General features: G+C 36.8%; 1 protein-coding gene and 1 long non-coding RNA gene across 2 annotated transcripts; one reads left to right on the top strand and one right to left on the bottom strand.

Moving 5' to 3' along the window:
* The first annotated feature begins 35266 nt into the window (after positions 1–35266).
* On the top strand, positions 35267–68429 carry LOC121420039 (neural cell adhesion molecule 1-like). The gene is made up of 18 exons (XM_041614565.1): positions 35267–35445; positions 38312–38473; positions 40035–40181; positions 41497–41685; positions 42024–42306; positions 44066–44234; positions 44697–44853; positions 46000–46205; positions 47188–47281; positions 47915–48082; positions 49115–49237; positions 51582–51626; positions 54180–54310; positions 56118–56328; positions 56737–56944; positions 58123–58224; positions 60298–60438; positions 68091–68429. The coding sequence occupies exons 3-18, from the start codon at positions 40055–40057 to the stop codon at positions 68158–68160; spliced, it is 2424 nt and encodes an 807-aa protein (XP_041470499.1). The 5' UTR covers positions 35267–35445; positions 38312–38473; positions 40035–40054; the 3' UTR covers positions 68161–68429.
* LOC121420040 lies at positions 67181–68084 on the bottom strand. The gene is made up of 2 exons (XR_005970685.1): positions 67986–68084; positions 67181–67922 (listed from the first exon to the last, which is right to left on the bottom strand). It is a non-coding gene; the product is annotated as an uncharacterized LOC121420040 (long non-coding RNA).
* Positions 68430–72089: the final 3660 nt, after the last annotated feature.

The following is a 72089-nucleotide window of genomic DNA, read 5'->3' as shown; positions in this document are numbered from 1 at the left end:
GTTACTAAAGGTCCACACCCTCCGGTGTTAACACTGCACTCTGGTGTTTAAAAGTAACACCAAAGCCATTTAACAAATAAATGTATAGAATGATAACACAATTTGGTGTTGAATTAACGCTTAAGAATGAACACTAATACCATGGTCACATTTGTTCTACGGCGAGTCAAAAACAGCCGTTTTAACATTTTTTGTACCAGCTAAATATAGGTGGTTTGAATAAAACGGCTGTTTTCGACTCACCGTACAGCCGCCGTAGAGCGAATGTGACCATGGTATTAAGATCCTGGATGTCCATGGACATGCAGTCCTCTGTTAGTGTTGGTGTCGTTCGCACGCTCGGTGTCTGTATGGTTTCACAGTGTGGTAGATATAGGAAGACATGTCAACCCAAGGTATCATCGTGCAGATAATTAGATGATAACAAATGGACTCATTAGTGTGACAGCTCCAAGATAAAGCCTTGCACTTCAACTTGCATTCCATACATAAGTCCTGCCCGTCTCTCTTACTGGTATTGCATACTCCTCCATTCACACTGCCTGAATTCATTGTATTGCTCATTCACACGACTGAAATTCATTGCATTGCAGTGCAAGAGTAATTGTACATGTATTGTGTTATAACTCAATATTTTTACTGAAGAATGTTAGTTTTGCACCAAAGGCTATCTCTTATCTGATACTGTCAATTAATTCATAAATTATTTGTTCAAATAGTTCCATGACATTTGATCTGGTGACGATTGCTTCGCTCGAAATTCCACACACTAATGGAATGGCCAACTTCAACCCTGTGTTATATCCTATCCTAAAACTTACATAAAACACTATTACAACCCTAATGCTACATCTTGAACAAAATTAAACCTAGAGCATTTGTTGCAGGAGCAAATGTTGTGTCACCGATCAAATATGTACATACATGTATTTTTTATCTTCATAGCCAGGCTCCTGTATCACAAAGCTTAACAATCGTTTTTAGGATTGATTTAACGATTGAATATACACCGTGGTCAATGCAGTCATCGTGGAAAAAATATGTTCTACGATTGACTTGTAGCTGTTGTGTAATGTGCCCAAGATGAATTTGTGTTTATTTTTCCTTTCTGTCTTGTCTAGAAGAAATACCAAAGTATACATGTCTGTTACTGTTCATGCCATTATAAATCTTTTGAGGTATTGATATGAAACAGTGAGTGTCATAAAATCTATCTTACAGGTTTTAATGCACGCGAACGTTGATTGATTTATTAACATTATGATTGAACTTTTAATAGTGAAACATCATAACAGCTATTTTAAACAAATCCGTTATGAGAGAGAAAGACACAGCAGTCTTTGACGTCATGGAGAGTGGAGACACAATACCCTGATTGCTACTGCTGAAACCTTTTTAAATAGAGTATCGTGATTCAGACTTGCTCTTTTCAATTTGATTTTTAGTGCAGCTCAATTTGAATCTGAATAGAAATTCACATGTGGTGCTAAAAAGTTAGTGAACCCCACACTGTAAAAACTGTGGTGTTAAAACTGACACCAGTTGGTGTTAATAGAGGACCACACCCTGAGGAGTTAAAACAACCAACACCCTAGAGATTGAACATAACACCAAAGGGTGTAAATATAACAACCAAAGGTGTTGTAATAACACCTATGGGTGTAAAACTAATACCACCAATTAAACCCGGTGTAAAACAACTGGTGTGATCCTCTTTGTACACCGGTTAACACCACATTTTTTGCTGCACCAAAAAATGAACATGTTTCAGGTTTTCAAGTTATGCCATCTTTTAGAAAAGTAAGGTGATAAAATATTACATTCAATAAAATTTGTTTCTCTGGGTTCGCTGAACATTGAACAGTAGTACTCCATTCAACACTCGGCATGAAGGAGTGGATTTTGTAGTGGGTTCACTAATGTTTTAGCACCACTGTACATACACTAAGGCCCGTATCCTGAAGTCAGGTTTAAAGTTGTGGTTTTAAGTATGGAAAGCCAAAAGTATCAAAATTTTTATTAAGTTGTGTGTTTCATATGTTTACTGTGCTCTTTCCTGATTCATCAATGGTGAAGACAATCATCCATTTATACTTTCTACACAATTATGACTGATTTGAGAGCCGAATGAGCTGAAGTATAATATCTCTTCTGTTAGTGATTATGTAACCATTGGCTGTCCATACTTAAGCCACACCTTTAAACCAGAGTTTAAGTTTAAACTGACTTCAGAATTCGGGCCTATATTCAGGGAAACTGGAAAGTCTCTTGTGTGGAACCAATTTGATGTTACATCCTACATGTAGGTACAAAATTCAGATGAGAAGAAATTCCTCAGTAACAAATGTACTGAAATAACATTGAATTAATGATGCATTAAGTACTTTTTGTAACAGATGTAGAGTAGGCTATATTGATCAGGACTGTGAATAGTTAAATAGCATACTCAACAGTAGTATCGCATACAAATACTTTGTGGTATTGCGCTCCCTGTCATGGCTGAAAAATGGTGCAATTATTCACAACAAAGGAGAGTGTTCCTTTCAAGTGATTAATTTTCTCAGTCTATGTGGGGGTCTTTATTTCTGGGGAACCTATATTAACATATTTGTTTTTGTTTTGTTTTTCTTTCCTCCCTATGGTTGCTGTCTGGGCATTCATCTCATCCACTCTCACATATTTGCTGATTTTGGTTCATTGTAAATTACAGGTATGTATTTTACAGGAGTTCTTATAGTAGTTATTCCAATTTGTTGATTATTTTGGTCCAAATTAAAAAAGAAAAATTTTGGTCAAAACAACTTCATGTCTGGATGGGAACATGTAAAATTTCTTTGATAAATAGAAACTGAAAGTAAACTGATCATAAGGTTTTGGGGAAAATGGTAGGTCTACTTGCCAGTTGCCAGCTAGGGGATTGTTATACAGAATGACTTCTTCTGAAATTGCAAGTTACTATTTGTTTTAAATCTAAATAATGGGAGGCACACCAGGACTAGGCATAGGACCTTATGCATTATAACATGTAAGGGAGCTTAGAAAGATGAGGAAAAGCTGGAAAGCAAACTATTTATGAGATCTTGTACAGAGATGATGGTGACAGAAACTTAAAGAAATTTTTGAATGAGTGAGAAAGAAGGTCCAAAATTTTATAAAAAGGAATGAGGTATAAATAATAGTGAAGTTGGTGGATATCCTAAAAGTGGATATCAAATTACAAAGTCACCAACAATTGTCGTGAAAATTATACCTGCTAATTAGAAGTCCCTAGGCACTATAGGAACTCTACAATACTCCTGCCTAATTAATTACTGTGTCTCTAGTAAAGCATCCGTTAGTCGCCCTGTGTATCAAGGAAACTTCAAGTTCTGCCAGGGAATAAGGAGATGGGGTTGAAATGATAAAAGAAAACAAAAATCACAAGGAGGGGGGGGGGGGGGAGTGGGTGGGTGGTTAGAGGTTGGTAGATATCCAGTATTTATTATAGTAACTTCCATGGTAATGGTGCTCAGCAGCCAATCAAAATCAAGGTACATGTATCAGTGGTAATAGTGACCTTCATGGCAAATAATTGTTTTGTGAAACAGGGCCTTGAACAACGTCACAGGGCTACAAATCTGACCAAGAAACGGCTACATGTATAGCGAAACAGAACATTGGAGGATGGAGGGGGGGTGGGGAGGGGAAAGAGACGAAGCGAGCTGCACAGATGGAGATGACACCAGTCGTTAAATGGTATAATAGGCCCCCTGTCTTGCAGGAAATGATAGCCCGCTGTTCTATACATTATTTACTGTGATAGATGGGATGAGTCAATCCCAATGAAGATGTTTTATGTCTATAGTCTTTGATCTGGGGAACCAGACTTCTTACAACAACAGCTGGTCTTGTTGTAGATCTAGTGGGAATGTTTCACAAATGCATGTTATTGATTTCCATTTGCAATAATTGTTCTTGGCCAGTAAGGTGAAAGGATTTTAGTAGCTTATGACAGTCACCGATACTGCAAATGAGCTTCCTGGAGATTGAATTTGCCGTAGAGTTCTAATCAAAATTACAATATGGAACGAGCGTTAAAATCTCAACAGATTGCCAATGAAGCAATGTATACCTTTTTACCATAAATTGATTTATACAAATTAGGGCTGGCTTTGAGCTTGATTTTCAAATGGAGCAAGGGCAGTGGAATTATTTTTGAAAATGGGGGGGGGGGGGAGCTGACCATGAAAGAATCATATTGTCATTATTACGTTTTTGTAAACATAAAAAAACAAAGCGGGGGGGGGGGGGGGGGGGGTTTGGGGGGAGGGGACTACCCCCCTTCAGTTCTGTAGCCCATGAAGAGATGGGACATTTGGTTTGCCTAATCTAGCAACAGGCCATGTCCCTGTGAAGTCTGGATACAAAGTAGGGCCTATTCACAAATCATGTTTTTTTTTTCAAGCTTTCCTATTTCAGCCCCAAACCAGGTTTATGATACACATTAAATATTTTATACACGGCTCCTTTCTCATTTACATTTTGTGGTCTACCCAACAATTGTAAAGGCAAAAATAATAATGAGTGTTTAAGATGGGCGTCTCTGCCTTTCCTAAAGAAAGCATAGAACCACCTTTACTCAGAATGGTATGGTAATGATGAATTCTTGAAAATGTCCCAGGCATCGAAAGAATGCTCTATCAGGATGAATAGCAGACTAATAAAACTCTTTTGTGTAAAATTGTAACAATCTCCTATTAGTAATACAAATGACAAAAAGAAGCTCATATTTTGAAATGATGTACATGTAGTAGTTCATTTGTAACAAACAGATCTATTTTGTGATAAGATATCTATCAATCAGGTAGCTTGAGTATTTCATCTTTTGTGTAAAATTGCAAGAAATCTCCTCTTACAAATGACCAAAGGAGCTCATATTTTGAAATAGTGTGTAGTAAACTTTAACAATCAGATCTATTTCCTGATAAAAGTACTGGTATTATAGTCCTACAATTCAAAAGAGATGACTTTTCTCTATTTTCTCTTTTTGAAATCCCTGGACACTCGTAAATCATCCCACATTTTATCCTCTATTGGAGCCCATAATTTGTACAAATGGGGATCGTGACCCGGCAGAAAAGCATGAATGGGTTTTATGATAATATTTAGGGGGGTTCTTCTTCACCTATGACCTCAGTCTTTGATCAAAGTCCTATCTTTCATTTCGATTTTCCCCTGTTCAATAGCTTTATTCAGAGGTTGTTCCGAGGGTATTGAAATTTTTCTGACGGTATTAAAATTTTGCTTGCAGCAGATGTTTGGTCTATAAACTGGACAGTCACCCTTTAAATGGATGTATTGTACTTTATATATATCCAGTATTATATGGATGAAGAATTAAGAAGTTGAACAAAAAAATCATTATACTTGTAGGCCTACCCCTTGTGTGAGATTTTAAAATCATTTATCACAATTATTTTGGAAGTGCGGTTCCAAGGGGGGGGGGGAGCACACCCAGTAAAAACCCCAAATGTCTTCATTTTTTCTGATATCTCTTTTTTTTTTGGGGGGGGAGTCTATAATGTGCCCCCTGCAGAAAAAAGCATGGATTTGCACCTATCTTGGGATAACTTTCATATCATTGTGAACATTTACCCGAGTAGGTCAGCAGCATACCGCTGATTTTATTTTTGTTCTGATTGAGCTGATCCTGTTGCACTTGTACCCTCTTACCAATCATTTTGTACGCTGATGAATGTACATGTACACCTCTGCAGTCATCGTGACTCTGATCATCTGATGAACCCCTTTAAACTTGGATACCAATGCAGATCTCCTGTGGTATTCAAAACAATTTCTCTTCTGCATTAGTTTCGTATCAATATAGGCCTACTTATAGCGGGCTTGTATGCCATTGACAGGTTAATTTAAAGGTGTCTATCGATTTACTTTCAAATTGGATTGCTCCCCCTTTTTTTGTTTGGGGGTATTAAAGCCTTCAATGGTTTTTTTTGAAATATACTTACTTACAAAATGATATTTTGTCTACTGGGAAAATAAAGGAATCGCAACAATAAATATAATTCGGGAATCATGCAGACTTTTTTATTTTGCAATCGTGCTTCAAGATATCATCCCGACAAGTTTCTGATTATTATTCATGTTGGCCTCCATGCAGGCCAAATTGAAAATCCCCACAAATTTGCGTGAAGCCCTCCCTCCACCTCTCCCAACATGAACATCAAATTTTTCCTTGCTTTAAAAATCACCAAGCCTCAAAAAAAGGCCCAGAAAACCAGGAGCAGATACAATTACTACGAAGTAAATTTGTGTACCCCCAAAAAAAAAATAAAAATAAAAATAACGAAATTCTCCACACAAGTACCTGGTCACCATTTTACACCCCCCCCCCCCCCCTACATCTGACATGCAAAATGAGAAAAAAATGTTTTCTACCAAAAAGATGCAATCATATATGCACCCCCATATATCCTCCTACCTATCTAATCTTTAAAATCAGTAGGCCCCTATATTTTTTATAAGGGGGGATTGGGGGACTTACAACCTTTTTGTATGCCCATTCTACACCTGGGGTCCATTTCATAAAGCCTTGCAACTGTTGTAACTTTGTCATTATGGCAACTACCATGGAAACCTTGATTTTGATTGGCTGCTGAGGCCTGTTGCCATGGTAGTTGCCATTATGGCAAAGTTACAACGGTTACAAGTCCTGTATGAAACGGGGGGGGGGGGGGGGGCCCTGAAGTACCCCTTGGTACAGCAATATCGCCGTTAATGTGACTTTATTACTTCTTGCATGCTTTCGAATCAAAGTTACTTCACACCGAACTTTGTTTCAACCTCAAGTATGACTCAATACCGCATTCCACCTCTAATGGTGGATGTTAGGGTGTCCAGCTGGGAAAAGCATGAAATTTAGAAAATGACATCTGTCAACGAACTTACCCACATGCCTTCAGGAGAGCAAGTAGGTTTTTTGAGTTCTGGACGGGCGACGGAACACAACTGCGTGGCACGTGTGGGGAAAACTTCATACTCCCTGTGAGAATATATCCTTTCAAGCTTCTTTTTGCAACTTATCCAATGTGTTTCATTCATGGAGGCCCCATTTGAATGCACGAAGTGGTGCCGAAAAAGTAGTAGCTCGATCGATCAAAAGCCAGGGTAATGGTAATTGTGCTTTGAATCCTCAAGCAAAAAGTTCCATAAATCCAGCTATCGTTGTTATCGTCATTATTTGGGGGTTTTATTCAGGATAATTAAATATCACTCTGATATTAAAGTGCATGCCAGAAGTCTTAATGCCCATGTCCATGTTCAATGTTTTTTTTTCCAAATGAATTTTCATGTGTTTCCATTCATTTTTCTTGAACTTTGAAAAAAAATTCTCATACACATAGGCCTACATGTTATCAATACAAAATATATGATACTTAAAAGAGAATGATCTTTATGTGTACTATGAAAGTAGTAAGGCCTATTTAATGCCATAAAAGCCAGAGAAAGAGTGCTTTAAATAGTTTAGTCAAATATCATGGCATTGATATCATACATTGAATCCCCTTGATAGACATACAGATACAGTCCGGACAAACTCACAAAGGATAAAGGGTCAGAATAGTTTGCTTTTGATGATAACTGAAATTGTGATTTTAAACCAGAGGTGGGTTTAACCTTAGACCTTGCTGACCCTGACCCATTGCTGGTTGGTCTGCACATAATATCATCCTCAAGCCATTAAGAGATATGAAATGATTATGATATTCCCACATCTGTCATGATCAAGACAGTGATTGATATGTTTATTCACACTGGCAAAATTTGCTTGACCCTTTTACATGTGAATGATGTAATTTTGCTCATTTGTCCAGCTAGTCCAACCGCCTATTAAGTAACTGGTGTCCTCCATTACTTTTGTAATTGAGAAGCTTATTAATGTGATTCTTGATTAATGTCTATGCTTTAATCCCCAATACACATCAGGCAATATTTTTGTTTCATTTTCAGAGGCTACTTGTCATAACCTGCTGTCTAAGAGCCTTTTCACACGTGGATCTTGAATCATCATTGTGATGATGATTGCTATCGTAATCATGTCTGTGATTAGCAATGGTGATTATAATCATGTTCTAGTTTGGTTTCACACATGCTAAATATTCAAAATTAGCCTTTTTTTTCACTGGAATCATCATTTAAATTACGATTTTTTTTACCGTGTGAAGGGGCGGTATATCTGCAACATGGGATAAGCTTTAACAGTCCAATGAATGGGGATCTACAGGGACTCTTTTTTTTTTATATTGCGGGGCTCTGTTTTAGTTTTCAGGGCACTTTTTAGCATTTCGGGGGTCGAATCGCTCCGAGACCCCTGTATCATTTTTTCCTTTGGTGTACATGTACATGGTGGGATAATGAAATGAAGATTCAGAGTAAACATTAAAACGCCATTGTCATGATTATCCATTTATAATCTCGAGCATGCGAAGAGTTAAAGGAAGGCACTTGGCCGATCAATATCCCAAGGGTTACTGTACAGCCCACCGCCTCTTCACAATCACACCCACTTGATTCTAATACCCCTTTCATAAACCCAATTAAAATGAATTAGGCGGCTAATAGCAGCATAATTTGGTCGTAAAATTGGAGGACAAGAGTTATCCGCATTACTCTGATGCTGCTATTATCCGCATAATAGCGGCATCGGGATAAGATTTTGAGTTTATGAACGCATTTCCAAATAATGCGGATAATTGCCATGGTGCGGTCACAAGGTCACCCTTTTCCAACACAACCGCATCGGAGGGGGCGTGTCCAGTTGTCATGGCGATTATCCGCCTTTTTCAGGACGGGCGCTCGTAAAAATAATGCGGCTTATTTTCGGAGTTTATGAACGCAATTTTTATTGAATTATCCGCATTACTCTTAGGCGGCTAATTGGAGGATAGGTTTATGAAAAGGGTATAATAAGGGCTATGACTAGTATGAGCCAGAAAATTAGTGCAGAGAGCTTGACACAGGGTTAGCAAAGCAAGATAGTGCTGGAACCTTTTTTTTTCATGGCTCAGCTTGTCAGTGAGAAAAAAAAGATGATTACAGAACTTGTTCTCCATTTCCGCAAGCAAAAAGCAGGAAGCCGAATTACAGGCTTGAGAAAAGCAGGAATAAAAAGCATGACGTATCTATATCCAAGTAAAACTGAAAGCACTTAGTACTGGACAGTCTGGACTAGAACAAAGAATATGAAATAAATATGAGATAGTACAGGGACTATGGGCAGTATGGCATTAGGAAAACAAAGCATACATGTAGATGTCCAGGGAGTGGTCATTCAGGTCTGGCTTTGTGCGTCCAGGGACCTTATCAACCAGGCACTAAGGTCAAGTGAATTTTGCTTTATCTCAGGTCAGTTTTCATGGTTATTTGGTTATTTCCCTGTTATATCTATAGATGACCCTATTGCAGGTGTAGATCCAAGGGCAGAAGAGGGGGTGGGGGTGGACAGGGGGCATGTGCCCCCCCTATAATACGCCCAAATCTCCATTTTTTTAGGATGAAAATTGGCTCCTCTTTCGAAGTGATAGGCTTTCTGTTTTTGAGAGAGAAATGCTGACTTATTTGGGATTGATGATAATCTTTTTTCTGCTGTTCCCCCCCCCCCCCCCCCCCCGATTTAGAAATCCTAGTTCCGCCATATTTGGTCGGTTAATTCAATTAAAATCATTTTTCACTGGTAGTGTAGGGAAATAATTCACGCAGTGTAGACGAACAACTAGAACATGGACTCAGGAGCAATTTTTCTTGTTTGATAATTCTATTAGATAGTCACAAAGTGCTTCGTGAACCCCCCTGAAGCTCACTGCTCAGTGACTAGAACCGGTCCACAAGTAATAAAAACACGATCACACCATTGGTGACGATAACGTCTCCCTCTGGGTGACCCATCCTTGAAATCTAAAGGGGACTGCATGCTCAGACTACCAGCATACTTGTAGGAAATATGAACCTCTGCTACTGGTTTAGAAACAGAACAGAGAGGATTGATCCTACTTGATCCTCCAGACTGGATTTCCAATTTAGGATTGAATGTGATCAAATCCCCCTAGATAATGACGTTCTGGGTGAAATTCAAGTTGACAAGTCTTTTGACTAGCCAGACTACAGTTGCTAACTTGGAACCAGGAACAATCCTGAAGCATGATGCCTTTAGAAAGTTGAACTTAACTCACAATGCTGATGTCCCATTTATTAATATCATATGAAAATCAAACAAATTCTCATGCTAGCATTCGCAGAATTCTGTTTTATTTTTATCATGTAGGCGGCAAGGCCCTGTCATTTTCTTTCAACAATTGTGATCACTTAAGTTCATTTATATGTTGTTGATTAAAGAAAGCTTAATGTAATCATGGGCCTATAAATCCAAGATGTAATGCTGTCCTCTCTCTGAAAAATAGGCTCAGAATTGCTAGCTGGAGGGCCAGCATAAAATCACCAACACACTAGCATGTTGCTATTAAAGTTTGAAGTTTGATTGCCCCTTTTGGCCTTCCTATTGGTCTAGGTACCTGAAATGACTCTCAAGAGAGGAAAAGGAATTGTCCCATCTCCCTATCTTTCGTCAAATGTCACTCTCTAATCAATTGTGCAGATTAAAGCGGCTACTAATGCAATAAGCATCAAAAGGGTTCATTTACACTGTTATAAACAGTCCAAGAAAAACCACTGTCCATTAAGTTTTCAGTATAAAAGAAGGTCGAACAAACCTGTTAATATTGTTCTTGTTATAACTAAAAGTTTGCTGCCTGAATTTAGCAACTTTTTGAGAGGTTAGGAGTGCTGGGAGTCGTCAAAGAAATCAAACTGGAAGAAATTGAATCCAAGCTGTTCTGGAATTTCGAGAACATGAATTTGGATAGTGCACAATGGCAGAGATCTAAATATGCCATAATGGAGTTGCTTTTTGGGAGGCAAATTTTGTTTTTCTTCTGTCAGAAAATGTGAGTGGTTTGTGTCCAAAGTCCAGAATATGATTGAGACCACGTTCACAGTCTTGTTTCTGAACCTGTTCTCTCTGAATCGATTTGTTGAACTAGTTAAACTTGGTTTGTTCATAGCCTGTCTTCAAGCTGTACATACTAGACTGTTCTTGCTGAGCTCCAGGACATGAATCTTGCCACTGGGGAGTGGGGTCAAGATTTAGTGAATCAGTCCTAAACAGGTTCCGGGGGGGGGGCACTTCTGTTGACGAGTGGATACCAGGCACGACCAAAGAAACATGTAAAAAGGATTTCTTTTTCAAGATTGGGCATGTTACATAAATGGTGTCAAAAACACTAAAATAATCATAAAAGGGTATGTATTTCGCGAGGAAAGCTATGTGTTTACGGTCAAATGCGAGGGTATAAAAAAAGACTATCTTTAGAAAGGATGTTCTTTTTGCCCCGACACTACCCTACCGTGTTCAGAGTCCGTTTTGAGTAGGGATTTGGGGATTGCTGAGATTCTCTAACATTCATGCTGGATTCATTCCAAAATGCCAGGTTGCGTACGGTATAAAGGCATGACTGCATCGGTCAGATCGTGCCAAGAGGGCGCGCACTACTACATTCTGCGTTACATATCAATTATGTATGGCACGCATCTGCAATAAGTGCGACTCTAAGTCTTTCTTAAATCTTTGTGAAACACCCCCCTGGTTTAGGTTTGTGATTGAGAACGGGTTTGAAGTGCAGTTTCTTGCCATGTGAAAGTAGACCGAAGTGTTGATTGCATGAGGAACGAGATAGCTATGTATGTGTGGAAATGTAATCAGTGTTAGGGGTATGTAATTGAAATGTCTTTCTTAATGTGCATCATGACATTCGTAAGGCTGCTATAGGACATGTTCACACGTGACATATGTAATTTCAATGAATAGGAAGTATTCTATGAATTCGGAAGGAGAATGGAGGAAATTCTTTTTTGCTATTTAGAGAGGGGTGTTAAATTTCTGTCTTTATGAAGGTATTTTTTGCATTTGTAAATATTTATATCCCGACACCTACCCTGTGAAATGTAATAAGCTTTTTTTTAATTTACAAGAGCTATTTTTTTTGTTTTTAATTAGAATACATTAACTTGCACTAGAATATGAAGGTAATCATGGATTGATTGCAATAAGGCATGTACAGTTTCAATTGGTCATTATAATGCACTGGACGTTGAATCACATTGTTAAATGTGAACATGCTAATTTCTATACTGTGGGTTTGTTCACTCATTCCTAATGCACAACGAAAGCAGGTCCATGGTAGAAGGGGGATCAATGTGTAACTTGACGTCTAACTTGACATTTTCAGAGGTGCGAGGGAAGAAGTTTACTCCTGACAAATTTCATGATTTAATGATCAGATAACGTGATGGAGTTTGGAGTATGCGACATAGGTGAACCAAAAAGAATCATCTTGTTACGGGAGCCAAAATGTTTTTATCAACTCTGCTATACACTGAGCAAGTTGATCATTCCTGTGTAGTTGCCATGCATAAGAAGTGTTGTTGCTCAATGGTTAGATCATCAGACTTTGAGTTTGAGCCACAAGGTCCTAGGTTCAATTCCCAATGTCGTACTCTAATCCTATTCCAAGGCATTCTTTGCTTCATTCCACTCTCCACCCGGGTGTTGTAAACGGCTACTCACACTAGGCCTACCTGGTAGAAAGAAATTCCTTTGATGCTCGAGCACCTAATCAGGGTAGACATGCTAAAGCTGGGGGTGATAATAATAATATAGAGCATTTAGAAACACTGTTAGCGCTATTTGTAAATGTTGCTTTATAATTATTTCAAGGAGCATGTAAATCAAATTTCTTAGGCTAGAAACATGATTCATATCAGGCCTTTTAGTGGATTTAGTGTGTATTTCATATGCTCAAGACAAGTTAACCTTCACTTCTATGGTCAAGTGGGTGGGCTTGAAATGAGGTAGAATCAGTGTTGATGAAACAGCACTTGAATGCTATCTTGCTGTAAATGTATTTTCTGTTTGTGTTTTGGTTTGTGATACATTCATGTTATTCTGGGGCAAGGAAGTTGATTTGAAAAGACCCCTTGCTCCAAGTGTTTGGGCTTGAAATTAGGGAGAATGCGTGTTGATGCAAAATTATTTGAATGCCAACTGGCAGCACCTGGGTTTTCTTTTTGTGTTTTGATTTATGATTTATTCATTTTTGTGATGCTAGGACAAGAAAGTTGATTGGAAACACCCTTTATTCTACTAACATGTGAACCTAACGACAAGCAGGGAATTCCCTGATACGTGTTCCCAAAACTGACTCCAGAGTCCAGACCAACCATTGCACTATCGGTCCGGAGTCAGTTTTGTTGTGTGACTGGAGCATAACCGTTGTTAAATTTATCGTGGTAGGGACTTTTCGCACTTACTAGGCAGACGCTTTTTGGAACATAGAGAATCTATCGTCAAAAGCCTTTCCATGACAAAGCAGGCTCTGTCGAAAATCTGTGAATCTAAACAGCTGTGTTGTCTGTGACTCCGGACAAACCACAAATTTGCAATTTTTCATCAGTTCTGAACTGATACCCCTTTCATAAACCCCATTAAAATGAATTAGGCGGCTAATAGCAGCATAATTTGGTCGTAAAATTGGAGGAGGACAAGAGTTATCCGAAATACTCTGATGCTGCTATTATCCGCATAATAGCAGCATCGGGACAAGATTTTGAGTTTATGAACGCATTTCCAAATTATGCGGATAATTGCCATGGTGCGGTCACAAGGTCACCCTTTTCCAACACAACCGCATCGGAGGGGGCGTGTCCAGTTGTCATGGCGATTATCCCCCTTTTTCAGGACGGGAGCTCGTAAAAATAATGCGGCTTATTTTCGGAGTTTATGAACGCAATTTTTATTGAATTATCCGCATTACTCTTAGGCGGCTAATTGGAGGATAGGTTTATGAAAAGGGTATGAGATGATCTGCTTCTCCGGTTTACCAATTTTCGACAAAGACCTGTCAGCTGTCATCATTTTACGGCCATTTTCAATGCATTTACTATGTTCTAGAATCTGTCCTTGTTGCAGTTGTGAAAACTCGCTCATGTTACATGAAGGAAGCCTGTGACCTTTTAGCTAAGGTTGTTTGTAATCTCAACAAAAGTCCTTTGAGATACAGAGAAATGTCAGAGGAAACCAACACTTTAGATTTACATTCTTAACTAAAGTATGGGGAGTGTTTTGTTATTTTGCAGACTGTGAAAGTGTTGCAATGATTTAGGAGTTTTCTACTTTTGGTTTCATTTGGTGTTTTTGTGGATTCTTGAAGCCAAAATTTGGCAGAATGTTTGTGAAGCAGTAAAATGAAATGTATCGATTGCTTTCATTTTGACAATGTTTTTCATAAATGATACCAAAATATTTTGTATCTTCAATCCTTTCTTTTATTTCCTTTGTGCTTTCATTTCATAACAAAGTCAGTGTTGTCAGAAACTAAATTGGCATGCTCTTCGGATATAGGCCAAGTTCTTTTGAAAACATCTTCAGGTAAAAGTATGGATCCATGATTTCAATAAGAAAATCTTGTCATATAGTTCCTTGTTTGTGGAATCAAAACTTAGATCTGTATGTCAAGAAAAATCTACTTTACTTCTTATCCTTTTTTTTCATGCTGACTCATAATGAGTAACTTGGGGGGGGGGGCAGGATCACCAGAAAGCCGGCACAATGCAACTTTCTCACTTAAAGGTGGGAGGGGAAGGACTAGAAGCCCCCCCTCTAAGTCTGGGGGTGGGATACAATTTATTTTACTGCTTCATTCATACACAGCTTCTAAATAAAACTCCGCAACATTCCACAAATTGTTGGATTCAGGAAACCTAAAATACACCAAATGAAACTAAAAGCACTGCTCAGATCTGAAAAAAATATTCCATAGAGTTCATGATTTCCATTGCCTGCTTTTTTCTGATCTTGTAGGTATGAAAGCTAATTTTTCAAACCCTGCAAGCCGTGTGTTCCTTTATTTAAAAGGATAGGGTAGGCCTAAATGTTGGGCCTACAGATTTTTTTTTTATGGAAAGCTGAATGCCTACATAATGCGCTATAAAGCCTGTTTTTTTTTTACAAATCAATATGAATTACAAAGCATGAATAATGCAGAGATGGATAATTGATTATTGAGGCAAAGCAAATTATTTGCTGTCTCTATCTCAGTGAGATAAAATATGTATTTATCGCTGATCTTTCTCCAAGCTTTCCTCTGAGGCCATTCTCATTACGCTTTCTAAAACTAGTTTACTGCAAGCCGATACAGGAAACCAGTTTGGAAGATCACTTTGCTAGCGTTCCCACTTGATCACATGAAAGTAGTTTTCTAAATCACTTTACTTAAGGCGCTCTTGTTGCTATGGAAACACTCTCAGTGGGGTAACACGTTTCGCGCGAAATCCGAAATCGCAGCATCGGCATTCTACACCTGTCGTGTGGAGTAGTGCGCTCAAAATGTGGGAAGATCACTTCCCGAAGAACGGTTGTGTCCTCTCTTACGTTTAAACCAGTTTAACGAGGCAAAGCGATCTTGAAAACTACATCGCGAGGTGGTTTTCCAAACTGATTTGGAGATCGCTTCCAAGACCGCTTCCTCGGTTCTCACTACCTGTTAAACTAGTTTCCACTAAACTAGTTTTAGGAATGTAGTGAGAACAGCCTCTCTGAATGCTACATTTACCTCCACAATGAGTCCAAAGGAAATGAATCCAAATAATGGACGCAGATTATTAAGCCAGTTTTATCATATCAATGGATGTTTAGATGTTTATGAATTTGACAAAAGAAAACCCTCGCAACACAAAGCGTTCAGGACACCATGGAATGGAATCAAATCTTTTTCCTGGTACTAATCAGGGTTGAATGAATAAGAATAGATAATGGATCCTGGTGGGGAAAAGTAGACATCATAAGGAATTCATACGATTTGAATCAACATTTAATGGGTGGGGGGGGCTCACAAATTTCTGAAAGAATTAGTGGAGAGATCTGTTCACTTGCAATTTCTATGAAGATGAGACCTTCCTATCTGAGAAAATCAGGCAAGAATTGCACAGAAGATTAGATCAAATCAGAGTATAGGCCCACATGTTACACTTTAAAAACTGTGGTGTTAAAACTGACACCAATTGGTGTTAAGACTGACACCAATTGATGTTAATAGAGGACCACACCCTGAGGTGTTAAAAATTACAACCTAGAGATTAAACACAACACCAAAGAGTGTAAATGTAACAACAAAATAACACCTATAATAATAACACCCATAGGTGTAAAACCAACACTACCAATTTAACACCGGTGTAAAATAACTGGTGTGGTCCTCTATGTACACCGGTTAACACCACAGTTTTTGCTGTGTAGCCTACTTGTCAAATAAGAAAGTTAATTCATTTTGAAGTGACACTTCTCCCCCTTAAAAAAAACGCAGTGAAGCTTATAATTGTAACGAAAGAGCTGATGTGATCATGAGATCATTATTTCAAGTTATTTTATTACCTGAAATATTGAAGAATTCACAGTCATTGATTTATGATAAGCGGGATTTCTCTTGTATCGTAGGCAATTCTGATAATGATTTATATGTTACAATGTTCCATGTAGAATAAATCAAGTTATATATAATTTGAGGAAAATCAAAATATATGTGATATTTCATATAGCATTATAAAGCGTTTGACACAGGCTGGTTTGACATAATCAACCCTGCTCGCATAGGTCTACCACCTGAGATATCACTGATTTGAAATGATTTGAAATTTATATGAAATAAATGCAAATTGAATTGAATTGAATTTGGCTAGTACTACATTATTTGTTCTTGGATTTTTTTAAAGGGGTTTGGCTAGCCTACATTATAACCTAGGCGGAGATAGCCTATTATCTAGGCTGAGGCTCTAGCTTTTTTCTTTGCCTTAACGAGTCTCGAGCTGTTACGCCAAATGTCAGCAGTATGTCTGATGTGGAAGATTAGAAACCATGAAGCAGTGACTGCCTAGATTGTACACTCAGAAGTTGCCTTGCTTGTTTTTCCTGAAGAAAAGCCTGCACTGAATCCTAGTCGATGACAAGAAAACAAATCAGGTGCGTGTAGTCACTCCTTATCAGATTTTTCGCTTACGATTAATGTTACTGCAAAGATGTAGGCTAAGTGCACTGTCTAACTACAGATTATAGGCTCGGGTTCTGAGGGCATTGCAGCATCAAGAGAATATGTGTATGTGTCGTCCAGTGCAATGAAAATTGGTTCTGAATCTCAAAAAGGGAGTCCTCATTAAGCAAGAATGAGGGCTACATGAAGGAATTTGTAAATGGCACTGGATTTTTCCTCACTAGAGTAAGAAGGAACTTTGAAATGTAGTATTGGTGTGAGCTTGTTACACTTACAGAACATCCTTTGAGCAGTGTTGCACATGAATTGATGTGGACTTTAGCTTAACATTCCCAGACAATGACATGGGCCATGTATTTAATGAGGCTGGCGAGCTTTTCATCCTTCTCCCTTGGCGAAACAGAAGGATACATTCAATCAATGTGACATTCAATCATAATGTAATTTCAAGGACTCGAGGAATAGTATGGACCATTGTTCTGTTAATCATTGTAAACCACACTGACTTTCTTGTTAACTCCAAGCAAACATCTTCTTTGACTTTAGGATTGATAAATTTCTCTCCTATTATAGTATTGGCTTTGTAAATTTATTTACCTTCTTGCAGTACTACATACCATGGGTAAATTGCCAATTAATCAACTGTCAGCCCTCCCATTCACCGATTGGTCTGCTTTCATTTAGTCTAATGACATTTCGTCCAAACATTTCATTTAACATCCATTTGGTCCAATCATCACTTTGTCTAATCACCATTTCATCTCACAACCAGTTGGTCTTTTATCAATTCATTTTTGTCTCACCTGCGAAGCAAAGTGAGACTATAGGCGCCGCTTTTCCGACGGCGGCGGCGGTGGCGGCGTCAACATCAAATCTTAACCTGAGGTTAAGTTTTTGAAATGACATCATAACTTAGAAAGTATATGGACCTAGTTAATAAAACTTGGCCATAAGGTTAATCAAGTATTACTGAACATCCTATTAGAGTTTCATGTCACATGACCAAGGTCAAAGGTCATTTAGGGTCAATGAACTTAGACCATGTTGGAGGAATCAACATCGAAATCTTAACCTGAGGTTAAGTTTTTGAAATGTCATCATAACTTAGAAAATATATGGACCTAGTTCATGAAACTTGGACATAAGGTTAATCAAGTATCACTGAACATCCTGCATGAGTTTCACGTCACATGACCAAGGTCAAAGGTCATTTAGGGTCAATGAACTTTGGACGAATTGGGGATATCTGTTGAATTCCCATCATAACTTTGAAAGTTTATGGATCTGATTCATGAAACTTGGACATAATAGTAATCAATTATCACTGAACATTTTGTGCAAGTTTCAGGTCACATGATCAAGGTCAAAGGTCATTTAGGGTCAATGAACTTTGGCCGAATTGGGGATATCTGTTGAATTCCCATCATAACTTTGAAAGTTTATGGATCTGATTCATGAAACTTGGACATAATAGTAATCAAGCATCACTGAACATTTTGTGCAAGTTTCAGGTCTCATGATTAAGGTCAAAGGTCATTTAGGGTCAATGAACTTTGGCCGAATCGGGGGGTATCTGTTGAATTACCATCATAACTTTGAAAGTTTATTGGTCTAGTTCGTTAAACTTGGACATTAGAGTAACCAAGTATCACTGAACATCCTGTTCCAGTTTCAGGTCACATGTCCAAGGTCAAAGGTCAATGAACTTTAGCCGAATTGGGTGTATCTGTTGAATTACCATCATAACTTTGAAAGTTTATGGATCTGATTCATGAAACTGTACATAAGAGTAATCAAGTATCACTGAACATCCTGTTCCAGTTTCAGGTCACATGATCAAGGTCAAAGGTCATGTAAGGTCAATGAACTTTGGCCATGTTGGGGTTTTTTGTTGAATAACCATCATATCTCTGTAAGTTTATTGGTCTAGTTCATAAAAAGAGGACATAAGAGTAACCATGTATCACTGAACATCTTGTGCGAGTTAGAGTAGTATGCAAAGTCAGCACTGCTGCTATATTGAACCGCGTGATGCAGGTGAGACGGCCAGAGGCATTCCACTTGTCATTCATTTGGCACAATTATGAATTAACACTTAGTCCAATTAGACCAAATGGTATATGGGCTAAATGGTTATATGACCAACTGGTTATCAGACGAAATGGTGAGTGGGAAATGGCAGTAGGTGGTTTCAGACCGCCTCGAAGTTCGCCAGTTCCAGGTATTCTCTGATCGGGAAATTTACCCCGATCAGAAAATACCAGGTATTTTGGTAATGTAAAAGCAAACTACGCGTAATTTCCCCGAAAGAAAATACCCGCTAAATAGTAGGTACTTGGCGAAATTACGAGAAGTTTCGCGGGGATTTTTCCAAGGTCGCAGGTATTTTGGCGATGTGAAAGCAAATTACGGGAACTTTAAGCCCAGCGTGGGTGCGGCGGCGTGGGTGGCTGCTGGGCTAGTGAATTTGAATTTCATGCCTTGCCTGCTTATCAGACCATACAGCGCATGCTCGTAACTTCGGGAACTTATCCCGAAAGGGTATGTTTCGGGGCGGTGTGAATGCAGGAATATTTAATGGGTATTTTTAGCCAAAAAAAGTTCTCGTAATTTAACAGGGATTCTTGTGATCGAGGCGGTTTGAAACCACCTAATTAGACCTAGGGGGTGTTTCACAAAGATTTAAGTATGACTTAGAGTCGCACTTAAATACCGAGTTGCGTACGGTATGAAAGGCTTGACCGCATTGGTCAGATCGTGTCATGAGGACGCGCACTATTGCGTATCTATCAATAAGATTGCGCGTTGCATATCATGTACGCGTCGGCATTTAAGTGCGACTTAAGTCATACTTAAATCTTTGTGAAACACCCCCCATGTGTATAGTAGACAAACTGATGGTAGACCAAATGGTAATAGATGAGATGGCAGTTGGATGAATTGGCAGTAGACCAATTGAAAATTAACCTTGAGGCCTACATATACCAAGGAGGTATTGATAAAGTGAAAACTCCTTGCATATACTCCTCATAATGCTATTCCTTTTCCTTCCCACTGCTCTTACGGCTGCTACTACTGCTCTTTACGTACGAAAGATGAAAGAACAAATGGGCTATTCTTGCACACGTGTAACAAAAATTATGAAAATCTTGACTTTGATTCATTTTTTCTTTAAAAAATCTAAAAATTTATAACTAATCATGATGATTTTGAAAGTTTAATTTCATTTTGAAATTCACAAGAATTTCAATATGAAATCTATGAAAATCATGCTTCTGTGTGAAGTCACACACATGACCTACTTCTGTTGACCACTGACCTTGAATCTGCATATTGGAGACTGGCAAAAAGTATTTTTCAAATGATAGCCGACATGTTAATAACCTTTGTATTTATCTGTATAAGTTTCATAGATTTATAACTAATTGAAGTAGAGACAGTGGTTTTCGGTTTCAAAATTGGTCTTTCTCGTTTCTGAAAATTTGTAATTCCGTTTCAACTTGATCTAAATATGGAAGTTCTGTTTTGTCACTAAATGTACACAGCAAAAACCTGAATTCCTTTTGGCAAGGGGATTTCCATGAATTTTTACACGAAAAGTATAAGAGCCAAACAAAATTTCTGTTTTATGTAAAACGGAAAATTACTGTCCCTAATGAAGTCAAGATTTGTCATAATCGTCATGCATGCATGTGACCAAGAATGGCCCAAATTTGAATTGTAAATTCCACATAGAAAAGTTGATCTTATTGCTTTTTCTACTCCAGATTTGAATGATAAATTAACCTTTCATTCTGAGATGTTGATGGATGCAGAAATACTGTAGACATCGGTTTTTAATCAGCAAGTCTGCCTAAATTTAACTCGCTGATATTTCCTGTATATTGACCTCGGTTTCAATACACAAAAGACTGCTGTTCATTAGCCCAAGTTTGCCTCATCTCAACATTCTAGCCTGAATATTAATTCACTGACTACCATTTGAAGTTAATCATTCCCATAGGCTTTGTACAGTGATCTTCTGGCTCCAGTTTGCAATGGGTTTAATCTTGAGATTTAAGAAATGCTGCAGCTTGAGCATGCAATGTGACCCTGTAAAATAGGACGAGGGGGGGGGTGTTTCACAAAGATCTAATTATGACATAGAGTCGCACTTAAATGCCATGTTGCGTGCTGTATAATAAGCATGACCGTATTGGTCAGATCGTGCGGAGAGGACATGCACTAGTGTGTATAGATAAATAAGATTGCACGTCGCGTTCCTTGTACGCGTCAGCATTAAATGCGACTTCAGTCATACTTAAATCTGTGTGAAACACCCCCCTGATTTCATCCTGCATGTTGCGCTCCAATCCTTAACTTGGTCCTTTTTTATGCTTTTCACACTGCACATATTTTCTCTGGGAAATTGGGGCAAGGGGGGGGGGGGTTGAGGGGTCTTAGTCCCGCCGATTTCCTGAGGTTACAGAGCTACCAAGTAGGCCCGGTTTGAAAGTCCATTTTTGATGCACGTGTACACGGCGTGTTTTTCGGTCGTGTACACGTTGTAAACACTGAGTGAGAGTGAGTTACAGTATATGTTTTCAGTGTTTCCCAGATGTAGCCTAAGTCACGGTTTTAAAACTTACCTGAGAAGTTAGAAGTATCAATCCACAAAAATTGGTGCAATTAAAAAGTTTACTCAGCTTAGCAGCGCATTAAATTAATAAAGAATGCAAAAGTAAATCAGTGCAGGGCCCTAGTTAGCGCCGACGTTCGTTGGATGCGCATCTTGCATACTGTACCGTACATGCATGCACAGATCGCTGCAGGTTTCACAGGCCTAATTCATTCCCCATAGACTCATGTGTTAAATTGGCACTTTAAGAAATTCATAAAAAATAAGGATGAAATTCGGGGGTCGAATGTTTACTACCAGTGGATAGGATATATATCCGGCAATCCATATCTGACCAGAAAAGGGTCCCTCGACCGGCTCATTTTAAAAATAAATTGGCGTGTTTGAAGACACCTTCGGGGGGAGCAGATTCATCAACTCAAATAGCAAAATAGCCCTAATCCTTCCGCCAGTCATAATATAGTCCAAAATTGGTGATATTTCTTCCCAATTTGGGAAAAGGAAGTTCAGTAATTACCAAAAATAGAATCAGTGCTAGATGGACAATCATATGCATACACTTTGTCAATCAGCCATATCAAAATAAAAAAAATAGCAATGGGTTGGCTCGAATGAATATTTATGGCCTGCCACTAGTGATTAGGCCCGTGAAACCTGTATTGTATGGCACATGAAGGTTTCGTTTTAATTTACCTTCCTGGCTTTTCTTTAACATCTCTACACTCACTTTATCACAAAAAAATGCATGAAATATACAGAGGTGTTATGTAATGACCAATTTTGATGTTACTCCTAATGTCTAGTGCCCTATGGATTTACACACATCCTACATGCCTATATGTAGCTCAACAAGGGATGCAATGTAGGGCCCAAATCCTATAATGCAAATTGTAGATATGAATAGTGTGCATATCTGGATTCAAGATCTGCCCATAATATAAATACCAGATTCACATGAGTTAAATTAGATAAAAAAAAAGAAATGAGAATCAACATACAAGCTTACTATACATTCACATCTTCCTATGACAAGGGCCCAAGCCAGGTTGTAAGAGAGAGAGGCAGGGAGAGAGGGGGTTAGATGGCTTGTATTCCATGGGGGGCTAGTCTGGCTAGAAGTCAGTAAAAGTTGAACAAGTTAGCAGTAGCACTCATTCTCAGCCCCCCCCCCCCCCCCACATACTAACTATGCTTTTCTCAACCCCCCCCCCCCCTCCCTCTTGAATCCAATACTCTTCAGCCAAATTCTAAAGTTTTCTCTTCTCATTTCCTTCCCCATGAACCAATTTCACAAGTGCAATTGATGCAAGGCCTATCTAAATGTGTACTATATCTTGTGATGGGTGCTATACACGATTTACAGCAGCGCTCGTCGGTATACGAAAACACACGACAACATGCATCCCAGAGACAAACACACGCACAGCCTACACAGCCTAGCCTAGGTACACAAACACAGACAGAGTTACTAATCACAATTTGTTACCTGTTATACCCACTATGTAGCCTTGTATATAGCCATGAAGTTCAGTTTTTGGACCTCTTGATGATTGAAACATGTATACTAGTGACAGCAATCTGCTACTGAAGAGTTAGGGGGCAGGTATTTCATCCACTAGGGAATTCCCCATGTAATAGGCTATGGTCAAGGTACAGGTTTCACAGGCCTAATTCATTCCCCATAGACTCATGTGTTAAATTGGCACTTTAAAAAATTCATAAAAAATAAGGATGAAATTCGGGGGTCGAATGTTTACTACCAGTGGATAGGATATATATCCGGCAATCCATATCTGACCAGAAAAGGGTCCCTCGACCGGCTCATTTTAAAAATAAATTGGCGTGTTTGAAGACACCTTCGGGGGGAGCAGATTCATCACCTCAAATAGCAAAATAGCCCTAATCCTTCCGCCAGTCATAATATAGTCCAAAATTGGTGATATTTCTTCCCAATTTGGGAAAAGGAAGTTCAGTAATTACCAAAAATAGAATCAGTGCTAGATGGACAATCATATGCATACACTTTGTCAATCAGCCATATCAAAATAAAAAAAATAGCAATGGGTTGGCTCGAATGAATATTTATGGCCTGCCACTAGTGATTAGGCCCGTGAAACCTGCAGAATTAAGTGTAACTGAAGTTATCGATTGATTTTCATTATTTTATTGCCAATTTGAGGAGCGTGTGTTTGTAGGCTTGTAGGATATGTTTATGAGCGTATACAACTGTAACACGTAACTGGAGCCATGATCGCTGTCGCAATTGGTGATTCTCAAATTGGCTCAAAAAGTGATTGAAGAACGCTTTCGAGAGTCTCGTTACGTGTTATACGCTCATACACATGTGCTACAAGCCTACAAACACACGCTCCTCAAATTGGCAATAAAATAATGAAAATCAATCGATACTTCAGTTACACTCAATTCTGCAGTGATCTGTGCATGTATATACGGTACAGCATGCAAAATGCGCATCCAACGAACGTCGGCGCTAACTAGGGCCCTGCACTGACCGGAGCATACCCATTTCGTGTGGTACAAAAACTTGAGTCTCCAGAATAAATGTGGATTAAATCGGCGATTTTGGTAGTAAACTCACTCTAGGTTAATTGAAATATATTGACATATTAGTGATTAAAACATGTGCAGTGTCTTAGAACTAAGAATTAATGTGAGGCTGTGTTGCACCCACAAATGTAATAACGCCCACAAATGTAATAACACTTTACCCACAAATGTAATAACGCCCACAAATGTAATAACACTTTACCCACAAATGTAATAATTTTTGATCGCCCACAAATGTAATAATGACTTTACCCACAAATGTAATAAATTTGAAGGGATTTTTGGCGAATCCGTTCTAAACTAAAATCCTATAGTAATGCGTTCATATAGCACAAAAGTGTAAAGTCTTTTTTTCAGACCGGGTTAATACAACATCAAAGTACAAGTCCAAAGTCTTTTTTCCAGACCCGGTTGTTTCAAAAATTATAATATAAATCCAAAGTCTTTTTTCCAGACCCGGTTGTTTAAAAAATTATAATATAAATCCAAAGTCTTTTTTCCAGACCCGGTTGTTTCAAGAATTTTAATAAGTCCAAAGTCTTTTTCCAGACCCAGTTATTTCAAAATTTATAATATAAGTCTAAACTAAGATACGATATTATGATATTCCTGTGGAAAAAATGGGAATCGAGCTTAGTCTTTTCTCCAGACCCAGTTAATTAAAACTGGGGGAATTAATGTCTTTGTTGTTGTTTCAACTTATACGGTGTATATGTGAATATATGCACTAAGAGTAAATTGAGAATCAAGCGTAGTCTTTTCTCCAGACCCGGTTACCTGTTATTCAAACATTATGAATAACAGTTTAAAAACAGTATAAAGACCCCATAATAATAACCGGTGTGTTGGGGTTCAAACCCCGGCCGCGTCAGACCAAAAGACGTTAAAAGATGGGAGTTGCTGCTACCCTGTTTGGCGTTCAACCATTAAAGGGATAGAGCCTCGTCGATCTGGCGCTGCACAGTGGCTGCCGGGCCCACGATCAACTGGGCAAAGCAAATTTTCGGAGTATTTCATGTCTATTTCGAACAATAAATTATGGATTTTCATTTTCATCTTATTAATGCTGGATTTAGCGTAGTCTTTCAGCCCGACCATTTTTTTCTTCAAAAAAAAAAAACGCTAATAGTAAGAATTAAAAAAATCAAAGTCTAAGACCAAACAAACCTTCAACCTAAGAACCTGTTTTAAAAGAGGTTTAGAGTGTTGTCTTTATTCCAGACCTAAAACAGTTACGAAAAAAAATCTTCTGACATAAGACCTTATATTATATTCTCGTGGAATAACACGAGTTTTAAACCGTACTCTTTCCTCCAGATACGGCTATTAAAAAAAGTAACTGAAAAACTTAAATCTAAGACCAAATTTCTAAAGTTTCACCCAGTAAAAATATGTCTTTTTTAAAATAATACTACTACCCCTACAAAACATTGTAATAACGCGTGGGTAAGGCAGACATCCTTTCACCAGACTTGGTTACTATTTGAAAAATAAAATAGTTTTTACAAATATTATAAAACGAATACCCAATAATCTAATTACTGTGGAACAACATGAAGACCGATTGTCGAAGGTCGACTTTCCTCCAGACACAATTATTTCAGGAATAAAAAATCAATAAAACTCAACCCCCATCAACGAATCTAAGAACCAACAATCCTCCAAATTAAGACCATGCATGTAGAAAAGCTCATGTTTAGAGCGTTGTCTTTATTCCAGACCCGGTGATTTAAAAATGATTTAAACAATCCTAAAAACAAAGGTCTCATATTCTTATTCTTGTGGAATAACACGAGAATTATGCTTTGTCTTTCGTCTGGACCCGGTTATTTAAAAGATAAAGAAATATTGAAAAAATGACAGCTGAGACCAATCTTCAAAATTAAACCCACTTAAAATGCTTGGGCTAAGAGTGTTGTCTTTACCCCTCACCGACGTATATTATAAATTTTGAAACGACCGGGTCTGAAAAAAGACTTTGGACGTATATTATAATTTTGAATTAACCGGGTCTGGAAAAAAAACTTTGGACGTATATTATAATTTTGAAACAACCGGGTCTGGTAAAAAGACTTTGGACGTATATTATAATTTTGAAAAACCGGGTCTGGAAAAAGACTTGGACTTGTACTGTAATATTTCATTAACCGGGTCTGGAAAAAAGACTTTGAACTTTTGTGCTATATGAACGCATTACTATAGGATATTAGTTTAGAACGAATTCGCCAAAAATCACTTCAAATTCATTACATTTGTGGGTAAAGTCATTATTTCATTTGTGGGTAAAGTGCATTATTACATTTGTGGGTAAAGTGTTATTACATTTGTGGGCGTTATTACATTTGTGGGTAAAGTGTTATTACATTTGTGGGCGATCAAAAATTATTACATTTGTGGGTAAAGTGTTATTACATTTGTGGGCGTTATTACATTTGTGGGTAAAGTGTTATTACATTTGTGGGCGTTATTACATTTGTGGGCGATTATTACATTTGTGGGTGTAACAGGCTGTGAGCTTGTTCACTGAGTTAACAGTCCCACGCAAGCTTTATGCAGATGCTACCGTGTACACGGTGATGGAATTTAGTACACGTGCACTGACTTGACCGTGCGTGTATACGTGTACCCGAAACGGGCCTACTACCAAGTCCAAGTGAGACTCGAGCATTTTGGACTCTTGTTCATCCCCTCAAATATCTGTCTCACGCAACTATCACAGCCTATCTCCATATACACAATGTCTGTGATCTCACTCAGATTCACAGGAAATCTCACGCATAGCTGGTCTTTGAACTTGGCATCTCTGAGGTTAAGCTTAGCCCAATTCGTTTTCACACTATGTTCTTGCAAAGTGGGCTACATGTAGCACGGTAAACAGTACGGTGCTATCTGGCCCTGCAAAAAAGTAGGGTTAGCCGACTAATTGCGGTGCTAAGAGATGCAGTGTGAAACAAAACCAGGCTAAGGAAAGGTGTGGATAAGTGAAATTGCCTGTTAACCACGCTGTGTGTGGTAAAATCATCAATAGGCCTATTCATGAGCTGTACGATAATTTGAGGTTAAGGTGTTAACCTGGCTAAGCAAAGAGTATGCGGTAAAAGGAAATGAAGTGTGAAAAGCATATTTATAACAAATGCACAATTTCCACCAGCCAATTCATTTTTTTTCAAACCAAACATCTCTCAGTGGTAGAGCATCTGCCTCATGAATGGGAGGTCATGGGTTCGATTTCTGGGCCAAGTCATACCAAAGACTTTCAAAATGGGATCTTCTACTGCCTTGCTAGGTGCTTGGCATTTACATGTAGATTAAGGGTATCCTCTCACTTTCCCTTTAATAATATTCTTTTTATATCCTGTCTCAAGCACATACATGTAGGGTCTAGGTCTATGTTATCAGGGTGGAACGTCCTAGTTGATAGCCTAAAAACCCATTAATGATAATTCAATTCCTGTTTCCTTGTAAATTTTGATTATTGACCAGTCCTTCTTCACACCCTTTCTGTGTCCTGCATTAAGTGGAGCGCTCTGGCCCAGTGCATTAGTCTTCAGACTTTGAAACAGAGGGTCATGGGTTCGAATCCCAGCCATGGCGTAATTTCCTTCAGCAAGAAACTGATCCACAATGTGCAGTGCTGCACTCAACCCAGGTGAGGTAAATGAGTACCGGTAGAAAGTAATTCCTTAAAAAGCTGTGTGCGCTGTATACGCCTAGCTTAGCTGGGTAATATAGGAGCGCCTTGAGCACCTAACAAGGTGGATATGTGCGCAATATAAATACCCTATATTATTGTTATTATCATTAATAATAACATAAAATTAGTCTTTATTAGTAAGATGATGGCATCACTATGCTCTACCAACCATGCAAGATGCTGTCTGATTAAAGTAGATGGGTAACAAAACAGAGTGCATCGCATTAAAAGAAATTGTGATTCTTATTTTTTCCAGAAGAGGCAAATGATTTAATAGCCTATAGGCCAGGTCTACATAAATTACACATTTTATACATTTATATGTACCTGATGCCTGTTGTTTAAAATCAGATAAATGGAAGATTATTGACAGACAAGATTTTAGAGGTTTACTTGCATGTTAATCATTAGACATAAATTGTTGATAATAGCATTAACAAGTCCAGTTTGTCATGCATTTGTCATAGTTGTTCTGACTCATGAAGTAGGCCAATAAGAAATCGGCCTACTCTAGCTCTAATGGATAGCTTGGTAGAATTTGTATTCAGACCGACTCGATCCCCCGTTCAATTGCGAGAATATTTTTGGGCTAAAAAATACCTGATAATTATTTTCCACTTTTATACCGACCCAAAACAGACCCTTTCAGAGCTAGTTCTTGAAGTTACAAGCATGCGCAATATGGTCTGACTAGCAAGGGAGGCGAACTGCTCCAAGTCACGAACTCAATCAGCAGCCCGCGTCGCTCATGCCCAACTACTTGCTAGGTTGAAGAAGTTCTCGGAATTTGCTCTCCTGCTAAAAGAATCTCTGTGAAAGTTCTTGTAATTTTTGTAATATTCCTAATATCTATCAGCCATTTTCTTTTAGGAATATTACGGGTAATTTGCTTTCACACTGCCAGAAATACCAGTAGATCAGGTTAAATCTAAATTTCCTAAGTGGAGAATACATGGTGTTCCCAAACTTCAAGGTGATCTGAATATATAGACTTACTGTCTGTAGACTTTCTACATGAGTGATTACATGTAGAAAGTTAAAAAAGCAGGTGTTGGTGTTGTTGAAGCACCAGCATTAGCAAAAAAGAAAGAAAGATATGAAGAAAGACTAGATTATGGTAGAAAGAAAATTCAAAAAGAAGAAAGAAGGAAAGAAATGAAATATATGGTACATTTTACACTAGTTAGCAAAAAACCCTCGTATTATCGGTGGGTTAAATATAGTACAGCATTAATACATGTAATAGTATGGAGTTGGCGAGTAAGGGGTTAGTGATAGAACATGGTTAAGAAAACAGAATTAAAAAATCCTGAAAGAGTAGGGCCTAACAGATAACAAAGGAAGACAAAGGCAAGCTCACTTCACATCAATGGCTAACTCAAAATTGATTTCTTCATGACTCAAAAATGTAAACTGCCCAACTTTGTTGATTGTCCTCATGAATCATTGTTCGAGTGTTTATGTGTATCTATTGATTTTCCTCTGGGCACCTCCTGCTGTAAACTGAATAACCCGCAAAAGACCATTGGCTTGACAAGAGATGGGCGATGTGTTACATAACGCGCCATCTGTGGGGGCTGTGATGTACTGCGATATCAATGGACAATGATGGAGTGTGAATGTACAAGTATTACGCAACGCTATCTCCTGTGTAGTCTGCATTTACCAGACCCTGATTGGCATGCCTATCGAAGAATGGGTTTAGAATAAGCCAGTTCACTGTTAGCTGATGATCAACTTTTCTCGAAGGACCTTCATAGCGATTTTTCATCAGGATGAGCACTATCATTCTCAAATGAAGATGTTACGTAAGTTCCCCCCCCGCATTCAAATTCCTAGAATGAAAGGCATTGTATAGAGCAGGTGCCTAGAATAGTACATCAGGTAAAGATTTTTTAAATCTGTTTTGTTTGGTCCTGGAACATTTTGCCTATAGTTTGGACTACTGTCAAATACCAGTGATTAAAGGGGAAGTTCACCCTGAAGAAAACTTTGTTGCAAAAATAGCAGAAAAAATAGTAAAGAATATTGGTGAAGGTTTGAGGAAAATCCATTAAAGAGTAAGAAAGTTATTAGAGTTCAAAGTTTTTGATTTGTGACGTCATAAACGAGCAGCTGCCCCATGTGTTATGCAATATAAAATGTATGAATTTCAAATTTTGTATGGTTCCTGATGACTCAATTTTGTTTTTCTTTTCATGATCGGATGTGAAATGATTTGTCTGTTGATATACAAAAGTTACAGTGGAAACCATTTTCATTTTTCTGAGAAAATGACATTTCATTGATTTTTTACCATTCGCTATGTAGGAATGCTGCTCGCATATGACGTCTCAAATCAAATAATTGAAATTCTAATAACTTTTTAATTATTTGAATTTTTCTCAAACCTTCGGCAATATTTTTTATTATTTTTTCTGCTACTTTTACAATAAACTTTCTGTCAGGGTGAACTTCCCCTTTAAGAAGACTTCTGTTTGTTACTCTTCAGCTTGGATGTGATGAAAAGAATATTTTAAAAGGAATACCTGAATAATCATCAAATCACAAATGCCGATGTCAGTGAATTTGAAAATCTCAAATGACCTTTTACTGCTTGTGCGCAGTTTACAACCATGAACAGGCTTATATATTGTAAGTTCAGGACAAATTTTAAAAATCCATGAGTAGGCTCGAGTTTAAACAACTTTATGGGCAAGCTACAAGATATTTTCCATCATCTTTTGGAAGGTGTTTTTTATGGTGTAGTGTAAAGTTTTAGAAGGTATGTGTTGTTTAATGGTGTAGTTCTAATTCCTTTAATGATACACATGTATTTATTATTATTGGCTTCATCAGCAATAGTCATATGACAACTTCTTGAAGGACAAGTCAGCCCCAACAAAAAGTTTGTTTGAATAAAAAGAGAAAAAAATCCAACAAGCCTATAACACTGAACATTTCATCAAAATCAGATGTAGAATAAGAAATCAAGCGAATCAAGTTTCGCTTGATTTCACAACATGCACATCCTGGTCAGTATGCAAATGAGGGGACTGATGATGTCATCCAATCACTATTTCTTTTGTATTATGTGAAATATTCAAATTTTCTCTCCATAATGATTACATGTAATTTGACCTTTAACTGGACTTTTGATTATGACAAACTTGGAAATAGGCCTCACCCATGGAATAAACGTAGTTGGATAAATTTTTATGTATGCTGACCTTTGTTTTGAGCTAGGCAAGTATATTTGATATCATTTGAGAGTTTGGCTTCTCAGGTAATTGCCAGAATTCAGTTGATTTTTTTTCAAGCCAAAAATCAAGATTGAAACTTTGTGAAAGATGCATCAAAATTTGGCCCCCATGACTTATAAGTATGAAACATTTTGTTATAAGATTAGAAAAGTCTTTAAATACCATATCAAATTCAGATATTGTGATTGAAAATCTGCCAGTAACCCTTAAAGGAAACCAAAACCCAAGAAGAGAAGTAATCTTATTGGAAAGAGTAAAATGAGATGAACAGTAAATAAAAAGTTTCATCAAAATCGGTTATGAAATAAGCAAGTTATGGGAGTTTGAAAACTCTTGTACTTTCTATGGGCATCCTCAAATTGGAAAACATGCTTCAAAATGGCTGATTTTATGGACAATTCTCCATTTGTTTTGTACACAAATTTTCAGATTTTCCTCATCTTTCATATCGCATCTTGCCTCCTTCTGAGCACAACATATGTCATTGGAAAATATAATCCACACCATATATGTCAAGGTCAGGAGGAGAAAATGTGAAATATGTAAAATAAAGGGGAAAATCTGAAAATATGTGTACAAAACAAATGGAGTGTTGTCCACAAAATCAGCCATTTTGAAGCATGTTTGCCAATTTGAGGATCCACATACTAAGTACAACAAGACTTTTTAATCAGCCATAACTTGCTTATTTTACAACCGATTTTGATGAAACTTTTCAAATTGTTCCTCTCATTTTACTATTTCCAATAAGATTGCTTCTCTTCTTGGGTTTTGGTTTCCGTTAATACCCTGTATGTGGTATCTGTTCTCTACCCTTGTAAAACAAGCCATATGACCTGTTCGATTGGAAAGTCATCCCATTTTAATGGTGTTATGGTAGCCATGATATCTTATTATTTTCATGCCCCTTCTGCTTAAAACAATCAGAAGGTAATAATCTTTCATTACCCTACCATTGATAGGCTATTTGATGGACACGTAAAATTGATTGATAGAGTGATAATACTGGTAGTTGATGAAATATAATACAGTATATAAATATATAGTTAGATATATACTTAATTATATCTTGAAGACTCTGGTCACTTTGTTGTAGTATCAATTACATTAACATGACATGTATTGACTTATTAAAGGGAATTTCACCCTGACAAAAGGTTCATTGTAAAACTAGCAAAGAAGAAATAATACAAAATATTGCCAAAGGTTCGAGATAAATCCATCAAAGAATTATAAAATTATTAGGATTTTTATTATTTGATTTGTGATGTCATATGCGAGCAGCATTCCTACATAGCGAATGGTAAAAAATCAATGAAATGTCATTTTTCTGAAAATTAAAAATAGTTTTACTGTACCTTTTGTATATCAATAGACAAATCATTTCACACCGGATCAGTAAAAGAAAACAAATATAAATCATCAGGAACCCTAAAATAAAATTAAATCCATGCCTTTTTTATTATGTAACATATGGGACAGCTGCTCGTTTATGACGGCACAAATCGGAAACTGAAAATTCTAACTACTTTCTTAATCTTTAATGGATTTTCCTCAAACCTTCACCAATATTTGTATTATTTCTTCTGATATTTTAAAAAAAAAAAATTCTTCAGGGTGAAAGATGAGTAGAAGATGACAATGCTGATGTATTATATGTCTTTGTTTATGTTTTAGTTATTTGTTGATCAAATTGTGCTGGTAACTAAATTGATTGACGGTGGTGTATAAACTATAATCAAGCGAGGTGGCATGAGCCTTGTGCTCTTGGGAGTGGACTAATTTTACTGAGCACACACACACACAATGGAAAAGGAAGAAGGGGGGGGAAAGGAAAATTGATTTATTTTTAGAACAATGATGGAAGGAGCTCAATGCACTTGGGACTAATTTTACTGAGCACACACAGAGTGCAAAAGGAAGAAGGGGGGGGGGAAGGGAAATCTATTTATTTTTTTTTAGAATAATGATGGAAGGATATTCAGATATTCAAAATTTATTGCCATGCTCAAAATAAAAATTACATTGGCACAAAAATCATATTCCGGCTGTTGGTATACAAAGAACAATATATAACATATGTCTTATCCGTTTGGGATAATTATGGTTCTGCCAGAATCATAATTTTTGAAAGGGTTGCCCATGCACTTTGTAGATACGCCACATTTGATTGACAAAAACCAAGCAATGAGAAAAAGAGGGATTGAGATTGACAGGGATCCCAACTATCTGTATATTTGAAAAAAAAAACTATAGCTAGTAAAGGTGAATTCCAGTTCTGGTAACGTTCTCAAAATTACTTTTTACAGAATCTTATACAGTGCGTCCCAAAATAAACGAAACCGAGATTTAGCGATCATTTATCATTACTTAATCATAAATAAAATAGACAAATGACCTATCAATTTAAAGCTTAGAATCTCCTCTTTCATCTGATATTACTTAGCTTATTTCTTATTCACGCATGAGTGAGCAAAAACAATTTGAAGAAAGGATACCAAAAACTCATTTGGCGAGGGGTATCTGGGTTTCAAAAAGAAAACCACATTTCTGAAAAGTTCAAAATCTGCTCTTTAATTTGGTACCTCAATTACAGAAAATGGTCAAGAAATAAGAAAGTTCTGGTCATTTGAAATAAGGCTTGTATTTCCATAATTTCATGAGATAAACGTGTTTTCACCGGTTTCCCACAGAAGCTTTCGCATAGTGAACAAATGATTTAATGCATGGCTGATCGTCAACAAAACGGAGTGTTGAGTGAGTTTGAAAGCCAGCCTGGAGAACCTCTTCATTTTATGAAATTATTGAAATTCAAACCTCATTTCAAATGACCAGAACTTTGTTATTTCTTGACCATTTTCTGTAATTTAGGTATCAAATTAAAGAGGAGATATTGAACTTTTAAAAAATGTGGTTTTCTTTTTGAAACCCAGATACCCCCGCCAAATGAGTTTTTGATATCCTTTCTTCAAATTATATTTGCTCACTCATGCGTGAATGAGAAATAATGTAAGTAATGTCAGATGAAAGAGGAGATTCTAAGCTTTAAATTGGTAGGTCATTTGTCTATTTTATTTATGATTAAGTAATGATAAATGATCGCTAAATCTCAGTTTCGTTTTTTCTGGGACGCACTGTATAATGACCACCCAAGTGCCTGTTTGTATGAATAAAAAATATGTGCATAAGGATTCTGGAAGAAATTGTGTAATTGCTGAAAAATAAGCAAAATAAGCGTGGATTCGGTCACTTCCGCCAGGACTTATTCCAGCAATAATAATACACTGTCCCACATGTGCCTATCTGTGTTGGTGATCTTCAGTGTGAACATTTTTCAGCGTAGATTTCAAGATTTCACAAAGTTCAGTGTAACTGTACCAGATCTAGATCCTCGATGATATACTGACAATTAAGCCTGGTTTAACCGACTTTCTCATGAAATCAGTGTTTACTGCAACTACTGGCATTTCTCTTTAACCTACTTCTCATATTAAAAATAAATTTGAGTTCTGGAATAAATCAAAGAAGACCTATTTTGAAAGAAAGTGGTTAAAAGAGATGCTGTGGTGTTTATCATAAGACAGAATGCTTATGTAGAACAACTTTGATTAAAATATTTCTTGCTTGCTTGAAATTATATTGTTTTGATTACCACATGCTTTTAGTGGTGTAGCTGACAAAGGCAATTATGTGTGGGATGACCACACAGTAAACAGACGGGCATTTTCATTTATTTTTCTGATCTTCATTTGCTAGTTAATAACTTTCTTATTGGGCGTCACTCTTAATTGTTCTCAAACTTTGATCAATCTTATTCTCCGTCTTTTCTTTTTTCATGTAAGCTAACTTGTTCCAAGCATTTCCTTCATTAAACCATAATCTGCAGAAAGAGGACTCGATAAAGTTCGAAAAAAGTTTGCAATTACATGTAGTCCTCATTGTGCTGCCGTGTAATGTACTAAATTCAGTGTGCAGATATTCTGCAATAACATGACCCTTTTGAAATCTCTGTTTCAGAGGCCCAAGTTACTGTTGAGCCGGGGTACGATACATCCTTAGCTGTAGGGGGATCTGGATCGTTCACCTACAAGTGCGTGAACGGCGATGCTTCGTCTCAGCTTTACCCGACTTGGACGAACGAGGCTGGTCAGGTCATCCAGACATCAGCAGGCGGTAAATATTTGATTGTATTTTCACTTTTCTATATCAATTAAAATTTATGTACACTTGCAATAAAAACATGAAAACATACAGAAGGTACATAAGTGAAACATTGTCACAACAGACAGAACATATAAGTTGAGAATGAGGGGCCAACAAAAAAGAGCAGAAAGCCTTATTGAGCGTTGACCCATCATCTATAAGACAAAATTGATAAATATTACAAAAACAGATCACATAAATAAAAACAGATAGTAACACATACATTCAAAATATATAGCTTATTATACAAGCAAATTAAGAATACAAACTTAAAAGATGTAATTTGTAATAATGTTTGAAAGAATTGAGGGTTTGGCATTTTTTAATAGAATACGGTAAATTATTCCAAACAAAAGCATCAAGAAATATAATAATTTTCAATATTCCATAACAATTTCTAAGCAAACAACATAATGATTAAAATGCACAAGGTTATTCTTATTAACATATTAATCATTCTTAGAAATTTTGAAATGTGTGTATGAACTCAAAAAATATATGTAAACACAAAATCATCAATGGAGCTTGAAATTGATGGAGGCCTCTAAAGGAAAGAAAGAGAAGAATAAAATCAGTGCACGAAAAGAGACTTATCTTGTATTGTACAACATAATCGGAATATAACAAAAAGAAAAGTGGATAGGGATAGAAAAATTCTAATGAGAAATGTACAATTTTAATGTTGAAAAAAAAGAGCATAATTGCAAGTATCAGATTTGTGCTCTCATGGATGTAGACCGAGACACCGTTATCATTTCAAACCTGAAAACTAGTTTACTGTAGCCAGTTTGGAAGATCACTTTGCTATCTTGATTTCATCGTTCAAATTCTCAAGACCTAAAGGCAAAAGCTCAGTCCGTTTCTTTGGTATGGGCTAATGTTAGCGATTCCTTACGGCAAAGGCGAATTAAATGAACGTGTTGCTGCCCTCTACATTTGGTTGACGATATCTAAGATTTGAAGATGGAACCAAAATAGGGCCACTTCTGATGCTCGATTTGGCTGAATTTCAGGATAAGGATTAATCAAGTTATTACCCTTTCATAAACCCAATTAAAATGAATTAGGCGGCTAATAGCAGCATAATTTGGTCGTAAAATTGGAGGAGGACAAGAGTTATCCGCATTACTCTGATGCTGCTATTATCCGCATAATAGCGGCATCGGGATAAGATTTTGAGTTTATGAACGCATTTCCAAATAATGCGGATAATTGCCATGGTGCGGTCACAAGGTCACCCTTTTCCGACACAACCGCATCGGAGGGGGCGTGTCCAGTTGTCGTCATGGCGATTATCCGCCTTTTTCAGGACGGGCGCTCGTAAAAATAATGCGGCTTATTTTCGGAGTTTATGAACGCAATTTTTATTGAATTATCCGCATTACTCTTAGGCGGCTAATTGGAGGATAGGTTTATGAAAAGGATATTAGACATAAGCCCAATGCACTTCAATAATCATGATGTATCCATCTACTTTTGCCAGCTTATGTTTCTTGAACTGCCCTCGAATATAAACACCTCAAAAAAAGTTTTGCAACTCAGTTTTGGGGGATGATATCTTTTGGTTAATGAAGTATAAAAGATGAAACTGGTATCATTTAAAAGCTGAATTATTCCTGTTTACAATGACATGCCATTTGCTGTGATTATGTAATCATGGAATATGCAGTCACCCTGAACATTGAGAAAAGTCAGAAGTGAAATGTTGCAAAATGCATTGATTTCTAACAAGAGTCTCCATTTCTATAGAATTTCCACCATACAGGTGACAGTGAATGCACTGTCCATATGCACCCTCGAAGCAATTGGAAATTCGCTATTGGAAACACGCAATTTGCAACATTTCATTTCTAACATTGCTGTGTATTATCATGTCTGTGTATCTCATGATTACACCAGCATTACAAATGACACATAAGTGTAAAGAAGAATAATCATGCTTTTTAAAGATATAAATTTTACACATGATGATGGCACATTAAGAAATTTATTAGCACTCAAACAAACTTGCAGTTTGAGTTGCAGAACTCAAACATGACATGGCAACAAAATTTACATTGCTGCATATTTATCATGTCTGTGTATTTCATGACAACACTAGCAATACAAATGACACATGATCGTAAAGAGGAATAATCATACTTTTCAATGATACCACTTTTACATATGATGATGGCATCATGGCACACTAAGAAACTTATTAGCACTCAAACTGTGAGTTGCAAATCTCTTTTGAGGGGTTTAGTACACAAATAAAAATACATAACAGCTTCCGATCTTTGGTTTTTTCGCTCTTGACCCAGACCGGCTTGGCATAGGGGAAATCCCCCCAACTCGGGCTCCCCAGCCAGGCTCCCAGCATTGAATAATAAAGATGATAGTAGTAATATTAGTAATGATAATAATGAGTAATAATAGACCTAATAAAATTAAGCAATAGTAATAATAATAATAAGTAATAGTAAACATAATAAGGAATAGTAAACATAATAAGTAATAGTAAACATTAATAACATTAATAATAGTAAACATTATGTCAAAAACTTAATGTTTTTTTGCAGTATTCCTCAATTTCATCCTTTTCTTGATATCTATGTATTACTTTATTTAACATAAGCATGTTCACATGTATATCTTTATAATGTTTTTTTTTGTTTGTTTTACAATCTGTTATGCTTACATGCATTTATCTGTATATATTTTTTATGGGAATTGAAAATAAACGAATTGAATTGAATTAATAATAATAGTAATAATGATGATTATATGCCGATTCCAAAAAAGGTTTTATGCCACAGGCGGCTGAAAATAGACAATTCTCTCTTTTAATTTTCAGGTGGAAATGAACGTGTGTATACTACCGAGTCCATCGAGCCTGTCAGTGGAGAATTCTTGTACATTACTCGGTTGACCTTCTCCAATGTGGAGATTACTGAAGATGGCGTCTATACTTGTTCAGTGAATTCCGATGAGGAAAGTAGACGGATCATCGTATCAAGTAAGACCTCAAGCGATAGTTGGAGCCAAGATTGACCGATCCATGGCCTTTTAACTTCAACATTTTTTTAATGAATTCTTCCCATAAATATAAGATGTTAGAGCATATCCTTCCTTTGATGTTGTTTAATGATGTTATGTTTACTGTTAAATGCTTTTGAAAATTTCAAGCATGTTGTTTGAGACTGTCACCCTAACAACTTCCGTTTTCAGTGTTCAAACCCTGAAACAAGTTCTTTAAAGGTTTGAACAAGTCCTTAAAGGATTTGAACAAGTTAGAACAATTTAAACAACCGGATGTTAGAGTGACGATGTAAACAACATGCTGTTCTCTTTACTGTCTTGTATTATCAATTTGTTGAATTGCCGTTTGATCTACATTACAGTTGGTATGATACAGACTGTGTCTAATTCTTACATTTAGTCTAAAGGCCACCACACTTCTTAAGATGGAACATTCTGATTTTGAAACAAATTGCATTTTGCTGATTTTCTGAAAATATGAATGAAAATTTTCTTTTTATTTGATGTTTGAATTAGAAATTTGGATGATTGAATGCTTTTATTTTGGAGTAAAGGCCAAATTAGGCCACGTAATTTTTATATATCAAATGCAAATTTGATTCTGAAATTTTATAGACTAGGTGGTCCCAAACGAACTTGATATTAGACCAAGTAGGTATATCCTAACTGAAAATTTATACAGTGGTACGTGGGCTTCATGAGAGTTGGATATGAAATGGTAAGGAACTGGAATTAGTACTTTGTGGGATGAGTATTAGAAGGTCTTACATGAAGCTGATGTAGACCAAATGGCAATTTACTTTTACCAGAATTCAGACCGCAGACATTGTATTTTTGTATTTACGCTGTATAATATGTTGTTTTTTGGGGCCAAATGAATTATAATATTTTTAGTTGCACCGGATATGTCAATCACAATGTTGATTATATCAAATTGTTTCAAGTGAATGGAGTAGATTGCAGGCAATGGAAGTTTCCTGTGTATTGTGAGTTGAAAAATATTGACTGGCTTGAATCTTCTGCTAGTGGAGACCGCTAGAGCTTTAACATGACATATTCAAGGGCGTAGGCTGGTTTGAGCGTGGGGAGGTTGCACATCCTGGGGAGGTGGTTCTGAAGTGGTTTGGGGGTGCAAAATCTTGGGGAAGTGGAACCAAAGTTTGGAAAATCAGCCGTTGAAAGCAGAAGGGGTGCAAATTTTGTTTTGCTTGCCAGTGTCGGAACTCCTCTGCCTCAGCGGGAGGTTTTACCTGCACCCCCAGCCTACGCCCTTGATATGTGTGTTAGCATAAAGGAGCAACTCTGCTTCATATTATACATGTATCTGTATAGAATGTCAACCGTAATCAGGGTAGCATTTCATGAAAAGAATAGCAATTGGTTATTGCTGACTACTGTTATAAGCTACCAAAATCCTTGCTTCTGATTGGCTCACAGCAAATTTATTTTAAAAAATCACTGACATGATGCTTCATGAAACACTCCCCTGCACATTATTAAACTTATGCTTTCCTGTTGGTCTTTGTTTTTCCATCCAGTTCCGATAACCTTCCCAGTCATGGAAGCAGAATCCAGTCAGCGTTTACTCATTAATCAAAACGGTCGCGTTGAATGTACAATCAATTCCAATCCTTTTCCCAGTGTGTACTGGAAACTCAATGGCCAGTTCATCGACCAAACAAACAGTAAGTCCAATTTTGTCACCAATTGTTGATTTCATCTTTTGCTGAAGTAGATATGTTGTCCAGGCACTTGAAGTTGTGTTTTATCTTTAAGCATTTAAAGGTCATTAAGAATGTTCTTGATTTAAGGGAATATAAACACCATGTAAGTACTCAATAAAAAAAAAAATGATTTCAAAAGTTTAATCCCCTTATCGATAATTTCTCAGATATGCAGATCCAATTCCCAGTACTGATTTCCCATTGTCCATTCATTACCCAATACCAAGTACTGATTTCCCATTGTCCATTCATTACCCAATACCAAGTACTGATTTCCCATTGTCCATTCATTACCCAATACCAAGTACTGATTTCCCATTGTCCATTACCCAATACCAAGTACTGATTTCCCATTGTCCATTTCCTATTACCAATGTTTACATTGATTTCCCTTCGTCCTTTACCCATTTCCGAATGCCTTTACTGATTTACCAATGTCCAATGCCTATACTGATTTCCCATTGTCCTTTACGAAATACCCAATACTGATTTCCCCTTGTCCATTACTACCCAATGCCCATATTGATTTCCAATTTACCATTACCCAATCCATACCAAATACTAATTTCCCATTTTCCATTACCAAATGCCCATATTGATTTCACATAAGTTCATTTCCCACTACCCAGTGGCCATGCTGATGGATCAGTGTTCAATACCCAGTACCCAATACTGATTTCCCATTGTCCATTACCAAATACCCACTGCCTATACTGATTTCCCACTGTCCTTTTCAAAATACTGAATGCCTACACTGATTCTCATTGTCCTATACCTAATACCCAATACTGATTTCCCATTTTCAATTACTCAATATGCAAAACTGATATCTCATTGTCCACTATGAATTACCCAATGCCTTTCCTGATTTCCCATTGTCCTTTACCCAATACTGAAACCCTGTTTTCCATTACAGAATGCCTGTATTGATTTCACATTGTCCATTACCCAATGTTCTTACTGATTTTCCAATCTTCAATACCCAATATGGTTTTCCCATTTCCCATTACTCAATATCCAACTGCTGATATTCCATTATCCATTGCCAAATACCCAATACCCATCCTGATTTCCCATTGTCCATTTCCCATTACCCACTGCCTATACTGATTTCCCATTGTCTAACACTCATTTCCCATAGTGATTTCCTATTGTCCAATACCAAATACTCCATTCCCATACTGATTTCCCATTGTCCATTTGCATCAATGCCTTTTGCCAAATGCTCATATCTAAGATCCCATTACATGCATACTGTAATAATTTGTCATTTCAGCTGAGGACAGGTACACATTTAGTACTCAGATGATCGTAGAACCAGAGAAACCAGGTTTTGAGCATGCTGAGATTGCTATTCTAGAAGTACGGGATGTCATTGCCGAAGATGCCGGTTCCTACGAGTGTTTCGCAACGGTTGATTCAATAGGATCCACTGATACCTTGACTATTGCAGTCCTCGTACAAGGTTAGTACCGTATACTATAATCACAAAGTAAATCAATATGTGATAATTTTGATGATTATTCTGGTGGTGGTGGTGGTCGAGAATGATGATGATGGTGAAGAGGAGGAGGAGTATTGCCATTACGATGTTAGTGATACTGATAATGATGATGAGATGATGATGATAATGACTGATGATTGTGATTATAATCGTGATAATGATGCTATTGAATTTTGTAATGATTATGATGAAAATAATGATCTTAACAGAGACTGGAACATATTCAGGTTATCATGAAAGCCTAAATATCATGCTTCTATTGATCCCTTTCTTACCACTTCTTATCTTCTCTGTTGCAGTTCCGCCTGAATGGACCGTCCAACCCGAGGACGTCCAGGGTGTAGAGGGTTCCTCCGTGACCATCCAATGTGCAGCTTCCGGAAACCCCGACCCCACGTACACCTGGACGGACCAGTCGGGACAGGCCATCACTCCTGTCGAGGGGAAGTATGAGCTTGTTGATGATGGCGAGTTCTTTACCATTCACAACCTGGAGTCAGCAGATGATCAGACCTATGTGTGTACTGCCTCAAATGATGCCATCAATTCCACAACTACCACAGAAATAACTGATCCTGTGAGGTAAGCATACATTGCATATTGTCCCTGGCCTGTGGGATTCTGTTTCTCAAAGATCTAATGATATTGAGGATAGCAGAGTGACACTTCTTTAATACAGGAATAACAAAACCACTTTCAAACAATATGTGGTTGCCACTTTTGCAATAATTCTGTAACACAGCTTTTTCGCAGCTGTCCTTTAAATCAAATTTTGAGATAAAGGTTTAATTTCCGACTGACAATATGACACTGATATCAATTTCCGGATGGAGGAAGACTTGATTACGTTAATTTTGTCCATGTGTAAAATAAAAAAAATTGTTTTTTTACCAAATGCTCAAATTGCAATCAGATGAGGAAGCAAGTTTGATCATGAAACTATTCAGTTACAAAGTATGTGAATGTCAACTGAAGGTCAAAGATTATTTGAGATCAGGATTAAAAAACAAAAAAAAGCACATTTTTTCAGTATTTTATTCTAGACCGTAATCTTGGAACCCCCCCCCCCATTTACCCAATATTTACTATGTTTGGACTGAACATTGGAACATATGTAGATGGCTTAAGTGGAGCTGAAGGTCACAGAGATGCCAACCCTCCCAATTTCATCGGGAGGCTCCCGAAAATTCATCCCAACTCCCGCCCTTACGATTACCATCCTTATCCTCCCGAAATTACGATTTTTTTGCATTGATCAAATTGGATTGGAAGGACATGTATCGTCTGCTAACTTTAGCATGTAGTAACTCCATTACGTTCGCTGCTACTTAATTCTGTGTGAAAGGTAGACAAATAAGGAGCAGCGAAAAGCTGGTGCATGTGATATGACCAACAGGAATCCACTGTGCACCAGGCCGGTAGGCCCAGCTAGCTTCGTGAGCCTTATGCGCTCGTGGCTGCTAGATTTGTTGAGTTGTGCGGTGGAATATCGGTGTGTGATTTCGGCGTGTTGATGGGTTGATATTGACACGAAATGGCGGAAAATCAACAAAAGAAGACCAAGAAATGGTCTCAGAAGTATAAGACTGAATACAGTCTCTAGCACCCGTGTATTTGGAAGTCGGAAAGAGGAATGTACCATGCATTTTGCACAATTTGCAGCGTGGACATTTCAGTTGAGCACGGAGGTCGTGATGATATTCGAAAGCACTTTTTTGGGGAGCAAACGGCATACGGACATTGCGAAGACAAGATCTTTACAGGTAGACGTAATTACCGCGCTGAGCTTTTCTTTACTGGATTTATCCTCAATTATAGTGGAACATAACCTGCCTTTAGCTGATAATTCCTCCTATTGTCCCCTCATTTCTTTTTACATGTAAAAAATGCATATTTGATATTTTTATGTTAAAAAAGTGGGAACAATGTTTTTTCAAAACATGTGAAATGCTCCAAAATAAGGGTCAGATTGCACCAGAGAGCATCTAGAAACCCAGAGCTTCCAGGGCCCTAAGGTGGGCCCTGGACCCCGGCCGCAAGTGTCTAGCGCTCCGCGCTCGAGATGTGCGCTAGGCGCACATAATTTGGTGTCAGTTGCAAATCCTCCCTAATTCTGATTTCCAAAAGTTGGCATCTCTGAGGTCATAAAAACATCAAAGGTCTTGTGCAGGGAACATGGTGCATAAGACTTTTATTTGACTCTTTGATTTCTCATGCTCTTTTTCCCCCCTTTCATTTGTTTCCCTCTGTCTCCCTGACTGTGTGTCTGCCTCTCTTTCTATGCCTGTATCTTTCTGTTTGTCTGTCTCTGTGTCTCCCCCCCCCCATTGCCTGCATACAGGTTAGAGGTCCTGATCCCACCAGCACTCAACGCCCAGGACAATGAGACTGTGATCGAAGGAGAGCTGTTCAGTATGGATTGTATCATCACGAGGCCCGATGCTACTGGCACCCTGTCGTGGAGGCGGTATGGCATCACCGAAGACGATATCGTCAATGAAGGAACCTGGGTAAGCTCACAATGATGATGATAAATAGTGGTGATGGTGTCGGACATTGCGATGGAAATTGGAGTGGTGTTGGTAGTGGTGATGTTGATGGTGGTGGTGGTGGTGGTATTGATTATGAGGATGAGTATGATGATGATGATGTTGATGTTGATGATGGTGATAATGACGATAATCATGATTATGATGGTGGTTTTGGTGGTGGTAATGATGGTGGTAGTGATGATGATGATTATGGTAATGGTTTTTGTGATGATGATGGTTTTGATGATGATGATGAAGAAGAAACTGAAGGGAATCATTTAATGATGCCGATTTGTATGACGATAGCATGAATTGATGTTCGCAGTAACAACAATGATGTCGATGATCACTTCATTCAATAAACATTCTAAGTAACACATCGGCTGTTCCGATAACTTGGCCCCATCCTCTCTTTCTTCCCCCTTTGTCTGTGTCAACCAGAATCTTGATAGCAGAGTCTCCGTTACAAGAAAGGACGAAGGAAGGACGTTGACCCTTTCACTCTCACCATCCAACTATGATCACTCAGGAGGGTGGACTTGCTTTGTGGAGAGTGATGCCGGTGATGCTCATGTAACCCATTACCTCTCTGTTGAATGTGAGTGTCAAAGGTCAAAGTTCAAACATAATTATCTGTCAACAGATAACAGTACCCTCAAGTAAAACAGTGTTTAAGAACTGAGGAGGCTGCCCTTTTAAGAAATATGAAACAAATTAATAATAATATTAATAATGGTATTGATGATAATGATGATAATAATGATATATTTACCCAGGGTTGCAACTTCAGTTCTGAAAACTGTTCTCCCAGTGGGCTCTGCTATTATGATTACCCCAGCTTTTGCTCGGCTACCTAGGCACTTAAGGATTTCTTCCTACAGATACCCATTCACCTCACCTGGGTGGAGTGCAGCACAATGTGGGTAAATTTCTTGCTAAAGGAAACCAAGCCATGGCTAGGAATCAAACCCATTTCCCTCAGTTGAAAGACGAGAGTCACTGATGAATGAATGAATAAAACATTGAACAGTGTACACACATTTGCTCCTACTTTGATCACTCTGGGCCTTCATCTAAGATGTAGGGTTAGGGAACCTGAAGGGTTGCAATAACATTTTATGTTAGGTTTTGGACTAGGATAGGATATAGTATTAAAATCAGGGTTGATGTTAGTCATTCCACTATTCTGGGGAATCTACAGCAGAGAAAATATAGAAATCTGTATTATATTCTAGTGAACAAGATACAGGTGGAAAAGTAAGGACAGTGAAGATGAAATAGCCTTACCCTGGAATGATGATGACATGTGGAGCGTTGTGGCCCAGTGGATTAGTCTTCTAACTTTGAAACAGAGGGTCGTGGGTTCGAATCCCAGCCATGGTGAAATTTCCTTCAGCAAGAAATTCATCCACATTGTGCTGCACTCAACCCAGGTGAGGTGAATGGGTACCTGGCAGGAATTTATTCCTTTGAAATGCCACCGCGCTGTAAAAGGCTGCGGGGCTAAAGCCGGGGTAATAATATCCAAGCTCGTCAGCGGGGGCAGGGATGCGTCCTTTGCATGGGTTAATTGTGGCTCATCGGGGGGGGGCAGGCTGCCACCCCTGCCCCACACCCCCCGTACGCTAGTGTGCGCTATACAAGAACTGCATTATTATTATCATTAACAACGATGTATGTAGTGATGGCAAGACATTGATTGTGAAAATTAACCCTGTAATCCTCTCCCACTTTTTTCCACAAGCTATTCCTTTCATCGACCGTAGCGAGACGCCCTCTCGTGTCTTGTCCTGGCCAGGTAACCTTGTCAACATGTCCTGTGTTGTCAACGGCTTCCCGTATCCCACCATCCGTTGGTACATCGTGCAGGATGAGAGATACATCCGTGTCAATGCCACTGAACACATTCAGTTCTTACCAAACCAGCCCAGAGGCACGTCCGTCATGTCGGTGAGTTCAATGCAATACAGTTGACCTTTCTTTGAAGTTTAACCGAAAATTTTTACAGAAATTTCAAGGTACAGCTATGAGCTAGCAAGCGGCAAGCTTAATGAGCTTGTAATTGCCATGCAGAGAAATCACAATTTTTCACCTAGTATCTACTGCTGGTAGCTTGCAATCCCTTATTAAGTGAGCTACCAACTGGGTGCTAGCTAGTTACTTACTTACAGCATGCTTTGATTCTGTGCGGGTATATCCATGAGTATTTGTATCAGGGGGCGACAATACCATCGGGGGGGGGGGGGGGGTGTTCAGCCCCCAATTATTTTTCCAAAGCCGTTTACAAAAAACAAATAACCATCTGATTGTAATTTTTTTTTGCATGGTCAGCCCGACCCCCTTTCCATGGTCCCTGTCTATTATGACAAATTCAATTCCATAGCATGCATTATATGTATGATAACGAACCCTACAGCAGGCAATAGACCATTTCGTAGTTACTTCATGGGCAATTTTGGTCAAATGACCTTTCATTTCTTTCATCATGATAGGCAGATTTCAAAGCAAGATATTACGTAAGCTTGCCTTACATAGCAGGATGAAGAAATTGAATTGACCAGGTGACTAGAATAGCACAACAATGAACACTCAATGAAGGTATTTGTTGCATTCCCACTTTGAATGCATATCTTAGCATGTTGCACAACGTACTTGACAAACTGTGAGATACCAGTTGTTCGAGGAAGCATTGTTGTTTTTTGTGGATGTAAATGAAAACGACAATTCAAAAGAATATATGAATAATCAAGACATCAAAGTATGTGCTTATCTCATTAGATTTTAAAGCACCATGTCACTTTAGTACAAATGACCTTCTTCTGATCATGCGTAGAATCTTTTGATCATGCGCAGAAAGGAACTACGAACTGGCTTATATTATAAATGATATTCCATGGGCTAACCGTACCGCTGCATATCTGTTTTCTCCTAGATCACACCAACTGAGGCAGACTTTGTTCCATATTACTGCGAGGGTGTCAACAAGCACGGTGACGTAAGGGAACGCATTGAATTGGTAGAAGGAGGTTTGTATCACCCATCTCAAATCATTAATAATAATAATAATAATGATGATGATGATAATAGTAATAGTAATAATTATTATAATAATAATAATGCCATATTTTACCCAGGGTAGCCACTTCAGTTCAAAAAAAATCTCCAAGTGGGCCATGATGATGTTAGTATTCCCCCAGATTTGGCACGTCTACCTTGATCGGTTGCTCAAGCATTCAAGGAATTTCTTCCTACCAGGTACCCATTAACTTCACCTGGGTTGAGTGCAGCACAATGTGGGTAAATTTCTTGCTGAAGGAAAACACGCCATGGCTGGGAATCGAACCCACGTCCTCCAGATTGAAAGACGAGATTCATACCCACTAGACCACGATGCCCCAATTTCTCTTGTGATAGCTCGTGCAGACAAGGTTGATTCAAATCTCAAATAAATTGTTATGTACAAAGTCAATGGGTTATGACAGCTCAGAAAATGTTTCAGAAGCAAGTAAGATGTTTTTTTCTTCAATAATGTCAAACAAACCTTTCAAGTGCTTCTCGCAAGAGTGAGCAAAACACGACTTTTCCAGAGCTGTGCGGATATATTCACAAAAATGTATTTATTACCCTCATTTTAAGCAATATAATTTTTGTCTTTGCAGGCTTTCCTTCTGAGCCACAGAACGTCCGTCTCACTGACGTCACTTCATCAACCATCAGGGTGCTCTACGACGAACCAGAAAACGACGGCGGTTTCGGCATCGAGTATTACGTAGTCATGTACAATTCCGGTTTTGATAGCCTCAACGAGACAAGGAAATACGATAATAGTATGTATACCATCTCAGAAAAGGATTAGAAGGGGGAAACAAGGGAATTGCGCTTTGACACAAAAGTGATTGTATTTTGTAATTGGTGGCTGTAGGTTAATGAGATCCAATATGTTCAGGTTTGGATTCAAATAAAGATATTAAATGGGCATTGTCATGTGAGGAGAAATAGATGCTGTATCCTCTGAAGATCCACTTAATTTACTCTTTGGCTACGGGAACCTGGTCATCCCTGTACAAAGTCTATGGGAATTTGAAAAATTCAGTAGTAAACGGGTTAAGTTGACACATCCAATAAATTTTTTTTAAAAGACCATGATCTTTGAAGGTTTCCGTAGTGGAGAGAATATTGAAGGTTTTTAGGTAAACAACATGTGTCGTCCTGAAAAGGACTGTTTGTTCAGAATGATGACGAGCAGAACACGCTGGTCGAAACGTCGATGATAACAGTTCTATTCAGAGCTAACATACAATCGAGAAAGAATAACAAACAGTCCTTTTCAGGACTACATACATGGTGTTTACCGTAAAAACCTTCAATAGAAAAAAGACCTGGGTCCCGTTTCATAAAGGACTTGCAACTGTTGTAACTTTGCCATAATGGCAACTGCCATGGTAACAGGGCTCAGCAGCCAATCAGAATCAAGGTTACCATGGCAGTTGCCATAATGACAAAGTTACAACAGTTGCAAGTCCTTTATGAAACGGGACCCAGAGATAGAACGATCACTGTTGCATCCCTCAATAGAATGGAACAAACTCCCTCTCACAATCCCCAACAAATGATTACTTCAAGAAGTACCCAAAAACTCTGTTGTCTTAGTCAACTGCCTTATTTTTATATGTTTGGTATTGTCTGATTTTTTTTCTATATTTTAGGTCAATTAAAATTGTGTGCACTTTAGGCCATTTGGAAGAAGTACGCTGAAATATTTGGTGTTATTATTATTATTTTCATGGTTATTAAAGTGAGTAGCTTTATGTCTTCCCCTATCGTAATTGATATCGTCCATATTGTTTCTTTCGTCACAGTTACGAATGTAGTGCTTGACGGTTTAGCCGGTAATACGAGATATCAGGTTTGGGTGGCAGCAGAGAATTACAGAGGCGTCGGAATCTACTCCACAGGCAAATACGCTACCACCGAACTCAATAGTAAGTATACTCAAAACTTCCAGCTCTGTGGGCTGTTTCATGATGCTGCGCGTGAAGTTGCACTCGACTTTGTAATCAACTCTATGGCCCGTATTCTGAAGTCGGGTTTATCTTTAGACCTTGGTCTAAATCTGTGCTAAAATTATGGGAAGCCAATGGTGTCAAATTTTATTAAGTTGTTTGTTTCTTATGTTTACTGTGCTCTTTCCTGATTCATCGATGGTAAAGACAATCATCTATTTATACTTCCTAGAAAATTATGAATGATTTGAGAGCCACATGAGCTGAAATATGATGTCTCTACTGTTAGTGATTTATGTAACAATTGGCTATCCATAGTTGAACCACGACTTAAAACCAGGGTGAAATTTAACCCGGAGTTCAGAATACGGTTCGTTGAGACCAAACTAGCATTGATGAATTGGCATTCTCAGTGCTTCAGTGAAATTAGTTCAAAATTCTATTTCCATTTCATTTACATAATGTTTAATGAAAATAAATCAACTGTCTTCTTCCATTATCTTTTATTCACCTTGATTTGTATGTGAAGGTGCTACATAGCATACTGTATTTTAGTGCTTCAGTGATAGTAGTCAAAAGCTTGATTTTCTCTTTCGATTCCACTGTCAACTATGAAGAATAATGAAGCATTACTTATCAAGATGAGTATGTTTTTGTGAAGGAGTTGCTATATATGTAGCATTTGAAATATTTCAGTGCTTCAGTAAAAGTAGTTGTTATAGTAGCTTTATTTTCTCCTTCAATTTCACAAGCTTTCATTATGAAAAATAACGTCTTAGTTAATTAGATGTCTATGTTTATGTGAAGAAGTTGCTATACATAGCACCTAGATTTATCTATAATTGCTTCAGCAAAAGTAGTTATTCCCGGTAATACTCATTTTTCTCTTTCAATTACACAAGCCTTCTAGAAGTAAATTCAAGTTTTATCCTAGATGTAAATGTCTATGTGAAGGAGTTGTAATATAAAATTTAACTTTATCTCTTAGTGCTTCAGGAAAAGTAGTTATGAGCTTCATTTTCTCTTTCAAGTTCAAGAACAGTTACGAAGTTAAAAACTCAACCCTTATCCCTTATTTTTATTCATTTACATGTACATGTCTATTTATATGTGAAAGGGTTGCTATAAAGCAGTGTTTAGAATTTCATTCTGTAGTCATATTCATGAGCGACCTTTCTCAATATCCATGCTTTATTAATGAGAGGGAACATTATAATTTGGTTATTTCTGACACCTGCATTTTCTTGAGTGGAAAAGGTGATACTTGGTAGGGTTTAGAATAGTTCTGATGTAGCATCACTCTCTTATTCTCATTGTCATTGTCTAACAATGTACCTGCCCATCCTCGCTTCTTATGCCATGGTCACATTTGTTCTACGGCGGCCGTACGGCGAGTCGAAAACAGCCGTTTCAACATTTTTTGTCCAACTACATATAGGTGGTTTGAATCAAAATTGATAAAACGGCTGTTTTCGACTCGCCGTACGGCCGCCGTAGAACAAATGTGACCATGGTATAAGTACCACCAAATTCTTAAGCAAATACCAAAAAAAAACTTTTAAGGGGTTAAATGATTAACTTTAAACATATTTTTTTAAACAGTGGAATGGATATTGCTTAAGAATTAATACCACATTGCACATATCCTCCCATTTTTGTTCCCGAGAAAAAAATGTTACTGGCTAATCTGGCCCCAGGGGCCAGAATGTTACTGGCTAATCTGGCCCCAGGGGCCCGTTGCAGAAAGAGTTGCGTTTAAACGCAAGTCAAAAAATAAATCGCAAGTCAAAAATGCGCGCTGTTGATTGGTTGAAAATACAAGTTGCGCATGATTTTCAGAGTTACGTTTGATTGCAACTCTTTCTGCAACGGGCCCCAGGTTTCCTGGAAAATTTTATTTTAGATGTTTGTGGAAAACAATAAAAAACAATAGTAAAAGTGGACAAAGGCAATCTGGGGAAAAATGGCACAAATTCACAGAACAAAAAGCATTTTATGAATTATCTGTTGCTTATTTGCTGATTTGTGAATTTGTAAATATTTCTGTATCATTTGAGATGAGATCGTAACAATCTATTTGTATTTCTCTGATTTTCTTCCCCCATCTTCACTATCAACATTTCTCTCTCTCTCCCTTATTGCGGCCGCTGTATGTATCACACCTTTATTATAATTTCCATGTTAACCGTTCATTCATATCTAATTATACCATGTATTGCTTTTTCGTTTGGATGCATGTGAACGATTCTGCCGTTTTATCATGCAATGTATCAACTTGTTATTCTGCGTATGGAAAACGTGAAATGTGTTATTCTAACAACAGCTGTAACAACAGTTGTAACCACAGTTACAGCTGGACCAAGTATATGTAAGCAGGTTTTATGTTCACTAATTACTATGTTGGTATCGTGTTGATTCATTTTTTTGCTTTGATGACAAAGTTATGCAATTCTATTCTGGATACAAAATGGTGCTTAAGATTGTAAAGAAAATGATTGATCATGAGTGGTTTTACATTTGGGGCATAAACGGTGAAAACACTTTATTGTCTTTAATTTGTTGCAGTCCTATGTTTTCAAATTGAACTGTTGTTTGTTTTACTTTGAGATTATGATGGTTGATGTTCGCACTGATGAATAGTATTTAAAAATGCATATAATTTCAGTGGGTAACCATAGTATGGCACATATATCCCAGTATCAACACATAATATGTTGCACTTGGTTTACTTTCTTGTAGTATACTCGGCTATCATAATTCTTCCAAACTTATTTTGTCTATTACGGTCCGTTTTGATTAACACATAGCAAAGTAATATGAAATACGTCCCAGATTTTATGATAACTGATTATTCTATCTCTGTGGTAATGATTTGGTATCCAGCTCACATAATCTGGAACATAGTACTCTTCAATTTAATTCTTTTGAGTTCTCTTAACCTGGTTTTTATTTGCAACTAACCACTCACTTTACTTCATTGCAGTGCTGTTTTTGTTCTTACTGCTAATATAATGAATAAGCATATATGCCTTTAATAATTTCTTCAACTGGTATTTCATCTGAATGCCAAATGAAGCTTGATCACCATTCTAAGAAAAAAAAATTAAGTTAAATTTGTGGCAAAATTTATGATTTTTATGTTAATTAAAAGATATCACATGGTGACTAAAAAAAAATTTGCCCACTTTGATAAAAACCAAAGTTTTGTGTAATCTTTTGATTTTGAGTTTCAAGAAATTGTTTGCTCTCTGAATCAATTTAGACCATGTTATCTAACACCTATGAGTTCCATGGTGTACAATGAATTTATTTGATACGAAAGATTTTCTGTTTGATCTCACAAAATCTCCTGTTTACTTTGATGTTATAGCCAGGGATACAATTCGCTTTTCACATGTGAATGGTTTTCTTCTGGTTGTTGAATAATATTTTAAAAACCAAACAATATGAAAATCACTAATTATGTCACATAATTCAGGTTTAGTGAGGAAGGCAAAGTTGAAACCTTTTCTTTCTTTTTTGTTAATTCATATTTTATTATTTTTCCAAATTGTTTAAACGTCCTCTTTCATTTCTGTTTTGATGAATTGATGTTAATGATTGACCAGTTATATTTATTTGAAGTGGTTTACTCATTTTCAAATATTAATCATTTTCTCAATTAATCTTGATTGAATCTATTAATCGTTAACAGTCTTTTGCATGGGATAATGATTATTGATGTATTGCTTCATAACTTTTATTCACGCCAAGCAATGCTAACCTGCTATTAATTGTCATTTTATTGTATTTCTCCCTCTTTCATTTTTCCATTGCACATTCCCCACCTATTCAACATATTCATATCTTTTCTCCATTTTAAATTAATTTTCAATTTTTCCATCCATCTCTAATTTCTTCCAATCGGTCATTTCTTTTTCAAAATCTTACCCTTGATGTTTCTTTCTTGTGTTTTACCATCTTTCTCCATCACTTTTCTCTCAATTTATAATTTCTCTTACAATCTGTACACCTATCTTATCTATTAACCATATTTGCGTCTTTCATGCTATTTCTCTCCATCCTTTTCTTCATTCTTCCTCCCATCTTACCTTTTATCTCCTCCTAATCCTTCCTCTGCTTATCAATTCAATCTTCTTCCCCTCTCTTTATCCACTATTTCCCGATTTCTCCTATTAATTTTCATGTATTCTCATACTTTTTTCCCCTCTATTCATTCCTTCTCTCTGTCTTCCATCTTCACTTCGTTAAAAAAATCTTTCCTCCTCGTATTCCTCCTTTTCATATCTTCCATTCCATCTGCTCTGCCTATCTCAATGTCTACTACACATGTCCTTAATTATCTTCACTTCATTTTTCCTCTTGTCTGTCCTTCTTTTTTCCTTTCCTTCACTCTCATCCTATTCCCTTTTCTTCATACCCAATTTCCAATTAATCCTCACTTCCCACCACTCTCCTTATGCCTATTCCATTCTCAAATACCTTCTATCATATTTTCCTCCCATGTACTCTTCTTTCTTTCCTTCTTCTTTCTTTCCTTGCCCCTTTTCTTCTCATACAATTTTCTGATTTACCCCCACTTCCTGCTCCCTTTTTCAAATAATTCTCTATTGCTAAATTGTTCCATCCCATCTATTCTTTCCTTTCTTTCCTTGTCCATTTCTGTCTCATCCAATTTTGTAATTGATTATTCCTTTCTTCCCTTGTCTCCCTTTCCATTCTCTACGAACAAATCCTTTATCACATCGATCCTGCATATGAATATATATTTCTAATCCCACCTCCTTTCTAACCACTGCACTCCATCCCTCTCCTACTCCATCCTTCTGCTCCTTCATTCTCCTGCTTCTTCGTTCTCACCATCACTCCATCTTCCTCTCTTCCCATCCCTCGCTCCGTTCCACGTGTTTGTCCCCCACAGCTGCCCCAGCCAAGCCCAGGATCACGTCAGATGACGATTCAGAATATGCCGAGAAGTACATCCTTACCTGGGAGCCCCCTCAGGACAACGGAGGTTCTGCCATCACCTATTACCACATAGAGTACGCTCAGGTAGGATTTCCGTTCAATTTTTGTTATTCCATATAGTCGATACTCGACAATATCAAGAGCAAAAATTTCCTTCCAACGTAAGTGCATTCTTCCCAGTACCTGGATGGGTTTACTTTCAATTGGTCCAATGCCAATTCATCCAATGGCCAACTTGTCTGCTATCATTTGGACTACCACCAGTTCGTCCACTGTCCACATGGTCTAATTGCCATTCCGTCTAATAACCAATGGTCCAATAGCCATTTAGTCCATATACCATTTGGTCTGTTTGGACTAAGTGTTTATTGGGCGAAATGATTGAAAAGAAAATGGGTATTAGACCAACTGGTTATCAGATGAAATGGTCATAGACCAACAGGTGATGAGACAAAGTGCATGATTATTGGACCAAATGGCTGTTAGAAGAAATGTCGGACGGAATGGCATTAGACTAAATAAAGATAGAAAATGCGATGAGTGGACAAGTTGGCAGAAGACGAATCAGCAATTACACCAGGATGATCTGAGTGCTCCAAGACATTCGCTCTGGCGACACTTGCTCGAATGTTAAGCCAAAACCTAACCTCCAAAACTAAATAAGCCCTAATCCTTAATATCTTTGCATTATTCTGAACCAAAAACTCTATTATATTATAATCCTCGAAACGTCGAGATTGGGTGGTCCTTTTCAGGATCAACCTTTGCCCAAGAAAGATACATGGTGTACCGTGAAACCTACTACACCATTATAATCCTAACTCTAATAATCCTATGCCCTCTATGAAGACCAGAGAAAATGTTGCAAGAACAAATGTCACTGTGTTGTGTCACTGCTGTGAAGGGTAATTCCAGTGAGAACAGCTGAAATCGATCCATGATTATGGAAACAATTTTAAGAATTTGGTAGAGCGATAGAATTTGCATACCAGCCTGGATGTGCACATAACTGTTTGTGAAATTTATCAAAACTTTAAAATGTCGAAATTTTACATCTGATTTCGATGAAATTTTTTTTCAGTGTTGTGCTTGTTGGATTTTTCTTTTTTTTTATTCAAATCAACTTTCTGTTGGGGTGGACTTGTCCTTTAATTTGGCTCAGTTACTGTGAATATTAGTTTGGGACCACAAATATATATTTGAATTTTACGATATGTTTTGTATATTTTGGCCTGTAAATTCATTTTCTTCTGTGATTTCTGTGACTAATCGAAGGTCGATTTCTGCTCACTCCACTTTAACCCTTTTCTTTTACAATCCTAAAAAAAGTTGAAATATTAATTCCTTGAATGCACCGTGCTCTGGAGCCTGTAAGACATGGCTTAGCAATGATCATAGAACAAATTTTCACCATTGATTACATTGGGCGATTTCAAGTCTGGTGTTGGCATTGGTGTTGGTGTTAGTGTTGAAATTTGGATTGCTTCCCCCAGCTCCAAAATCTATTCTGAGTTTGTAAAACTAATCCAGATCACATTATTGACATCTCAAAAACTAGTGAGTGACTTTTCAGGACCATATTCACTTTATGTTTGGTGTTATACTTGTGTAAAAATTGACCTAACACCAACACCAAAAGGTCAACATTGAACTTGAAATCACCCATTGACTACAATGTACATTCTATTGTAAAATCATGCGTACGATTAATCGTTAAGTTTTGTGTTATGGAACTCTGGAAGTGGCATCTCAAGCTCAAGGTTATTAGTGAAGATTTGCCTCACAGTTCATTATTTTTAAATATATGACGCTGTATAGGTGCCTATAATCCTCATTATATTTCATCTCAAAAATACTGTTTTTTTTTTTGCAATCCTGCTATCCTTCTTAGGTTGATGGTCCTGATGATGATGAGCTAGGATCAAGACCGGCTAACGAGTTTGAAGTCATGTACACAGAGACCCAGGCCACGCTTCAACCGCTGAACCCTAACAAATACTATCTAGTGGAACTGAAAGCTCGCAACAGCCAGGGAGATAGTCAACCTGCCAAACTAAACTTCAAGACGCGCGGTGGATTTGATTTCCCAACGGAAAAGCCATGTAAGTCTAGGGGGCGTTCACAGCCGTTTACTCTGAACCTTGTAACGTATGAAGTGTTCTAAGGACACTCCGTGGCAAGATATTTTATTAAACAGAACCAGTGAATTCATGTCTTTTGACATTCTTCAAGTCCATTCTGCAAAAAATTGTTTGTCGCTATGTCAGGAAGAATTTTTGAATTGTATCAAGTGAAAAGAAGTCTTTTGAATATTTGCTTTTGTTCCATTACAATGATCATTCTTTTCCGCAGACCAACTTGATTCATATATCTAGCAATACTTCAAATTCAGAATGCTTGCAGCGTTTGTTGCTATATCAGGCAGACACTTGCACTGTCATTGGATCAGTTACTAGTTCTGTTTTATTGAAACTTTTTATTATTTCATTGCAACGCTCTATTCTTTCCAGACCGACCTGAGCAGCAAATCGGTGCGCTTGGGACGACGGAGATCGTGGCCATCGTGGTGGCATGCTTTATCATCCTCCTAATTCTCATTGACGTTTGTTGTTTCTGTATGAACGACTGCGGTGTGCTCATGTTCATCTGCGTGAACTGCTGCGGCAAGGCGTCCCCGTCGTCCAAAGACGAGATCGAGATGGGAGAGGAGGAGTATGGGTAAGTCTTTACCAAACAATTAGGGTTTGTTGATTGTATTTCTAAGTCTATGCAAATTACTCTGTTCTACTGCCCAATGCAGGCAAAAGGAAGCAAGTGACACATCAGTCCAAATTGAGTTATTGTCGTTTCTGAAACACCCTTTGGATGTTGCATGTTCAGGCAAAATTTGTGGAAGAAATGATCGTTCTATGGAAAGATATTGAAGAAAATATGCTGTTAAATAGCATTGACGCCTATGTAAATAACGAACACACATTGCTCATTTACAACAAATTATACTTTTGTAACTTAATTGCTTTGGCCAAAGTAGTCTAGTGTCGAGACAAATAGGACAAACAGGAATAGAGAGTATAGAGAAGAAAGGTTGGGAAAGTGCAATACAAGGGATGAAAGTTATGAAATGGTGAGGGTGGCAGAAACCCCATCAAAAATTATGTTAGATAAAAAGGAATTTGGCAGATAAGGGGGGGGGGGGGTTGGGGTTTATAAGGGTGTGACTGGGAGTGGGATAAAAAACCGAGGGGGGGGTTGAAAGGGTGAGACGAGATGGGGATTTGGTAAGTAGCCTTGTATATGACAAAAAGGAGGCTAATGGAGGCTACACTTGTTAGTACCTTTGATTTTTTTGGAGGGTAGTGCCATTTTACATTATACATGTAGACATTTCCTGTTTATAATCATATCATGTGTAATTTCAATTTCATTTAAGTCATGTGCTGTACCATGTGACTTATTGTTCAACTAGATGTAAGAGTGTAAGAGAGAGAGAGATGGCTGTAACAAATCACTACATTTGGGGTTGAATGTACTCATTTAAAGGTTCAAGTGGAGTCAGTCGAGTCGCTTTACAAACTTCAATGGGAGTCATGAATACTGCTCGAGTCACTGGAATCTATCTACAGTCGTGACTTAATCACATCGCTGGAAAGAGAGAGGGAGAGAGGGGGGGGGGTAAGGGAGGAGATGATTAAAGCGAGGGATTACAAAAATGAGAAAGAAGTATGAAGGACAGATAGAGCTGGAGAGATTGCACAGATTTGGAGATGAAAGAAAATGAAAGGGGTTGGGGAGATGGGATCAAGGGAAAATATTTTGCTAATATATATACTATGTATTTCTATCACTTCACGTGAATGCCTCCACTTCTGTTGGTTATCGAACATGCCTAATGCTAGCCATTCTAAGGCAAGTTCGCAACCAAAGAGCGCCCTCAAAGTTGACGATGGTGAGAACTGTATCACAACAGACGAGATAACAGCGAGTACCTCCGAGCCTGGGTGTGTTTTGATAAAAATGATGTGTCAACTTTGTTTTTATTTATTGTTACGTGTGATATTTTCGTGTATTTGACAATTTGATATGTAGTTAACGACAAACTATCAGCAGTAGTACTCACTCAATTTGAATAAACTTAGTGCAGTTAAGTGTGTCCCTGAATTACCCTGAGTCAAGTGTTAGTTACCTATGTTATTTGATTATCTGTGTATAATTACCAAAATTACAACACAATATTAACTTGAAGACAAAATAACAAATGCAACACAGTCATTGGCATTCATACACTCTTGATGTCAAGTAATATTTAAAGACTGTACTTTACATAAGATTGGTATGTGATATACCGAAGTGCTAAAAAGTTGTGAACCCCACCAGAAAAAGCACTCCTCCATGCCGAGTGTTGGTGAAACAGTGTTAGGAGAGAGCACAGAGAAGCAAACTTTATAGAATGTAATTCCATCTGCAGACTTCACAATCAAATATCTCAAACATGATAGAATGTGAGCACTTTTCTGGGTGGGGTTCACTAGTTAACTTATGTTCATTTTCCGGCGGGGTTCAATTCCGTTGTTAAGAAAAGAAGTGAAAATAAGGAAAACTCCACAGCAGATTGAATAGATCAATTAGGGCGTGGGGTGGATTTCAATATATTTCATGCAATGAAGAAAGATATCCCTGGGCGGCAGGGCCCCCATCTTAAAAAGAGCTACGAATGATCCAATTAATCGTAACTCTATGGAAATCCATCAGTGTCACAATATTTTCTACAGGAAATGTGTAAAGTGTCCTTTGTAAACAAAGGAGAACACACCAAATTGTCAAGATATCAATGAAATTATGGATGTGCATTCATATCTAGAAAAAATATTGAGCAAACATGCATTTAATATGTTGAATTTGTAAGACAGGGTCCTAGTTCTCCATTAAAATTTGACCAGAAAAGAAGACTTGAAGTTTGTAGAGCTTTTGATACTTGTTTCCATTTCTTTGCCATTCATGAAACCCACAATTCATTTTCCCCTTCATAGAAAATATTTAGATGTAAATGATGAAGTTACATGTAATATGATAATGCACCAGACAGTAGCCTGTTTTCTGGATAAAGTGAAGTAATTTTTTGTTTGGTCAACATAAGGACATACAGACCAAAGAACATTTCTGTGGATAGGAGGCCTGACCTAATATGAAAAAAATAAAGAGGATTGGGTAATTGATGAATAAAACATGTTAATATAAATGAGTGATTTATTTTTGTGTACAAAGGTAAGTAAGCCTAGCCCCTACATGTATGTTTCATTCCCATTCCAGCCATACATTTCTACGTCTTATCACCTTGCCAAAAAAAAATCTCATTACAAATATACATTTTTGTATAGTTCTTTCTAATGTTGAAATAGTCTTGTATTATGTTGTGTTAGAAAGTAGAATGGTTTTATAGTTGAGTCATCCAGCATTTGAATGAGTAATTCAGTATCTTTGTGTAGCCTTTTTGAAAGGCTGAATTGTCGTGAAATCCGCTTATTTCGCTTGTTCACCCTCTCTGCGAAATTTTACTTTCTTTTCTTACATGTAATATTTTCTACAACATTTTGTCTTGTGTGCTTGTGTTTAGTTGTATTTAATTTGCCAAAATTATTTAAATTTGCATTTAATTGTAAGATCTATAGAAATATTGATTTGAATTGGCCATCGAGCAGTGGCATGGTAGTCGCCATTAATGAAAAATATAGTTTTAATAGTATGATTTGTGCAATCAATCATACCTTATGAACCATATTGAAACATGTAAATACTGATGTAAATGATTATTCATATTTTCTAGTCTCTTTCCTCAAAATCTATAAATGAATTTGCCTCAAATTCCTATTGCCATACGAGTTTTCTCTATTAAAGCTTTGCTTCGACAAGTTGATTTTCATTTGCAACAATCTTTTCTAAAAAAAATTGCTTTTTCATGTTGCATCTTCGTTTCCATGTCACAAATGCCATTCATTTTCTTGTTATCTAATGAGAAACCACCTTACTCGTTCCCTCCATGCCCCTCTTCCATCCCCCTTCTTACCCCTCACCAGTGGTACCAAACCATCGACCCCGCCCGGAGATGGACCCCCCACCTACCAACCGGTTGAGAACGGCAAGCCGGAGGACGTTGAGGCTCCTGCACCCGAGACGACCCCGCAAGCCGAGTCCGAACCTCTAATGAATAAAGATGGGTCAGTAGTCTAGAAACGTTAACAAACTTGATGTCTCTTTCAGGAAAAATTTAACTATTTATTCCAGTTCTCCCCGGATTTTCCTCATTTTTTCCAAAAGGAAATTTTGTTCCCTTTTTATCATCTCATATCACGTAAATGAAAGTCGTCTAAAAAAGAATTCATGAAGCTTTCCGTAATATCAACAGCTAATTACAGATTGGCCCCCTTCAAAAAATCCAAAATTGTATTGCTTTTCACAGAAATTTGTTTCTTTTAATCATTATTTTCTTATGTTCTTGCTGTTTTCTGAAGGAATTTCATAATTCTAATAATTATTTTAGTTCAGTCTTATGAACAGAAAATGCCCAAATATCAACTTCTGTCAACCTTCTTTTTTATTCAAATCCATGATTCAATTTTCTTTTTTAGCTTGTCCCTTTCAAACATAGTCCTTCAGCATTATATCCCATGAAACTTTTTCTCATAGGATTAAATATGTTATAACAACACTTTTTTAAAGTGCTTTTATAAAACAAAGTTCGCAAACAATTGAATTCAGCACGATGAGTACCCCATCACCGCAGAGATTGCTTGTTCTTATTGTTACGGTGCATATAATATTCAGAACTGGACACAGAAGATGTATTACGTTAAATAATATAAATATATCTTTCAGTTGCATTTGACAAAAAGAGAATAAACCCCTTTCCTTCTTTATTCTTAATTTGATTAGATTATTTTGTTTTTCTGTTGAAATTCATGCAGTTGGCAGATAATTTTTTTAAAGATCTATTAAATTGGATGATTGAAAATCATAGAACCAATTTCTTTTGAAACATGGAAATAAAAAACTAATGGGAGAAGGAATATTATTATATTGGAAATCGTCCACTAAGATAAGAAGACAACAATTCAACTTCTTTAAGGTTACACCTTGAAAGTTCATATAAAAATAAAGATTTTGCTTAAATTGCCTTTTTTGTGTCTCTTCGAGCATATGTGTATTAATGTTTTATGTTCGTTTTGATCTTTTAGTGCTGTGTAAGAAAGAAATGAGGAAATTTAGACCATATTCAAAAAGCTTAAAAGGTATACATTCATCAACCCTTCTTCTTTGCTTGCTTATTTGTAGAAATTGTTTGCAAACGGCGGTTTGAAGGGTCAGCCTTTGAACTAGGTGGAAAGGCAAGTTTTGACAAGTTTATCCTGCATTGGAATTATCTAACCCCTGGCTTGTCTCGTGTAAAGTGTTCTGCCGTGAAAGGTCGATATGGGGAAGATCAAGAGTGTTATTACAAAATATCAAACAATATATGAAAAATAAATTGTCTTCTAACCTCATGGCTTTCTATTTTTGTATTCTGTGCTTAGCACATTGTTACAATATTATGTTTTTTTTTCACTTATTCTGGCTATATCTTTATGTTCAGCACATCCATAACTTAATACTTATGGTAGTAGGTTGCACTTTGGAATAAATTATTGAATATTTTCAGGTCATTGTTTAAGGCACTGTCATTGTCCATCTTTAACCAACAATAAAAAGTAAGCCAAATTTGATTTTGACATTTGTATTGTTTGTAAATGAAGATGGTGAGCTTTTAAGTGACATATAACTGACAAACATAATAATTGACACATGTGCTGGATTGATCGAAGAATTTTTGCAGAAATTTCAAAGAATATAATCAAAGGATAAAATTAGAAAGATAGGGTTATTAAAACACATTTTAGTAGCGAAACAAAACGCTAAATTCAAAATCATTTAAATCTCATTAAGGATTATAAGCCTATATGTCCAATTATTTCTCATTTGAAGGTATATAAAGCTTGTTAAGAATTAAGAGTTATATTTAAATGCTATATGGATATATTTTTATTCATTTTTATTAATAAATCATCAACATACAAATTGTTAACATCAAAGTCGACTATAAAGATTACATAATCAAATTATTTTTTTTTATTTTGACCTGTAACATGTAGTCTCTGCACAATGACTAATTCTTGCTGCATGAAATTTTTTATAGGAACAATTACAGTAGATACTGCTCAAAAAGTTTAGATATAAAGCTTGCAAATAATACTCATGTAGACTGATTTATACTTATGCAAGCAGAAAGGTATTTCCCATGCAATATTTGTGCTTACATCGTATTGTGATGTGATAAACAATTTGAATTTAATTTTAGGAATATACTAAAGAAAGAAGAAAATTAATTTAGGACTCTTACAAGTAAAAACATTTTATTTGTTTCAATAGTATTTCAAGTGACTTCATATTCTACTTAATCAGTGAAAATAGTTTGGTACCCAGATTTTTTTTTAAAGTCAGTTATTCTGAAATTTCAAATTTGGATAAGAGGTCTTGATTATGTTTTGATTTTTTTAGGAATGGAACAGCAAAAAGAGAACAATATTGAGTTTTAAGGGCTTATCTTTTTCAAGATGTTCTCTTTTTTAATCACAAAGTTCATATTTTTTCTTCTTTATAGCCCAGTTTATAAACAAAGGAATATTGAAGAACAACAGCATCCCAAATATTGAATTTATCATCTAAAAAAATTTAAAAGCCAGCTGAAAATATGGAAATAATTTCAAGTCAACAATAGTGATATTCTTTCCTTAAAACTGTTATTGAGGTTTGGTTATTTTTTGTCACAAAGTTAGTAAAGAAGTTTTTATAAAATGAGACTTATATATAGTACAACAAAACGGGGTTTTGATTGATGATGCAGGAAAAATTGTGTTCAAACTTGCCTTTTTTACACCTTCTCTCTGCCTTGCGTGTATAATATATATTATGATTTTTAACCATCACTTTGCTCTATGTGAACGGCTCATTTACCCCAATGCACCGGTGGTTCGTATGGTTTCTTTAATGGTGTGTTAACATATGGCTCCCTGCTTTAATTGAACTCTATTCTTATGCAATAGTTTTCTTCCTATTTATAATGCACATGGCAACTGCAGTGTTGAGCTTATAGACTTGCAGTGATAGGTTCATGTGTGAACATGGCCAGATATCTGTCTTTGTAACGTATTGTGTGTGTCTCATTGTACTGTCTTGTCCTTCTGTGCTTCTTCATTCCAGAGGAAAACATCAGCGATTTGATCATGCATCTTATAACAATACAGTCAAAGATTATGTTCATGTATTGATGCTGATATGAAAACGTGAATTTCACACTTGAAATAAAATGTTAAATGCATATTGGTTATGATAAAGGTAATTTATATCAATATCAATATACCACCCCCTAAAGAACAAAACCAAAAAACACAAGAAGAAAAAAATGCAACAAATCTCATCAAATCATATTTAAAACAACAATTTGAAATGTGAAATGACACCCGCAATAAAATGTAGGATTGCATTGGAAATGCACGCATGTGTAAAATGAGAAAAACAGCACCAGTAGGTGAACTGCCAAAAAATTTTAATATATCTGCCAGAACGAATATTTCTTCCAGAATGATTGAAGCACTACATGTATGTTCCATGTTTCTTGTTTTTTTTGTGTGTTTAACGTATAATATTCATTTCATTGTCTGGTTTCTTCTTTCTATCCATGGGAGCATTTCATAAAGCACCTTGTCAGTGATTTTCGCTGTTAAATTCCCTCTCGGCCAATCAGATGCAAGGATTTCAGTAGCTTTTAACAGTTTTCATTGGAAGTCACTATGACAGGTTGTTTCATGAAACCTTCCCCTTTCATTTTCATGCTTCACCCTGCACCTCACTGTGTGTCTTCCTCACAACCCCCCTCTTCATGGAATGGTGGATCCCAGACCGGACATGAATTCCAATGTTGGAAAGGACTCTCCCATTTTAGGAAAAGGGAAGTCAGGGCAAGGAGATGGACCCGTTGTGGAGAATATTGCTGTGGAGCTGGAGTTGAACTCAGAAGTAAATAATGATGAGCCAAATTTTGGAACAAATAAATATTTCTAATTCTTTTTTTAATTATGGAAACATTCTTTATAATTTTTTTTTATTTTCCATAATATCACTATTCCCCCCCCCCATGATTAATATATTTTGTTTCCGACTTGTTTTAAGAAGGCAGCGTTCGTGTGTTTTAGTTATAAACTCCGTATGAGACCATGTTACACATTAATTTTTCTAGGACTAATTTCTTTCATTAATATGCAAGTTTTTATTTGTTTGAAAATAATAATGCATTTATGATATTACACATGGAATTCCATACCATGTCATGAGGTTTTTCAGAGCTAAAAGTGGAAATGAAAAAAAAGTGAGCTAACACATATTTCATTTTAAAACAATGAATTGCATTACCATTGTTAAACAATAACAGATGCCTATACACATCCATTAGTTTTCATTTACTTACAATTCATATAATTTTGAGAGATAACGTCAATTAGGGTGAATTTTATTCATTTTATAGGAAAAACTTTTGAATAACCATATTTTTGCTAAGTATCAATTTTACAATTGCAAAAAATTGTTGCATTAAATGAAAACTGTATGCTTGAAACTATAGGTCTCTATATATCTAAAACATCAAACACATCAGCAATTCTAGTATGATAGGGAGATGCTTCTCATTTATACCAAATAATGATAATATTACATAGAACTTGTATCAATTGTAATTGATCATCTGGCCTTAAAAGACTTATACTTTGTATTAGAAAAGTTTGGAGGGAAAATTGTTTTAAAATAGATTATTCATGTTTAAGATTAAATCTAAGATTAATCATTCTAATAATGTAATTATTGATTTGAAAAAATACATGCATCAAACGAGTCTCCCATGCCTTTTTGAAAGTAAGTAGTAGTATCGATATCTTGTACGTAAAGTTGAATTTTGGTGATATTTTGAATGTATTGTATCAGATTGCTGCGAATATGTGCTAATGGCATTGTATTGGGAGTACAGTTTGATCTATACTTGAATTATTTCACATCAAATTTTAATACACACTTGCTTGTGTGGCAAGCCTATAAGGTTGAAGAAGGAATCAACAACTAAATTTGAAACCAATTCACATTTTAAAAGTTGTTTTTGTTAATTTGTTTTGTTTTGTTGTTCAGGCTTGTGTTATGTGGGGGATTAGTTTGTCTTACGAGAGAGCATATATGCCATGGTCAGTTGGTCAAGAAAAAGGCTACATGTAATAATAATAATGATAGTTACACTTGCATTAGTTGCATATAGTGCTTAACACTTTATCAGAAGTCTCTGAGTGCTCTACAATAATGCAGCACAATTACCTGGCTTCAGCAGAGTAGCTGTTATGCTAGCTGCGTTGCAAGGAATAAATTCCTACCAGGTACCGATTCGTATCATGTGGGTTAAGTGCAGCACTACATGTATGTGGGTAACATTCGTGCTGGAGGAAAACACGCCATGGCTAGGAATGATTCGAACCCATGACCCTCAGAATGAAAGATGAGTCATGACCACTAGACCATGATGCCCCCAGATCTTTTGGATGATGATTATTTGCCTTTATCTTCTGAACACGAGCTGTCCTGTTCCGATTCCTTTTTTTTTCTTCTTTTTCTTGGAATGTGGAATCCATTGTTCTTTTTTTTTTACTGTGGCTTTTGAATGTGAAAGGAAATTCCTGCACATTTATATCCTTCTGGTCTACTACTTTTGTTGCATTTTGGAAAAAAAAAGAAATATTACAGTAATTTGCAATAGGTGAACGGAGGCTGCTAATGAGAGTGAAAAAGTGGAATAATCTTTTCACACCATTGTCTAACTAACCGTTTTGTTGAGCATTTGAATGTTTTGTTCCACTAACCATTGCAATTATCTGATTATCTACTAACATTTTTATTTTCATTTCCTTGTGATCATAATGTTGTGACTGTAAGCATTTTGTTTACAGTCTCATATGGGCCAATATTTATCTATTTGTGGTGTATGTATATTCATTAACCTATTATACCCATTCATATTTGTTTTAGAATTCAAATCTTCACTTGGAATGGTGGACTTATTCCTGTTTATGCCAAGGAAGGAACCAAGGGATAATTGTTTAGTCCTTTATTTCCCTTCTTTACTTATTTGTTTTCATTTTTATTGTTGTATAACAGTGAAATAAAATGATATTGAATTATGTGGGTCCTTTTTAGAATCTGCAGAAAATATTAAAAGTACATGATGAATGTGATAATTCCTTGTCACTTTGAGAGTACATTCAGCATACTCATTTTTCCAGGTTGGTTATTATCTCTGGTTATTGGAACCACCTGTACGAAATGCCATGACCCAGGTGCTCAGTGTATTCTAGGGCTGGGGGTGGGATGGGGCAGGAAGGGGGGGGGTGCCCTTTGGATAATAATTATCCAATGACGATTGATCTTTTGGTAGATGTTCAGAATAAATTTGGAATAGTTTGTGCGGGTGTAGGGGGGGGGGGAGGTTGACAGTGCATATGTAATGTGTTTCACCAATAGAAATTGGCAGGAGCTTTAATACGAGTAGAACAGAATATTCCTTCCATCACTAAAGTGAATACGATTACCATATTAACCTTATAGTTCCACACTCATCAAGGATATACACATGTACTTGTTTTCTAGCATACAGCATCACTATTATTGTTTATATAGATGTATTGGTTTGTGTTTGTTTTCGTAATCATCATTAACACTTTTGTTTTATTAACAGGTGCATGGGCATGTTTAACATTCACCATGGGCCCTGTCTTACAAAGAGTTGCGATCGATCCAATTAATCTCAATAGTGGAAATCCATTAATGGCATAATTATTGATGTAGGAAATGTACTTAAATGTCGCCTTGGAAACAAGGGGACCACACAGATTGATTAAAATTGTGATGCATGCATGAGTATAGGCCTACATCACAATTAGAAAAACTATTTGAACGGACCTCATGTTGTCGATGTAGACTTTGTGGATTTCCATGTTTGTGATTGATCCGGTCAGTCGCAGTGCTTTGTAAGGCAAGGCCAGTTAATTTGATTACTAATATTGCAACTATATACAATCAGCTTTGCACTAGTCCAACCAAACGGTTTGATTAATCTGTGCATCACCCCTCCACCCCCCCTCAAAAAAAATACAGGGGGAGGGAGGGGGAAGGGGTCACAATATGATTGCATTTTACATGTCTTCAAAATGTATGGGCCAAGAAATTGCCAAGGAAATGTTATATATTTACCTATGCCTTTAATGGTTAAGGGAAATTTTCTTGACTTATTGATACAATTCTTTGGCTTATACACATTATTGACCCATTTTATATTTCTAGCAAATTTGATTTCTGCAAAGTTTCTTGTATAATCAGGTACAATGCCATTCATTTATTTATCAAACTTAAAGTGATAGATTGATTATTGAATTATGTGATATGAGACACCATGGCCCGAATTCAGAAATGTGGTTTTGAAAACCCACGGTTTAAATATCTACTAAATTGCAAATTGTGCAAATTTAGGCAGTTTGTTGTTATAAGTGGCCCTTGGAAATAAAAATGCCCGCAACAAGGTCACCTGTGCAGGTATGGGGCTCCTCCATGTGGCCCTTGGAAATAAAAATGCCCACAACAAAGTCACCTGTGCAGGTATGGGGCTCCTCCATGAAAGTTTAACGTGTATGGACACCTATGATGAATGTCAATATTTTTTCTCAATGACTGATTCTGTCTTCTTATTTCACAGTGATTACTATGACGACGATGTCTCCTCGTACCGGTACGCAGACAAGAAGCCCGGGGCCTCAGATTGCTAGACCACCAGATGCAACGTTTATTTTTCTTTTGTATTATACCTGTATTTGAATCCATTGATGACTGGGTTAAGTTATAGTCACATAGGGCCATGCATGCCGAGTGGTAAAAAGGATATTTGCTAAATTAAGGCCTGTATTCACAAAGGTGGGTTAAATTACATCATTTGACAACATAGGCTAAATTTAATCCCTAGTTTCTCTAATTTGCAATAAGTGAAAGTGAGTAAAGTTAACCCACATTTGTGAATTCAGGCCATTAAAGGGGAAGTTCACCCTGACAAAAAGTTTATTGTAAAAATAGCAGAAAAATTAATGAAAAATATTGCCGAAGGTTTGAGAAAAATTCATCAAATAATTAAAAAGTTATTAGAATTTCAATTATTTGATTTGTGACGTCATATGCGAGCAGCATTCCTACATAGCGAATGGTAAAAAATCAATGAAATGTCATTTTCTCAGAAAATTGAAAATGGTTTTCACTGTAACTTTTGTATATCAATAGACAAATCGTTTTCACACCCGATCATGAAAAGAAAACAAAATTAAGTCATCAGAAACCATACAAAATTTGAAATTTATGCATTTTATATTGCATAACACATGGGACAGCTGCTCGTTTATGACGTCACAAATCCAAAACTTTGAACTCTAATAACTTTCTTACTCTTTAACGGATTTTCCTCAAACCTTCACCAATATTTTTTACTATTTTTTCTGCTATTTTTACAAGAAAGTTTTCTTCAGGCTGAACTTCCCCTTTAAGATTAAAAATAGAACATCCTGCCACATTGCTTGTGCCACTGGAGCATACAAGCCCTCCTGTTCTTTCTTTCTTTGGGGTCATCCAAACGTTATCCTTCAGGATAGCAGAATGTGACTCCTGAAACAACCAGGCCTGGGGGCCGTTTCATAAAGCTGTTCGTAAGTTAAGAGTGACTTTAAGAACGACTGGTGAACCTTTCTTACGCGCTTAACCATCGCCAATGTATATACCATTTACCACAAGAAAGGATCACCAGTCGTTCTTAAAGTCGCTCTTAACTTACGAACATCTTTATGAAACACCCACCTGGATATAATGCCTGAACAATGGAAGAAATTCAAAGTTTAACCTGTCGTAGAGCTAGCCTGCATATCCACATTGGCTGGGGTCTACGAAAATGTGTGTTATGGCATAATCATCATGTATCCACCGGGTTAACTTTGGTCCTTTTTTTCCTGGAAACAGTCTTCCTTGTGTCATATGGCATATCTTTAAACCCTTCAATCAAGCTTCCTGCTGGTTTCTCTTCTTAGATGGTACCCGTGTATGTACTATACCAATACATTCTTGTCATCAATGGATTTATGCAACTTTGAAACCCACCTGCTTATTCAAGTTCTTAAGATCATATTTATAAAACATTGATTTGTATGTAGACTCTTACTGAGAGGCAATCCTTAGCCAGATATCCTAGTTTGCCAAATTTTCCGAAAGTATTTTCCCAAAGTATAGACTCACCTTACTCATTTTGTATTACATTTTTCTGGAAGTTTTGAGAGACAAATAGGCCACCACACACCTTACGACTGGTTCACGATCTGATTTTTTGAACTAATTACATTTTGCTTATTTTCAGAATATGTAAGTGAAAAGCATCATTTTATTTGAGGTTAAATTAACTTAAAGAATACTAATACAGCAATTTGGGATGATTGCAAGCCATTATTTTGGAGTAAAGAGCAAATTAGTTTAAAATCGTAGCCATTCGTAAGATTGCTATGACGTCATTACGACTAGATATAAAATTCAATTTTATTCTAATCAGAATGATAAAATAGTCACAGATTTGGTACATAGGTACTCATACTATGATTTAAAACATTAAACAGTAAGATATTCCATGTCTCAATAATAGCGTCAAATTCTATTGTTTTATTTCAAAATCGGGTCGCACACCAATCGTAAGGTGTGCCGTGGCCTCTAGCCATCTGTCAATAGTCCCAATCTTACACGGATTTGTTTTTCTTTAAACCATGAATAAGAGCGACTGTTCTCCAATCCTTGAGAAAGAATAAAAATATTTTCATTTTTTAAATTTCTTGTAAATATTCTAACTTGGCCAAGGCAATTCATTCAGAAAGAAATTTCATGTTTAACTTTGGAATAATAAACCTGCACATAATCTAGATTTTTATATAACAAGTAGAACGGCACACATAATATAAATTGTCCTTGTTACCTTAACTCCATCAAACTTTTTAGGATATGACATGTGGCAAGTGTTAGCTCCTCAGGATTTTTGATACAGAATATAGCATGCCAGATGGTTGTAAATAAAATTCAAATATTTGTAATTGAAATAGTTATGGTAAGATTTATACACTTGCTGTAGTTTGATGAATAAAGGACGGTGTGTTTTTACGGTTCATGTAGGTAACAAACATTGTGATTTCAAGAAGTACTATATACGCTCTCATGCATCCATGTTAAGTGTAAATTGATACATTCATGATTTTGATATTGTGATATTTAGATAAATTATGATTAAAAGCGTTATCCAAAAGTGTTTTAGAATGAGAAATCTTAGGAGTTCGATCCAAGAGCAAAGAGCAAAGTCTTGTTTTACCTGCAACAAATCATGTGAAAGATGGCTGTTTGTACTAAATATTCACTTATTGTAACTCTCAACCTATTTTGTAGTCAATAACCGAAAATTCATTTGTAGCCTTTTCATTGATGCCCATGTGCAATTGACGTGTAGTTGCAGAAAATAAGTAGTGTTTTCGGTCTACCAAAAGGTAATCATGCCGTATTTATATGCAGAAATATCATCCGATAAGAAGCGAATATTGTATTTTACCTATGGATTAAGTTTTTCTATAGAATTCCAATTATGCATGTACCAAATAATGATCAAAAGTAATAACTTTACCCAAAGAATTCTAGTGGTCAAATGATGAGTGCCTTTTAACATACAGTACATGTTGAATTGATGACAGTACATTTTGTAATCATGCTGTACCTCGATCAAAATATCCCACCAAATTTTGTGTATAGTATTTGAGATATGTAAGGAGTGCATTGTTTCTGGTGGTTTAGCAAGTAATGTAACAGTTCTCGCGACCACATATATATATATTCAGTAGTAGTATTAGTAGCGAGATGTTGGATGTGAATGTGCAAAATGTGTGTTAATAACATTTTCTAAGTCGGAATTTATCAAAGTAAATGGACTACAACGGTCCCAAGACATTTGACTCGGACAGATTCCCCTATATATTATTTGAAGGTTGCATACATGGATGCTTCAACAAAGTCTGATGAATATGATTTGACAAGTTACTTTTTGGCTTCCACTGAAAATGCACTGCGACTTTTTAAGTCTATTTGAAAATTGACAAAATATACCTACATCAAAATGACAACCTTGAACTTGAAATCTCCCATATTTTATGCTCCAACTTTTATAATTCTCATCAACCTATTGCAGACATGCATTTTTTTTCTTCAAAAATCTCTCTGCTTTTACTGCTTCTGCCACTAAAGAAGTTTTATACTTGTGGTAGCGAGACCTGAATGGTATCCTATAGGTGGGCATGTATCGAGGAGCATGCTTTTGTTTTTTTATATATGCACCACATACATGTATTTATGACAAATTTCCTTTGAAAGAATTATATGTTATCTCAGTCTGGTTATCCTGAATGTAGAATACATGTACATTGTTTTGAAGAGTAGACATTTTAAGTTGTCTTAAGAAAGCAAAAAAAATTAGTTTTAATCTATTGTCGTCGGAGGGAAGAGATGTAAGTATTCTGTGATATGCCAATGTGTTGTTTGAAGCATTGTCTTTCCATGTGTGCCATTATATTGTAATTTCTAATATGCAGATTGATTGGTAAATTAATATAATTACTTTATACTGTATCATTTGAGATAATCCATA

Source organism: Lytechinus variegatus, chromosome 8, assembly GCF_018143015.1.
Source record: "Lytechinus variegatus isolate NC3 chromosome 8, Lvar_3.0, whole genome shotgun sequence".
Classification (NCBI taxonomy): domain Eukaryota; kingdom Metazoa; phylum Echinodermata; class Echinoidea; order Temnopleuroida; family Toxopneustidae; genus Lytechinus; species Lytechinus variegatus.
Note: the sequence above shows the minus strand (reverse complement) of the source record. Positions and strands in the feature narration are given on the sequence as shown.

What these genes read in the sequence shown, in the direction of transcription:
- LOC121420039 (XM_041614565.1), top strand. Translation starts at nt 40,055, where the DNA reads ATGGAAGCAGAATCCAGTCAGCGTTTACTCATTAATCAAAACGGTCGC. An exon ending in GAGGCACGTCCGTCATGTCG is followed by an intron (nt 46,206 to 47,187) that starts GTGAGTTCAATG and finishes GTTTTCTCCTAG; the next exon opens with ATCACACCAACTGAGGCAGA. An exon ending in ATGGGAGAGGAGGAGTATGG is followed by an intron (nt 56,945 to 58,122) that starts GTAAGTCTTTAC and finishes GCCTAATGCTAG; the next exon opens with CCATTCTAAGGCAAGTTCGC.